The sequence below is a fragment of the Nelumbo nucifera genome, chromosome 1 (genome assembly GCF_055504915.1).
Source record: "Nelumbo nucifera cultivar China Antique chromosome 1, China Antique-T2T, whole genome shotgun sequence".
Classification (NCBI taxonomy): domain Eukaryota; kingdom Viridiplantae; phylum Streptophyta; class Magnoliopsida; order Proteales; family Nelumbonaceae; genus Nelumbo; species Nelumbo nucifera.
The window spans coordinates 56,564,972-56,616,482 of record NC_142649.1 but is presented as its reverse complement, the minus strand read 5'-3'; the positions used below and the strand labels follow the sequence as shown (position 1 = coordinate 56,616,482).

Genomic DNA, 51,511 nt, shown 5'->3' with positions numbered 1-51,511 from the left:
ATGAAAAGCCAAAAATAGGTTTGCATGAGTAAAAAAACGACTTTGTGGTGAAGCAATATTAGGTGGTTTCTTCAAAGTGGTTTAGTTAATTCAGTTTGATCAATGTAGAAACCCTCCCAAATGACAAAAGGAGCCCATTGCGTCTAATATTGTGTGTGTGTGTGTGTGAGAGAGAGAGAGAGAGAGAGAGTGATCCACCTTGCAAATCCATAAATCGTTGCATGAAAAGCCCTCTCAAATGGGCACTAAAGAAACTTCATCAAAAACACCTTTTTTTGTTGCACAACAACTTATTTGACCTTTTTGGATTTTCATATGGGTGCAAGTTGGGCAGTTTAGGTTGGGTTTAAGCTCAACCCAAGCCCAACCCTAAGAGTTGTTCTCAAGGTTTGGGCCTAGATGAGTCCAATATCAATTCCCATCTAATTGACCTAGGCCCTAGGAATGCAAGTCGGGTGTGTTGGGCTACATTTATGCTCAACCTAGGCCCGATCCTAAGAAATGGCCTAAGGCTTGAGTTTGTGTCCAGCCTAAATTGCCCATCTCAGGTCTATCATGCATAGAAATTTGATGTACTTAGGTTGAGCTTTGGCATGGGATGGGCTTGGGTTATTAGTTAGCTCACATTGAACTTTGATATAAATTTAAGTTTTATATGTGTGCATGTATGAATTTACATATGGTTTACAAAAAAAAGCAATGCATGTATGCATGCAAATGTGTTTGTATACATGCCTATATGTATGTATATAGTTGGGTTGGACTTGGGCTACTTGAGGACTAGGTTTGGGCCTAGCCTAAAAAATAAAAAGCCTAAATTTCTAGACTAGATCTAACCTGAGTATAAAAAATCATAGCCTAGTTTGTGTAAAATTATGGATTATGTTGGTATTGGCCTGGGTTGGGCTTGTCCAATTTGCACTCCTACTAGACCATCCCAATTTGGAATTTGATGTACTTAGGTTAGGTTAGGCTTGGCTCAAATTTGGGTAAGGTCAAATTGGGTTTGAGTAGGGTGCAATCAAGCCAAGTTGTGCCTAACTTTGGAATGTCTTGGCTCAACTCCACTAAAATACTACCAAGTTCAACTTTGACCTCAAGCTTGATTCTAGCTATATTTTCTAGTTTGAGCTCAATTCTTAAATATTCGATGAGCTCAAGTTTGGCTTGAAAGCTCAACAATGAATATATATATATATATATAGTTTATAATATAGTATACTCTTATACATGGAATATAAAAATACACTTTACATAAAAAATATATATTTATACTCTATAATGTATACATATGTATGTATGTGTTAATCGAACCAAGCTCGTGAGCTTTTGAGTCGAACTTTTTGTTGGTTGAGCTTAAGCTTCAATGACTAATCAAGCTTACCATCAATTCTATTACAACCTTATGTTTAAGCTAAAAATTAAAAAAGCTCAAACTTTTGGACCTAGGTCTAGCCCAAGGATTGAAAATCCAAGCCCTAACTCATGTAAAATTGCAAGTTGGGACAGTCTTGGATCATGTTGGGCCCGCCCAAGTTGCACCCCTAAATTTTCATTCAACACAACTTGTTGTTTATGTAGGGCCAACTTGTAGAGTCTGGATAAGATCCCAACACAAGGTCCCCAAAACTAGCCTAATCAACATTGTAGCTATACATTGGGAATATCTAGTCTTGAAGGGCATGGGAGATGTCCCCAATACATGGCTGCAATATTTATTGGGACCTTGTGTTAGGGCTAGATCCAAATTCCACTTGCAAAGTAGAAGCCCCTACACGAAAGGAGTCCAAATCTCCTTGCAATAAAATATGTCTAACATCGTAGTCTCAACAATGAGATGTGCGGTGTTAGATCATATTGGAAGGATATTCAAGTTCATTTGTTGGTAGATGATCCCTATTCACTTGAAAGCAAGGTTTTTAAAACTGATATGGAGAATGAATTGGTCAGGGGCTCGATTCCTGGGTTGAATGGTCTGACCATTTGAACCAAACGGTCGGCCCGTTTTGACAAAAAATATAAAAAGATGGTCAAAATTGTTCGAACGGTTAACCGCCCGGGTCAGTAATTTGCTGACCAAAATCAACAATTTTTGGGAAAAATGGAACCGGTCATTTTTCCAATCCAATCCAATTTTGAAAACCATACATGAAAGTCCTCCCAGATATAACTTACATGTTTCATTTGCATCTCGATAAGTCATATACCTGGGTAAATGCATTTATCTATGCACGTGTTTAATGCAAAACACTTACTGGGATAACTGCACTTACCTATGTTCTTCCACTTATATAAAATTGTACAATGATTGTTTTATAAAAAAAGTAAACATTATTGAAGGGATAATATTGTCTTATTATGAATTAAGAATGTTAAATGTGGATGGATATACGATTTGCCCAAGTCTCAAGAAGGCATTACTTGCCAAGGTAAATGAATCATTGGAATTCATTATTTTATATGGGACCCACCACTAATACCGAAACACGAATACATGCTTATTTGTTTTCCATAGGACCCATCAACTTCCTTGTCTCCATAAGCTATCTCTTGATGCACTAGCCTGAATTCATTTTAGATTATGCTTTTGAGTTTTGACAAATCTCATCCATGCATTCTTATATACTTCAATTACATTTACATATTTAGAAGGTTAACTACACCTGATTTCAATTTTAAAATCCGACCCGATTAAAACAAGTTTTAAGATTCTAATTTGATAGTGCATATATAAAATACACATTGTATCAATAAAACTGATGAAAGTTTCATAAAGCTTATTTTCTCTATTTATCATTTTTAATTCATGGTTTTTGAATTATTATTGACCGGACGGTCGGATCGTTCAGCTCCAAAACTGTCAAGGCAATTGTTGGCATAAAGACCATTAACTTGGTTTGTGACCGATTGGCCTGGGTGGTTGAGCCATCGGCCTATTTGACCCAAACAACATTTTTTTGTTATATTTTTTAATTTTTTTTTCAAATTGTAACAGGCCGACCCCGCTGATTGGGAAATTGACGGCCAAAGCGGTTCCGATTCCGAGTAAAAAACATTGTCCGAAATCCAATCGATTTACAATCAATTAGAAATTAAATTATTAATAGATCAATTTAAATATGGGTGGACCGGTCCAAACCAGAAAGGTTCACAGCCGGGTTGCTAATCCCTGATACTTTCCCGTAGGTTGCTGAATCCCCAAGAAAACCCAAGATAGAAAAAAAGCTTACTACTTTCTTCCTTCCATTTCCTCTTCTCCCAAAGGCTCTCACCATCCAACCCTAGACAGGGAAGAAGGAGAAAGAACCTCGAAGTTGTGCTGCCATGCCGACGATGGTAAGCTCTGCGAGTGGCCTTCTGGCGATGCTGAACGAGCAGCACCCGTTGTTGAAGCTCCACGCCCTCTCCAATCTCAACGCCTTTGTTGACTACTTCTGGCCCGAGATTTCCACTAGCGTTCCCATCATGTATGCTCTAATTTCCCATTCCCGATTAAATGATTCAGATTCTTGCAAACTTGCAATTGCTCCACCGAGATTGCAGATTTCGTAGCTTGGGTGTCTAGGATTTTGAACACGGGAATGGAGCTGTGTTGCTGCCTAGCCCAAAATATAGTCATTCTTCGTGGAAAACTCAAATGGGGGTAGGATTCTGGTTTCGATTACTCCCGGATCACAGCTTGGTGGTTTGGGTGAAGTTAGCTCCAAAATGTTTCCAGAAATCCTCCTCATTTGATTTTTTTAATACATATCTGTCCTGTACGATGCACACCGTCTGAATCATTTAAAGTTTTCAGCTTTAGTTACTTTTAGTGGATGGTGTTACAAGAATTCTATATGGTTAATTGCTAGCATCTTCATGCTCATTAAGAAATTGAGTTGATTTGCGTTATATTTTGCTCTATGATGCGTATGCTTTGGGTTTTGTACACTTCTTTAGGCTGATTTTCTCATCGAACTACGCCTGATACGGGTAAATATTTGTCATGATTATTTGTGTTCCATCAAAGCTACTAATAAGAAAAATCGAGCAAGTGAAGCATCTATTTGTCTGCCTAGGGAACTTTGCTACACACGAATAAGTATACTTATAATATGCTGTGTTGTTCGTACTGTTCGCATTTGTATGATGCATATGCAAGATGTTATTTTGTTTGGATATAATCAAATCATGAATAATTCTATATGCATTTGTATGATGCATATGCAACTTGGTGTTGTTCTACACTCATGTTTATAATACATTTGATGTCATTGTTAACGATACATCATGAATTGACTCAACAATGAGAAACGATATGATAAAAGCAAACAAAAAGGAGATTTAGACCAATTTATATTGCCAACCTGGTCATTTAGTGAGCTTCCCTAAATGACTAAGGAGTCTTCCATATGTGTCAACATTGTTTTTTTTTTTTTTTTGATAATTGATACGTGTCAACATTTTTTGCTCCCAATGGACCTCTGGGTACCCAATTTTCTCGGTCTTGTAAGATGTTAATAATTGTTAGCTAGCAGTAATGCTACTCATGTGCAACAGCTTTCACACAAATCATTTCCTTATTAGCTGGGTTTTCTCCTTCTGATCATATTAATCATCATCCAAGTCTCAACCCAATTCCTTGGCTTCAGCTACATGAGTCCTCCTCTGTCCACTCTGTATATACAAGGTTTTTTTTTTTGATAAGTAACAAGTAAAATTCATTTATTAAGAAGCTTGAAAAACACAAAATACATCAGACCAGCCCCAAAGGAACAAGAGGTCAAGTACAATGCTGAAGCTAAACAAAAAGAAAAAAGAAAAAGAGAGACTAGGAGTAACAAGTTACAAATTACAACCCGGCCTTGGGAAACCCCACTCTAGATGATCCTTTGACACTTCCACTCTAGTCAATGTGTCAGCCACAAAGAATTGGCACTTCTGGGAATCCAGTTGATTAGTTGAATGAGGTCTTCAAGTTATCCCCTTGGGATAGAGCCTGTCTTACCAATGGCCTCATCCTCCAAGGATTTCCTTCTCTGTTCTTCAGCCAAGAAATAACTGTTTGGCAATTTCCCATATAAAGTGGGGTTCTCTTGCACTCTGATGCATTTGCATCTAAAACAAAAGAAGCAAAGTAAAACCTGAAGCAAAAAGGAACGAGAATTTGCACTCTCATGCATTTGCATCCATGCAAATGAAATTTGCACTGCAAATAAACATAGTTGAAGAGATTTATGAGTTGGTTGGTAATGTTAATGGTTTAGCTGCAGTCTGGCTGGATTTATTTATTTATTTTTGTAGATATTGTGACTTCATTAAGCACAACAGACGGAAAAGAAACAAAATACATCACAAACTATACAAAATTATAAGTGTGTAGATTTATGAGTTGTTTTTTCCTGTCTGATTATAAGTGTGTATCGTATATGTATTTTTGTAGATTTATGAGTTGGTTTTTCCTGTCTGATTATAAGTGTGTATCGTATATGTATCATTTTTTTTGGAATATATGTATCATGCACAGCCAGAAACTATACAAAAATCCGAAAAGGCAACAAATGCCCAACCACAGTACAAAGCTAGAGATTCCAGCAACTTTCAGTCAAACAGCAAGCCTAACAAAACAGAGTATTGAATTCAAAATACTGATGGTGTGGAATTTTGCTAAATAGGTCCTTGGCTGACAGCCAAGAATGGAGAGAAGTCAATGCCAGCCACAGCACTGAAGCCACATCACAACTCTTCCCTTCAAAAATTATTCTGTTCCTCTCTTTCCACAACACCCAGTTGAAAGCATGAGGGGTTGTGCTCCACAGTAGCTTCCCTTTCTTGTTTAGTCCCAGCACCTTCCAAGACTTCACAGCAGCTCATGCAAGCACCTAGACTGGTACCAGCACACATTCAACAAGCCACTGGAATGATTATGTAAGATAGTTGCAGCCTTACAATGCACAAATAGGTGATCTGTTGACTCAGCCCCCTGGCCACGCAATACACAGTCTAAAGAGGCCAGGGACAGGGGGGCACCTTGTCGCCTAGTTGCCTAGGTGATGGATTTTTTTTTTTTAAGTAAAAACATGTATCCTAGGATAGTTCCCTAGGTTCCATAATCACATTTCCTTAATAAATATCCATAATTTTCATAAATATAAACTTCATGTTAAAGTATAGAAAATCAACATATTCCAACCAGTGTTTTAAAACGTGGAGGCGTGACGTGAGGTGTTCCACTACCTAGAGGTGTGAGGCGTAATTCAGAACGCAAGAGGTGTAAGCTTCCTTAAGAGGAGGGGGGTTATGAGGAGGATGAAAAGGAAGGGGGGTCTCATTTTTTCTTTATTTTTAATAAAAATCTTTTATATTAAGAAGAATAAAGATGCATAACAGTAGTTCAAAGGGGGGGTCTTGTCGAAGCGAACCGTTTTCTTTTCAAAGGGGGGGTCTTGTCAAAGGGGGCAAACCATTTTCTTTCCCCTTATCTTTTCTTCCCTTCCCTTCCCTTACTTTTCTTTTCTTTCCTTTTCTCTTTTTTTCTTCTCTTTTCTTTCCTTTCCTTTCCCTTTCTTTTCTTTTCCTTTCCTTTCCTTTCCTTTCCTTTCCTTTTTTTTTCTGTATTTTCATATCAGATGTGCATGAGGTGCAAGAGGCGTACGCTTCTAGCACGCCTCATGAGAAAAGCGCAAGAGGCGTACGCCTCTTGCACCTGAGGCGTACGCCTCAGAGGTGTCAGCACCTCTGGCATACGCCTCAGAGGTGTCAGCACCTCTGGCATACGCCTCAGGGCGTTTTGGGAGTGCCTCGCCTGGAGGTGCGCCTCCAGGCGTACGCCTCCCACGCCTTTTAAAACACTGATTCCAAAATATTCATGAGAAGAAAAAAAAAAGAAAAGAAAATTAAAAAAATATAGGGGCTGAACCCCTATTTCTATTATAGGAAAAGAAGAAAAGAAGGTGGGCTCATCAAAAAGAAGAAATTAGTATATAAACACACAAAATTAGTAAAGAAAAAGAAGAAAATGTGTTGATTGGACAACATTTTAAATTCTTCCTTATTGGTTCAGGTTTTGAAGTCTTTGAGGATTCAATATGGCATTTAACAATGTTTGTGTTGATTAAACCCTAACAAATAAGAAAATAATAAAAGGAAATTAGTATATAAACACACAAAATGAATATTTTTGTTTAAAATGTCTGTTTTGTAATTAAATCCTCAAACAATTAAGAATTTAAAAGTTTTTTAATAACACGCTATAGAAAACAGCTTGGTAATTAGGCAAGGCGAGCCTCCAAGGGTGCCTTGTCGCCTAGGTGTTGCCTTGACAACGATGATCATTCCCCTTTTGGCTAGCTGATCCTTCATTAAGCATTTGCCATTCACAGCTGACCACATCAGAAAACTGAGCCTGGTAGGGACCTGTGCAAGCCAAATTTCTTTCCATGTTCCATGGGAAATCCTGAGAGGCAGGGGCACCAGAGTTCACAACAAACTAGTTGACCAAAACTTGCCATCCCTAGACCATTTCCACACTCTTTCATCCTGCTGGTCCTGGTGCAACTTGTGGCTTTGGAGCAGTTGAAGCAACCTTGCAAAGTCTGAAATCTCCCAGTCATTAAGCTGTCTTCTAAAAGTTGGACACAAGTACCTTCCCTTCCAACCCACTCAGACTGGTCAGCAACTAGAGCATGTCTATCCTCTGCTACCAGGAACAGGGAGAGAAATAAATCCATCAGAGCACTGTTACAGCACCAAGGGTCTTGCCAGACCTCACCCTCCTTCCATCTCTGGCCTTTAGTTTCACACCTCAGATAAAACTGGAGCAAGATTTCTCAATTCCCTTCCAAACTGAGCAACCAAAGGAGGAAGCACTTCTGCCTGGATCCCAAACACTGCTGTTCAGGCCAAATTTCTTAGCAATTAGAATTGTCCAAAAACCTCCCCAGCAGAGCTAAATTCAGCTTCCTCAAACTCCTAACACCTAGCCCTCCTGCTACTGTAGGACACATATTCCCAATTTACTTGGTGAATCTTCTGCTCACCCTCCTTGCCACACCACAGAATATCCCTTTCCAACTTTGGTTATGATGCTACTTGGTGCTTTGGCTTGATCCATGGTAGGGAAGCAATTAATTTGAAACTTCTAGGGCTAAGGGGGTATATGGTCACAGATTTTTAGATGGATAAGATGATTCTGTTGAAGTTCTATGGCCTTATATGTTCTTTCAGATAACTATGCACTTTTTGTTCTCTTCTTGCTTCTGGTATTCTCTCATTTTTGCTAATTTCGCAAAGAACAACTTCTGAAGCATATTAAGCATCTATTTCTAAGACACTTGTAACCTCTTATGCTTCACAGGAGAAGCATAAGATGCCATTTTAAATTCTATTAAATTTCTGTTTTTAAGGGTAAAAGTTGAATGATAATAAATATTTTCTGCATTTACCAATCAAAAGAAAGAGGATAGCTGCTGCATTTGTGCGAGTTTTTTTTTTTTTTTTTCTGGATTTATGTCTCTCAGTTTGACTATGCAAGTTCTTGCCAACTCCATATCAAATAATGAAAGCTTATTGATAGCATGTTACTTTTGCTTTTATGGCCTTTTAACCCATAATGTTTTTAAGTATTGTTTTTAAAGTCATGGGAGTATTAGTATGTAATGGAATTTCGATGTTTAACATCAATGTGTTGTTTTATTATCTAGTAAATGGAAGTTCTAATTATTAATATATTTTCCTGTGCAGTGAAAGTTTGTATGAAGATGAAGAATTTGATCAGAGGCAACTTGCTGCGTTACTTGTGTCAAAGGTTGTAATTCCATTTTAATCCCTTTGTCCTAACTGGTTTGTTGCTTTGTCTTAACTCTTGAAAATTAAGTTTTGCATGTATGGACAAGCTATATATTTATTTTTTAATAATTAACAAGAGTCTTCTTTAATAAAGGAGGAGAAGGGGAAGGGGAAGTGGGATGGCAGATACTTTGGCTAAATAAGGGACTGTTAGACGACAAATATTTTGGGCAATACTTTAAATTTGTTTCTTGGTGGAGATTTTTCCACGTTGCTGTAATTAATAAAATTTCTCTTTATTGATAAAAAAAGAGGAAGGGGAAGTGGGGAAAACAAGAAAGGGGAGGGAGTGTGCAACATATTTGTCCACATCCTTACGGGAGATTGTTATCTATTTATCTATTTTATCAGATTAAGATCTCCACAAAGCAATCCCTCTTTACTCCATTTCTAGCTTTGATACTATGTAATAAAGTTGGCTGAAATTTGCATTGTGAACCATTAATTTCTTTCCTTTCTTGATCCATAGGACAACCTCCCTTTTATCATCCTCCGTAATCCACATCCATCCAATGATAGTGTTGGTGGCATCTCCTCTTTTTGCATGAATGGAATTATTATTTTTTTGATCAATAACACTTTCATTAATTCATCAGTAGAAAATTTACAAGTGGAAGACAAACACACTTATCTTCCAAGAGTCACAAAGAACTTCAAGAAAGGAAAAAAAAATACAAAGATACAAGGACACTAACATTACAACTTAGCCCAAAACAAGGAATCCCTTTCTGCCCCTTGTTTTGCTAAACCGTCAGCTAGGGAATTAGCTGATCTCTTAATCCAACATGTCTTAACTTCCATCTCCCGCACCAGCCATTTGAATTTCCTCTTCTCATTGTTATACTTCTAAAGATCATTTTGTTCTTTGGTCAGCCACCCTATCACCACCTCTGAATCCCCTTCAAATATAAGTTTCTTGATGTTCAATTCCTTAGCTTTCCGGGCTCCTTCCATAACTGCACACATCTCAGCTCTAAGGGAGTCACCCACTCCAATTGGGCCTGAGAACATAGCAGAGATGACCCCATTTTCATCTCTAAAAACACCCCCGATCCCCGATCCCTGAATGGAATTATGGATGTGAGAACATAAGAGATGCTTCAATCCTGTCATAAAGTTTGGACTTCAATTTGTTTGATTCCCCCTCAAACTTGACTAACAGAAACTTGAATGGTTACACCGCCAGGGTTCTGTGTCACTGTATCTTTTGGAGGCAGTTATCAACTTATCATCTCTTATTACTTGAACCAATCTCTCATTAATTGGCAACCATCTGAATAACTCACATTAACATCTTTTGTTGCACTTGGGCCTTGATTAGTAACATTGTAGATATGTGGCAAGGTGGTTCCTGTTTGTCTTGTCCTCAAGTGATCATCAACTTGATGATTTTCCACATGAAGTTGGGAAAAGTTGTGAGTTGACGATTCTCCACATGAAGATGGGAAAGATTTATAATACTAGTGGTAAGAAAGATAGTGAAGTGTCGGAGATTCAAGAAGTGGATGGCGACTCTACAAGGGTGTAGGGGGAATTTTGAGAGAAGGATTGTAACATCTTATCCCTGTTTTCTGGATCAGTGGGAGTTGGTGACTCTACAAGGGCTGAGATACTGGCTGCGGTACAAGGAATACAGGCTGCAAACCAACTTGGCATGGAGCACTTGATAGTTGAGGGGGGACTCCAAGGTGGTAGTGGGTTGGCTGTCGGATCCAGAACCAGTTTTTTGGGGCTACAGGGATCTTCTCAAGAAAGTTAATTGGCTTACAAGAAACATATTAGTAAGATTCCAGTGGGTTAGCAGATAGGCAAATTCTATGGCTGATTCTTTGGCTAAACAAGGGGTATCAGGGTATCAAGGGGTGAATTGTTCTGGGCTACCTTATAACTGTATTTCTGTTAAGCTATCAGCATCGAGGGAGACTCAAAAACTGTGATAAAATGGTTGCAAAAAGGGGAAGGAGTGACCTGGCAGCTGAAGAATGATTTCAGAAAGTTCAAATGGATGTCAAGAAATATGTCTATTCAGGTGGGTCAGGTTAGGAGATCGGCCAACAGCTTGGCTGATAGCCTAGCAAAGCAAGGGGTTCAAAGAACGATATGTTTTGGGCACATTTGTAATTCTGTCTTGGGTCAGCTTCTATGCTGATTTCTTTGTAACTTCTTGTTGTATATTAAAGCATCTTAATTAATGAAAATTTTCAGATTTATTGATCCAAAAAAAACTGTATTTCTGTTAAGAATGTGATCATATTCTCAATCCTGAGGGGAGGTAACATCTCGTGCCTCCTCTTAAGGTGATTGTACACTTTCTTATCTTCTTAATAAAATTACCACTCATTTAGAAAAAAATGGGATGTAGATGTGGGACATTGGACAGTAGGGAAGGAAAATTGGAACGGGAGGCTAGAGGTAAAACTCTAAAAGATGATACAGCAGATGAGAATGGAGGTCAAGAGGTGCACATTAGATGAGATCAAGTGTCAAAATTTTGATATGATACACCTCGTATTGGATGTATCTTATCACATCTGTCATGTGCCTCACTTCAACCAAGGTGCAGCCCCTTTCAAAAGGGGCTGACTCCTAGAGAAAGCCTAGGTGCAGACTTCTAAGGGATTCTGTCCTGTTTTGTTTTCTTATTCTACAGTTTTGTTTCAGATCTGATTTGACATTGTCTGTACACATCAGATCTGCATGTTTTTTTGATCAATATCAGATCTGCATTTCAGTATTGTGAATTGTTTTCTACATGAATAATACAATGCATTTTGGTTGTCTTTGCACTCACAAATTACCAATATAGTATTCCTGCTAGAACTGGTATCTTTTACTTCTGGGAATTTTGAAATGAAAAGAAAAAAGTGAAATTATGGACCTTGGAGACCATTTTTGTCTTGATTGTCATTGCCTGAAATTCCTTAAATCTTCTGATAATCTCAGATTTGTTTCTTAAATCAATTGTACTGGTTTTTGCCCCAGGTTTTCTACTATCTGGGTGAACTTAATGACTCTTTATCGTACGCCCTAGGGGCTGGACCTCTATTTGATGTTTCAGAGGATTCTGATTATGTTCACACTCTTCTTGGTAAGCAATTTATTATATTTAATATGTAGGCTATTTTTTAAGCTGTTGGCTTTAGTTATACATTTTTTTTGATAAATAACTGAACTTCTATTAAAAAAGCAGATACAAAGGAGCAAGGGGAGGGTAAAATCTCTTAACCCTCCCCAAGAACAACACAGATTACAAAATTGCCCAAAAAAGACTGGCTCTTCCACCCCTTTGTTTAGCAAGTGCATCTGCATAGGATTTTGTACTCCCCTTAATCCACTGTAGCTTTATCTCTATGTCTTGGGTCAGCCATTTAAACTTTTTTTTCTCATTTGCCAAATTCCAAATCCCAATCTCTTCTTTTTGAAGCCAGCCTATAACCAGCATCGAGTCACCTTCCACAACCAATTTTCTGATACTTAACTCCTTTGCTCTCTGTATCCCTTCCAAAACCGCCATAACCTTGACTCTTAGGGAATCATCTACTCCAATAGGGCCTAAATATGGAGCAATAATTTTCCCTTCCTCACCCCTAAATACTCCTATACCTGAAGGGCCTGCATTACCTCCACTTTTTCCATAAAAAATCAATTTAGTGAAACCAACAGCTGGAGGGGACCAAAGCAGACTAGTTACAATTTTGAAAGGAGCTAAAAAAGTCACTTCCTTCGAATTTTTAAATAAACCACCTGCTGAAATACCTTCATAGAGCTTCATAGGCTTGACCCAATGAACCACCCTAACAGTTAGTTATAAGCAGACTAGTTACAATTTTGAAAGAAGCTAAAAAAGTCACTTCCTTTGAATTTTTAAATAAACCACCTGCTGAAATACCTTCAAAAAGAGCTTCATAGACTTGACTCAATGAACCGCCCTAACAGTTATGGTTTCAATGATGACATCCCTACTTCTTTCGTTTTCAAAGAAAATTCTTTGATTTCTTTCTTCCAAAACTGTTCAACAAACATTTGCTCTTGCACATCTCCAAGTGTTCTACTCCTCTTCTTTGACCCTTTAACAAAAAAAGGGAACAAGCAAGCTCTGTACATTGGGGGGGGGGGTTCCACCTGCAACTAAATAGAGAGAGAAACCAATTCCAAATCACTGAGACAAAAGGGCAGGAGATTAATAAGTGATAGCAGCTCTCACCATTAGCTTTACAAAGGATGCACCAGTTCGGGGATAAACACCAATCAGATCTTTTTCTTTGGAGCAAATCACATGTGTTACACTTTTCTAGGAAAACTTCTCAACAAAAAGCTCCTATTACTAGTAGGGATTGGTTTTAGTTATACATTCATTGAACTGGGCTTTCATTTTCTCTTTACAGCTAAAGCTATAGATGAATATGCCAGTCTGAAGTCTAAAGCAGCAGAATCAAATGAAGAAGCAGCAAAGGTGGATCCCAGACTGGAGGCTATTGTGGAGAGGATGCTTGATAAGTATGTTGGATGCCTTATATACTCTTTTATTTACTAGTACTAGTATAGTTGCTTGATCAATGCTAATGTGATACTATGGCACCTTGAAATCACTTAATGATGTAATATACCCTCTAATTTTTGTGTATTTGAAGAAATGCCCCTGTTTAAGATTTGTCCTTTTGTGTTGAGGGACCATGGCACCAGCATTGTTCTAATTGTCTGGCTGTTTATCTTATGTTTATTTCATGTAGGTGCATCCTGGATGGAAAGTATCAGCAAGCTATGGGCATAGCGGTTGAGTGCCGAAGATTGGATAAACTTGAGGAAGCAATCACTAAGAGTGATAGTGTGCAGGGAACTCTTTCCTACTGTATCAATATATCCCATTCCTTCATTAACCGCAGAGAATATCGCCATGAGGTCAGGAAATTTTTTGTCCTTGAGTTTGAAAGGCCTTTGATTAAGTTTTAGTTTCATATATAGATAGATAGAAATGTAATTCTTTTCATTTTTGTATTTGATTTGATCTGTACTACATTTATAGTCTCAATTTAATTATTTATCAAAAAAATATAGTCTCAATTTAATTATGATTTTCTATTACTTAAATGTTGTTTTTGAATCCCGATAAGTGGAAGTCCCATTTATATATGGCATAATAAATATGAAATGCAAGAAAGCAATCATGTATACTGCAAATGCTTATAAAGAGATGTAAAAAAGTTACTCATAGAGGTGAAGGATACATGAGAAAGTGACACAATTGGTGGTGAAGTATTTGCCTGACAAATTCAGGATTGACCTTTTCCTGTTGTGCACGGGGGGGTGGGGGGGGGGGTGGGCTTTCCAGTTAAACTACTAGGTCAAATCTAGTTTATTCAATTCTATTAAAATAAGCTTTAAAATCTAAGTGCTGGTTATTTTCTACGGCACTATCTCTTTTTATTATGTGAAACTTCTGATTGTCAGTTTTCCTTTCTACTATCTAGTAGTGGTTCACACTTCACAATAAATGAAAAGCTTTTGAGAAAGTTTATTGTCTGCTCCCTCAACTTTTGTCGGTCTTTTAACACCATGCTTTCAAAAATCAAACATAATTTTTTTTCTGAAGTTTCTTTATGACGAGTCGTGTTGTTAATAGCTATCACACACACACACAACATGTAGGGGTGAGCAATTGGCTTAAAATTGAACTGAATAAACCAAATTTTTTAAAACCGAAATTTGAAGTGTAAAATCGAGCTGAAATTGAAATAATGAAAAATCAAAATTTTTGGTTCGGTTTTCGGTTATTTTGGTTAAAACCGAATTTATTTAATATATTAATGTACATAATATATTATTATAAATATATATATAATATTATAAATATTAGTATATATAATATAATATATTATAGATATTCTATATGATATGTAACATATTTATTAGTATATAATATAAATGTATATATTATAAATAACATAGTTTGGTTAATTTAGTTAACCGAATTTCCTAATCCAAAAACCAAAGTTTTATAAAACCAAATTAACCAAACCAAATTAACTGAAAACCGAACTAACTGAACAGAAAAAACTGAAACCGGAATTCATGCTCACCCCTACACACACAAAAGCACTAAAATACAAGAAACATGCATCTGTTCATTATCCTTAAGGCTGTGTTTGGTTTGATGGAAAAAGTAGGGAAAGGAAGGGAAATGTAGGGAAACCTTTACAAACATTATATAGATTTCCCTATGTTTTCCTTCCTTTCCTTACCTTTTCCTTCAAACCAAACATAGCCTAATAGAATCAATGGTAGACCATAATCTTGATCTGAATGATGATTTAATAGTCTTCAAAATCTAGGTAAATTATCGGCCAGAAGAATAATTGGACCGATTCCGTAGCAGTGTCTTTCTTCTTGTCTTAAACAACTCTTTTATCTTTATCTAATTTTTCAGATTTCCAAACAAATCACCAATGGGATTACACTGCAGTGGCAATATGTAACAGAATGCCTTTTTTGTCCTTTTTTAAAAGAAAATTACAAGATACTACCATATAAAAGGCCGCTATCCAATGTTGGTCCCACCTATCTAGGGTCTTGGGAGGGGTAGGCTGGATACAGACCTAACCTTTTTTTTTTGGCCCAAAGTGGCTTCTCTATACTCTCAGACTCAATCTGTGTTCTCTTGCTTGTTAACCTGATATTTTATCATCAAACCAAGCAATGGCCCTTGGATTCTATACCATAGAAATGCAATAGCTGATAATTACGATAATCTATAAGGCCACCATCATCTTGTAGGTTTACATTCTTCCAAGTGAAAAAGATGGTTTTCTTAAACTTGATATTAATGATCTACATCCATAGATTAGTTTTTTTCCAGATTTCTAGGACAAAATTTCTAATAATGATATCCATCTACACAGTTGGTATTTGTTTCTTAAACTTGATATTAATGATCTACATCCATAGATTATTTTTTTTTCCAGATTTCTATGACAAAATTTCTAATAATGATATCCATCTACACAGTTGGTATTTGTATTTAACATTACAGCCTTGCGTTTCTGTCAAGGTCTTACAATCAGTTAACTATATGATGTATTCCATGAGGAGTTCATTGAATGGGCTCATGTAACCTACCAATATTTGTCATGTAGTGTCGGGTTGTAATATGGTGCCTAGAACTTGATGTCCTATAGGTAAGGGTGTCAATGGACCGGTTTTGGGCTGGACCCTGTCCAGTCCAAAATCAATTTGGATGGATTGGATGGACCAGCAAGACATATTGGATTGGTTGGACCAATCTGGTCCAAAATATCCATCCGTAATAAATTTATATTGGATTCGGTTGGATTAAGCCAATATCCAGTCCATTGATATAAGATAAGAACATAAGTATCAATGGACTGGGTTTGGGTTGAAACCAATCTAAATTAAAATGAATTTGAACAGATTGGACGGTCTGGACATTGAATTGGACCGGTCCAAAATGGTCCAATTGACACCCCTACCTATAGGTTCCCCCCTCTTTGTGAGAAAGGTGGAGGATTTTTCCCACCTTGTAGTCTTGTACTCACTGGTAGTTCAAATTTTGCATCCTAAAAACTGATGCAAAATTTGCACCGCCTTCGTCCTACCTTAATTCTTTCTCATATAAAGTGGGGACCACGTCATCTTTCATCCTACCTTACTCCTAGGCAGATAACCCTCCTCCTCCCTCCATTCTCTTCCATTTAAAGTGATGGTCACAGGACACTTCATATTTACTTCTCACAGACAAATTAGATGAAGTCAAATGTGAAGGAAAAGTAAACCAGAATTTACACTCGGCCCCTTTGCACTCCCATATATTTACACCAGTGCAAATGATATTCATATTGTAACAAAACACATAATAAAAAAGTGCAAATAACATCATTTCTGCCTTACTACTAGGATCATCCAGCCATGTTGTTGCTCTCAGTCTAGAACATTTCTCCTCTTCATTTGCTCGGGTATTTGCTAATTTATTTGTCTGTTTGTTCAACATTTGCCTACACTGGAAATGAGATTTTATAAAGACACAAATCGTTTCCATATTAACCAACTTTTCCTGTGTTAAGAGCTCTGATAGTCACCTCCATTCCTCTGCTACATATCCATTTCTCCCTGCATGCAAAATCTCCTCTTCAGTAGCAATTAGATATTAATTTCTTCATAATTGTGACTCAACTCAGGGTCTCAGCTTTAATCTCAATTGGGTCAGCTAGATGAATCCTATTCTGTCATTTTGCTCTATTGAAAGCCATCATTCTTCATAATTGAGATCAATTCATGATATCTAGTGCATCCATTGTCTCATGGCAATATTTTTTTTCTCTCTATTTCATGGGAACTAGTGCTATGTTTGGTTTGAAGGAAAAAGTAGGGAAAGGAAGGGAAACACAGGAAAACTATACAAGGTTTGTAAAGGTTTTCCCTACATTTCCATTCCTTTCCCTACTTTTTCTTTCAAACCAAACACAGCCTAGTTGTCTAATAGTTCAAGTATGAATACTGTTTAAGCTTTTACTTTTGTCTCCAAATTGCATTTAAAGAAGGATGTGATTACCTGAAGTTTATTCACAGGCATTGTAGTATATATGCAAATTGATTAGAAAAAAAAAATCTGTGAGGGTATGGGTTATACTCTTTACGTACTGAAGATTATTGAAAAAAAAATATGGAATGCTTGGGGCATTCAAGTGCTTACAAATGAAGCTTGAACTGCATGATTTGTGTACAAGTGCTATGGTCCTGTGGTTCTATTTTCTGTCTGGCTTGCGCAAATTGCAATCCTGAGTGGATTTGTCTTATACAGGTTCTTCGTCTACTTGTTGAGATATATCAAAAGTTGCCTTCTCCCGATTACTTGAGTATTTGCCAGTGCCTCATGTTCTTGGATGAACCTGAAGGTGTAGCAAGCATATTAGAGAAGCTTCTGCGATCTGCAAATAAGGTAATTCAGTTTTTTTTTTCTGGTGTTATTTATTTATTTATTTATTTTTTGTGCTTGGCTATTAAAATATGGCAGCACATCAAATGGTGATTTGCAGGATGAAGCTTTGCTGGCTTTTCAGATTGCATTTGATCTTGTAGAAAATGAACACCAAGCTTTTCTGTTGAATGTGAGAGATCGTCTCTCTCTTCCGAAATCTCAACCTTCAGATGCAGTGCAGCATGGATCTAGTGGAACAGATTCTGCTCAAAATGGAAGTGCTGTTGTTGGCAATGAAAATCTTACTACGGCATCAGAGGATGTTAATATGACAGATGAAACTCATGCCCCTAATGGTAATGCACGTGAAATAGATTCAACTGAAGTGACTTATGCTGAGAGGTTGGCTAAAATTAAGGGTATTTTGTCTGGAGAGACATCGATACAGTTGACATTGCAGTTCTTATACAGCCATAACAAGTGAGGCAAATGATCCCTTTTTCTTCTCATGCAACTTTGATGTCTGAAGAATGTTTTGATAGAATTCATTTGAATGAATAATTACAACATTCCCAATACTTAGATGGTTATGATTTTGAATATAGGTCAGATCTTTTGATTCTGAAGACGATAAAGCAATCAGTTGAGATGAGAAATAGTGTTTGCCACAGTGCAACGATTTATGCCAATGCAATTATGCATGCTGGAACCACTGTAGATACGTTTCTCAGGGAGAATCTGGTAATTTGGGGTTCTTTTCCTTTTCCACTTGATTCATCTTTTGTTTTCTTAAGTTCTCTGTCATAACTCATAACTTATTTGTCTATACTGTCTCAATTTTTGTGGCTTGGCAGGACTGGCTAAGCAGAGCTACGAACTGGGCAAAATTTAGTGCTACTGCTGGGCTTGGCGTCATTCACAGAGGCCACCTGCAGCAAGGGAGATCGCTAATGGCACCTTACTTGCCTCAGGGTGGTGCCGCTGGGGGTGGTAGTCCATACTCTGAAGGTGGTGCACTTTATGCTCTAGGTCTGATCCATGCCAACCATGGTGAGGGTATCAAACAATTCCTTCGTGATAGCCTGCGCAGTACCAATGTTGAGGTGACTGGTTTTGGAGTACATTGCATAATCCTTTCTGAGTTTGATGCTTATAGATCATTATCAGTCTTATGTTGAATGTTCCTTGCTGTGCAGGTCATCCAGCATGGTGCATGCTTAGGTCTTGGTTTGGCAGCTTTAGGAACAGCAGATGAAGAGATCTATGATGATGTCAAGAATTTTCTTTACACTGACAGTGCTGTGGCTGGTGAGGCTGCAGGCATCGGTATGGGTTTACTTATGGTTGGAACTGCAAGCGAGAAAGCAAGTGAGATGCTTACCTATGCACATGAGACACAGCATGAGAAGATTATTAGGTAAGAGGATTGGAACTTTGAGTTGAGACTTGAAATGGTTAATGTCTTTATAGCTAGTTTGTTATGCTATTCAAACGTGTTGCAGGGGGTTAGCACTGGGAATTGCCCTTACAGTATATGGAAGGGAAGAAGAAGCAGACACACTGATTGAGCAAATGACTCGGGATCAAGATCCTATATTGCGTTATGGTGGTATGTATGCTTTGGCACTGGCCTATGGGGGAACAGCAAATAACAAGGCCATTCGCCAGTTGCTGCATTTTGCTGTATCAGATGTTAGTGATGATGTGAGGAGGACTGCTGTTCTAGCTCTTGGGTTTGTTCTGTACTCCGAACCTGAGCAGGTTAGTGTTCCTCATTTCCTTTACATAGGGTACAAGTTGGGTTGGGTTGAGAATTTATTAAATTTTCAATGGGCCTGAACCCTGACTGAAGCCCGATGTAATTGAAGTTCTTCAAGTTGGGTAACCCAACTTGCAGCCCTACCTTTACACCCCAATTGTTTTGGCTCTTAACCGGTGTCCTCTACACTGGATTTGTTTACATGTCATTTTTTGACCTTTTTGGGCATTTATTTATTTGTTTGTATCTTATGCATTTTTTTCTAGGTGGCTATTAACTTTACACTGTATTTGAACATATCGTTTAATGACTGACCTTACTCTTGAATTTCAGACTCCACGAATTGTTTCTCTGCTTTCAGAGTCTTACAATCCACATGTTCGATATGGTGCGGCACTGGCTGTAGGCATTTCTTGTGCCGGTACTGGTCTCAGTGAGGCCATATCCTTACTAGAGCCTCTTACATCAGATGTTGTTGATTTTGTTCGCCAGGGGGCACTCATTGCTATGGCTATGGTTATGGTTCAGTCCAGTGAAGCTAGTGATTCTCGTGTAGGAACATTCAGGTATTGTCTTCAAGTTATTCATATCCGAGCATTGGGTAACTCATTCATTTGTATTTCTGTTTTTCCCTTTCTTATCGGTCAAATTATCTTTAGGCGGCAATTGGAGAAAATAATTCTTGACAAGCATGAGGACACAATGAGCAAGATGGGAGCAATCCTTGCTTCTGGAATTCTTGATGCTGGTGGAAGAAATGTGACCATTAGGCTGCTTTCTAAAACAAAGCATGATAAAGTCACTGCAGTAGTTGGGCTTGCTGTCTTTAGCCAGTTTTGGTATTGGTATCCCCTTATCTATTTCATAAGCTTGTCATTCTCCCCCACAGCATTAATTGGACTTAACTCTGATCTGAAAGTTCCAAGGTTTGAGTTCTTGTCACATGCAAAACCTTCCCTGTTTGAATATCCTCGACCAACTACTGTGCCCACGACAACATCAGCAGTTAAACTCCCGACTGCAGTACTGTCAACATCTGCAAAGGCCAAGGCTAGGGCTAAAAAAGAGGCAGACCAGAAGGCTAATGCTGAAAAGTCATCAGGGGAAGAGTCTTCTTCTAAAGGCAAATCATCCAGTGAGAAGGATGGGGACTCCATGCAGGTAACTACACCACTCATTGTTGCTTGTTTTTCTTCTTCGTTTTTTTGGTAATGTTATTGCTTGTTCTTCGATTATGTAACAACTGATTCTATTAATTAAAATCCTACTATCTAGTGTTTATTGGCAACTTTATATCTGTTATTGGCAAGTAAGAACTATCTATTTTACTTTCTACTGGCAATATACACTATTTCAAATTTTCAATTATCAGTCCTTAAAGTTGTCCTTTTCTGTAGTATAGGAAATACTCTTTTTACTGTTACATCTTGTACAAATATAGGGTTGCAACTTGGGTGGGCTTTGGCTGGGCTTTTGTCAAATTCTGAATGGGTCCGGCCCAAGGACCCGAGCCTGAAGCAGTGTAAAATGCATACTCAGGCTAACCTGAGTTGCACCCCTATAGCAAATATTTAAGAGAAACAGATATTAAATGTCTATAATGGTTATGTTGTTAACTGAAAAAGATTATGTCGGAATTACTTGCTCCCAGCAGGGTCAGCTTGATTTTTGCATTTGTAGTTGCATGCAAGATGAATGGCCACGATTAAATACTTACCCTATTGATAGGCTAACACTATACCATTTTGGTATTTCAGGTTGACAGCACATCAGAAAAGAAAGCAGAGCCGGAACCATCTTTTGAGATTTTGACAAACCCAGCTAGAGTGGTTCCTGCTCAAGAGAAGTTCATCAGGTTCCTGGAAGAAAGCAGATATGTGCCTGTGAAATTGGCCCCTTCAGGATTTGTTCTCTTAAGGGACCTAAGGCCAACTGAACCAGAGATACTTTCTCTCACCGACACACCCTCGTCTATGGCATCACCTGCAGGAGGATCAACTACAGCTCAGCAGGGGTCAGCGTCTGCAATGTCTGTTGACGATGAACCTCAACCGCCTCAGCCCTTTGAGTACACAGCATAATTGTGATCTTGATTCCAAGTATTAAGGGGAGTAAAGATGTTCTCGGTACCTATCTGGCGGTGCTTTTAGTGGAAAAGGGAAATTAACATATGCAAGCAAAGGGCTACTCTTTTCCTTCAATTATGACAAGAGGAGGATGGCCCCTTCTAGCCAGAAGTATCAAAATTCAAAAGCTTCTCATGTGAAGCTTCTGCTGTGTCTTTTCTTTCTTAATCTTATGTGGAAGTGAGAGGTTTGGGGGAGATGGAGGTCAGGAGGTCACTCTACATACTGTTCTACTTAAAGTGAATAGGAATAGCATTTACCATGGACGGCTAGGGAGTATCCATTACTGAAGATTTGCTTGTGTGTAAGATCCAACGTTCACAAGACTATAATCCTCCGAATGGGGTGAGACTGCACCATTTGGACCAAATGAAAGCCATGTGGACTTCAAATTTCTTCATCGAATTTAATACGATATTTGGGCAGTTGAGATTGACCCTTCATCTATTTCACTCACGAGAAAGTAACAATATCTTTATACAGTCTTCTAGAAAGGGGCGGTTAACCCTCCCCTGCATCACATGAACTGATAGCTTCTTTTATCCTTCTGAACTGACCTTCCCCTCTCCCTTGCTTGATCATTTCTAATCCACCTGGCTACTTGATTTCCTTCTCAACTACCAAAAAGTATAAAGTTTGAGGTTTTGGCATGTGGCAAACTTGACCCCAAGAAGCCGCTGATGTAATCCTTACAATTAATAACTATAGGGTGAAATAAATCCACTCTGAAAATGCCCTGCCAGAGCTGGTTAAATTAGGTTGAAGACCGCCCTTATTGGGAAGCTTCATGGTTTTATTTTTTCCAATACTTGCTTAGCAACAAACTAAGGGCTAATGTTAGAGAAGTAGTGAAGCCAAACCAGAGAAGTCCGATTGGTGGTGGCTGTGTCTCGCACGCTTTGGATCCAAGCTTACAAGGCCATGACCTGATAGTCTGATAGCACTTAGCTGGTGGTGCTTCACATATCATAATCATGTTATGAGAGCAGGCAACCAAAGAGGCTTGTTAGGTACTATGTCCACAAAGTGTTGTGCATTCCAGGCTACTGGGTTCCACTTTGGTCAATTTGAAATGGTAGGTTTTTGAATTCACCACATGTTTTCTGAAGTGGTTGCATGATGTCTTTCAAATCATTGGCATGGAGGATTTTGGTGTCACTCAGATGTCAGAGCACATGATATTTTCAGTTCCAGAACTGAATGTGGCCCATCCTAGAACGTGTCCCATGGCTTAAAAGAGCGATCGGGATTTTCTGTCCACAACTCTCTACCCACACTCTACCCGCCATCAATTGTAGTCACACATCACCATCTTGTATTGATTTGTGAGATGTGCAGCTGCAGTGTATACTGTGGGTAGAGAAAGTGAGTTCTTAAAAGAGCACATTTTCTTCCTAGCACATTCTAGAACCAAATGGAATAAATTTTTAGTTTTTTTTTTTTTTTTACCACAGTAACAAGTGTTACTAGACTGGATTTGGTCCACAAAATTGTCCTCGCATTGTCCTCACAGCCTTTTGCAGCCATGCCTCGGGAACATCTTCATATTTGTATATTTTTATTTACGGGGAGATATTCCCAATGCACAGCTGCAAGGGGACTGTAAGGATGGTTTGAGAACCGCCTTGTGAGGACCAAATCTGAATTCATAACAAACACCCCATAAGTCACTGCCTCATTGGCTCATTGGTTTTAACGATTACAGGTAGGACCCATCTCTTCCCATGTTGGATTGGGAGTGGAAACCCTAGATTCCATTTTGTGAAGTTGAAAGCTCTAACAATGTACCATATCTGCCACCTTTGTTGCTCAATGTGGATTCAGGCTTCAGCTGGTATGTCTGGTTCGTAGGAGCGGTAGAATCCGTATTTGACCCAACTGGACTCGGCCTCAAAAATGACACCCAATGTTGCATTATTAGGGGAGAAACAAGCAAAAAGAAAATAAGGAGAAATGTTTCACCCACTAGTTCACTCATCACTTGCAGCCATGGTGAGTTCGTTATTCCATGGTGAGTTCGTTATTCCATGGTGAGTTCGTAATCTGATTGGTGTGGGGCAGGTCCGGTTACCCGATTAAATTATCCAATCGTCAGCTTGCCATTCCTCCTTTCTGCCCTGCTCTGGCTCTTGTTTGAGGGTTGAGTGTCGTGTCCTTCCTTGGACCCAAGTGGGACAAGGGTCCGTACCCGATTAACCTGTTTTTATTGCTATACTGGTTACTGCCCTGCCCGTCGGGTTCTGATGTTGAGGTCACGCCCATGGACCCAATTGGGACATAAGACCAACCTGCTGTTAGGAGGACAGCGGTATGTACCTGAATGCAGCCAAAGGGCCCAAGTTCATTGTTTCCTCTGAACATTGGCTATAGCTAGTAAAAATCCGTACTCAGTACGAGAAAAAACCTGTGGGTGTGTTTTTTCATTTGATTCCTAATAATTGAACAACCTATTTGCTTTCCCAAAAAATTAAAAAAAACCCCCTCTTGAATGGGACCTATATCATTTTGAAAGCCTTTGTTTTTTCTTAGTGAGGAAAATTGGATTTACAGTATGGTACCTAAAAAACTGATAGCCAATCAATCAGTATTCATCTAAATTCATGTGGGTTTCTGATTGGTTAATGTTTTCCTCAGACACCGTATCTTCCTGTACTAGAATTTGCCTTGAAGGATGTGCCCTAACTTTCTAATTTGAACCATTTGAACCGGGAAACAATACGATTTGAGAGCTAGAGTGGGACCCATCCCACTTTATAAATGATTTTATTTTTTGAATTAAAATTTGTTCACCCCTTTTTTTATGAATGAGAGGCTAGCCATGTGATTGAGGGAGATGCCCTCTTCTCTAAGGTTTTGCTTTAGTTTATATATCCAATAATTTTGTTTTCAATATCTCCCTTACAAAAGCCAAACTAATTCCAAATTTATATATATTAATGACAATTTAATCAAGTGCATAATGATGAATGGTAAAATTACCAAACTGTCCACTTTAAATTCCTTTTATGCAGTCTTGATGATGAACTTGTTGAGCTGGTTTGATAGAACGGTCAAATTTTGATGCAAGGTCAATCTAGTAAAACTCGTAAAAGCCTCTTGGGAGCTGTCTTTTAAAATATGCGAAAGGTAGTTTTGGAATTTTGAAATGTTTCAAGTCACACATGATATCATGTGACGTATTATAGATAATTGATAGAATGCTAACAGTTGGACTTGGGTGTTGATTTTTGAAAGTTCAAGATACTTATTTTATTCCCTAAAACTTTCTAAATATGGGAAATACTACCCAATAATATGTGCTCGTTCACATAGGTGCAGAATAAATTGAACTTTAGGCTATATTTATTTGCAGTGCAAATCTGGATAGATATAAATTTTGCACTTGGTTCAGTTTTGCATCTTCTTGTTTGTAACTATGATTTATACTCCTACCTGATACACAATACTTTTTGTTTCATTTGCACTAATTGACAGTGCAAAATTTGCTTCTCAGAAACTGATACAAAATTCGCACCACCTTCCACCTACCCAAATTCTCTCATATAAAATGGGGACTCCATCTACCTTCCTATCTCACTATTGAATAAATTACCCTCCTCGTACCTCCATTATCTTGCATATAAGGTGGGGATAACATCATCTTCCTATTTTTTCTTTACAAACAAATATAACAAAGTCATATCTGAAACAAAAGCAAACTAGAATTTGCACCCTATGCATTATACTAATGCAAATGGAATTTGCACTGCAACCAAACTGAGCCTTATTTTCAAAATCCTCCATATTGACAAAAGCGGATGAACTTATTCAAAACTTATTTTGATAACCCTTTTGCTCTAAAAAGTGAAACAAGTTAACAATTGTTTTATGCAATTCTTCAAAACTTATTTTGATATTCCTTTTGCTCTAAAATCCCGATCAATTGTTTGATGCATTTTTTGTTTATCATATGGACTTAATATTTCACATAATTTTCTACTCATTGAACTTATAACAATATGAAATCCTTGGTTTACATTTTTGATATGTTGACATTTTACGACATATTTACAATTATTTCAGTTAAAATGTTAAAATAAAAATGATCTATTTAATTGTGACAAAGACCCCTAGAACTTTCAGATTCTGACAAAGACCCCTTATCTGTTAAATTGAGTGAGGAAGAAGTAAATGCCAAAATGCCCACTTGAAAAACTTCTATAAAATGAAAATGAAAAAAAAAAATGAAACTTTTATGAAAACCCAGAATTGCAACGTAACAAACACAACATGTAATTATGTAAATAATATCACCTAAACCAGTAACTAATGGAAATTGAAAAAACATTACCCCAACACTTTGTTTTAGAAAATCAGTGGACAAAATGGTAGTCCAGGGATTTAGAAAAGTTAAAACAGTTACATGAGAATCTTCTTCAAATTTAATTGAGGGAATGGTAATAAAGGGAAGCCTTTTTGTTGGAATTTCAAAGTTCAAGGGATCTTTGTCACAAATAAAAGTTCAGGGGTAAAATTGCCACTACCCCAAAGTATAGGATAATAATCTGTAATTTATCCTTATTTTTTTTTTGTTGATGTCACTATTAGAAAAAAAGAGGATTCAACTTGTACCTTTGTGTTTTATTAAATATTTTAAGAAAACATTTTGACAAAAATATTCAGTTTGTAGGTACAAATTTAACTAATTACTTAAGTATATTTAGAGGAGAAAGCGAAACTTGTCTTAAGTACCTTTAGTAGTCTATTTTACCGGATGGTGTTAAGGCCTTAAGGGCAGTAGTGGCCTTAAATTTTATAAGGTAGATTTTAAAAATAAACTTGAATTTCTGGGGTGGATTTGAGCCAAATTGAGCCGAATATTAGACTATTAGAACTTGGCTTGGCCGAAAAACATGAGGGTTGAGCTTGATTGGAGCTAGAAACATGAGCTCGAATTTGTTCAACTCAAAAACTTATATGTTCGAGCTCGATAATGCGGCAAACTTCATATAAAAAATAAAAATTATTTCTTATTGTACATATAAAAATTAAAAATATTATATATAATTTAAGCTCAGTTAAGTTTGTGAGTTTTACGGGCCGAATTTCATTGGACTCAAATTTAAGCTCAGTCAACTCCTACCTCCCTTTATTTTCTTAAACCTTCTCGGACCTTTCTGAAAGGACTCTAACTTCTCTTAGCTTGTTGGATGCATGGCAAAACTAGAACCACCCCCTCTGTTAGCATGCTGTTAGTTCATTAGGATTTTTTTACTCAAGTCTCAGTATTGTGTCAAACTTGGAGGTGGGTTAAGTGTTAATCCCATAAAAAAATAACAATATGACATACAGGGCTGTGTTTGGTTTGATAGAAAATAAGAAAAAAACAGAAAGTTGAGAGATTCCTAACAAATTTAACAAATTCCTTATGATAACTTGTCTCAATTTTCCATTTCTTGCATATCTTCTATCACGCCAAACACAGCTTAAGGAGAATAAATATATAAACATTTGTGTGAAATGGTGATTTTTTTCCTTGTTGGATCATGGAATTGCAGTAAAAAACTCAAAACCTAGTGACTTTGGTGAAAATACTGAACTTTCTTTTTTAATTTTTTAACTTTTTTTTGCTTCAAAGTGAAAAAATGCTAAACTTATTAGTCATTTTTCATTGAATACCATTTGAGAAGTGGAGAGAACTGGAACCCACAACCAGACAATTATATGAACAAAAAGAATATAGATTGGGACAAAGGTTCAGTTTCACTAGGGTCCCGAGTGACAGAATTTGCCTCAATTTATTCCAATTTTGATTGATGGTTCATGGACCCAAATAGGGTGTCCACAGTAACCACTCTAGTGTTTGGTGAAAGAAGTCTAAACGAGAAGGAATCTTCCATGGGGATACATCGTTGGGAGCCCAAAATGGCCCCAACGATGTAAGGTTGTAAAGGTTGTTGGAACAGGCTTTGCCCTCATCGAAGTCGGACTTTACATTCATCTAAGCCTTGTCCCAACTGCCGTGGGCTATACGAAATTTGTTTTTTCATTCTGTTTTGTTCAGTGCTATATCCATTGTTAAATTATGGTATCAATTTAATTAATTTAATTCAGTGTTTTAGCGACTGAATTGGAGATTGAGCTGGTTTTTTGTTGTATTCCGTTTGTAACAAAAAACCGAGTCAACAATGAATTGACTGGTTTTAATTTTGTATAGTGATGGGTTTGGGGTTAAATCGGATGGTTATGGTCGATTGAATGGTTTGGCCATTGAGGTCAATAATAGATTGAAAACAATGGTTTAGTTTATGGAAAGATCTATAATGTCAAAAAGATAATGACACTGAAAAGGCTTTGATCAATTAAAACATTCTTTTGATAAATACCACCTGATTGGTTATCACTTTTATAATATCAATTGATTGATTACATGTTTTTCCAATATCATAATCCAATGTCCACATCCAAAATCAATCAAGTCCAATGGATAAGTTTTGATTTAGATGTAAATATTAGCAAATCAAATTAGGATTTAGGTGGATATCCGATTCTATTTGATCCATTTCTAGCACTATCCAACCCTAGCTTCGACTTAGACCCCATAAGTAATAGACTTAGAGCCAAGTAACTTAACCAATTAACAGTATTTTAGGCTGATAATTTGACAATAAATTTGCTAATTTTCTTGCTTTCTCTCTCTCCCTCTCTCATAAAACAACATATCTTATATATATCTTATAAAACACAATTATATATCCCCTAATGGGGACTCAATGTAGACCTCGAATCAACCCTATTAATAATTAATAATTGGGGACTGAAGTACAGACCCAGACCCTATGCAAATGCAATGGGGTGGACCAGTAAGGGTCTGTCGGGTTGACTTGTACCATTGACAGCCCTAATGCAAACTCCAATACTAAGATGGAATATATGGTTGAAATAGATTGATATAAAATAGGTCCAACCTTTATATGGTGAAATTTGGATGGGTCACATCATGCATCCTCCACACTGTAGAAGTGAGGTTTTCTAGAGAAGAAACATATTTTACCCAATTAGGTACATTTTCTTTGGTAAAAAACCAGTGCATGCAATGTGGTAGCGGATCAGATCTGTCCTACAATGTATTCAAAGTGCCAAGGTTTGGTACTTTTTTACCATCTTATTTTTACAGTAGTTTTCTAGAGTTGAAATAGATTGTTTTCAGCCTCCCAAAATATTATAATATCGGGTGTATCGTATTATGTCTTTGGGTTTTCAAATGTTAAATATATGGAATTTAGACATTTGGTTAATTTTAAAGGTTAGTGCCTCTCTTAGAGATATCCTGACTCAATTATCAAAACCTAATTAATTTTTAATCTGAATATTGTGATAAACTTTGCATTTGATCATCCAATCAGGTTTGGGTGATGCAGCCTGATCCTTTATTACTTTGCAAAAATTTATTCAATTGAGCTTGTGCTACAAAAAAAAAAAAACATGGTTTTTAAAATCGGATCAGATCAGACAGTCGGACTGGAAAAACTGGGAATCGGTTAGGTGATTGGTTTCATTTTTCTCCAAAACCGGAATTTCTCAAAAAACCGTTGATTTTGGTCAGCAAATTGCTGACCCGGGCGGTTAATCGTTCGAATGGTTTTAACCCTTTTTTTATTTTTTTTGTCAGAACAGACTGACTGTTTGGTTCGAACGGTCGGACTGTTTAACCTGGTAACCGGACCCCTGACCGGTTTGATCTCTGGGTCAGTTTTAAAAACCATGACTAAAAGTCTTCCTTTTATCTTAACAAAAAAAGTCTTACTCTTTTGGCTTGAACGTTCTGCAATACTAGACTCTGTTGATGAAACAGGGGCAAACTAAAGCTGTAAAAATTGTGTTCTTCCTCCTAAATTATCTTCCATTCTCAATTCCCTTCTAGATTTCCTGTTTATTAATTATGCAAACAGAAGAGGTTTTACTGTCAAAAATTACCTTGATAGTTGGTTTAATTTTACAAAGATCTCAAACTTGTATGAATGATAGCTTTGCCTTTAGAAACAATTTGTGCAATCATTTAAAAACATTGTATTTAATTAGTCAATACTAAATGAAAAAAATTTACATGCACAATAACATTTCTGTCCCTCATTTTACCATTTCCAATAGTTTTAGATAAAAACTAAGTAAAATATACTAAAAATTTGTTTAAATAAGACTTCTAATATTATTTTCACATATATACCCATGCATTCCTTTAAAAATGTTTGAGAAATTGGTCATATTTATAGACATTGATACTGTAGGAAAAAATACAATTGCAGGTGAACTTCATGGAATCTACCCATATTTTTAATACTTATGAATTCATTGTCTGACCCAATTGGTTAGAAAATGAAATTTAAATTTTTGGGGACTTTTTGACATTAAACTTTAGTTCTTGAATAGAGATGTAAATTTATGTATTGAATAGGAAAACTGTAATTGTTGATACACTATGGAAAAGGGAAAAAATTCTCTTTATGTGCGCTTTCCCCTTTTCCCCCCTTTTTTGTAATAATATTTTTCTCCCTTCTCTTCTAGTGAGACAAGGATTCATTTAATAATGTTCGTTGAGGTGGCCTACATGATTGGGAAAATTCAACCAATGGGTTGGTGTCAAAAGGGACTCATGCCAAATAGCCACCACTTACATTCTAAGTGTCTTCCCATATCAACCATCTTCCATTCAATCCAAAATAATTTCATTTTCTTTTTCTTTTCTTTTATTTTTTTATTTATTTTATACAGAAAGAATCTATTTATTGAGCAAAGAGTACTATAACTTGGTGCAGTCATTAGTCAGAACAGAATTTTCCTACCCTCCATTCAGTAAGAACATGTCATAAACTCGGGTCCTTGTACTAGTCTCATTTAAATTTGTGTCATCTGAGTTCTAGCTAAGCCCTTTGGTTGACAAATGATGAAACTTCTCCATGGAAATCATCAATATAGATGCATCTGTTTGAGCACTCCTTGATATTGATTCAAGGACTTGAATGGTTTCTATCTAGGGTGCTAGTACTGGTTATCTGGAGGGTCTAAAGAGATTCATGGAAGAGAGATGAGTTTCAGATGGAGTTAAAGCCCGTCCAATCTCAGGCATTCATGCTCATCAGAAAGGAAGTTAATATATTGGTGTGTTCTCTTACTGCAACTCTTCCTTTATGTTTAGGTTCTTTTTGGATTAATTGCATTAATAGAAATGGAAATGCAGACTCTACTACTTCTGGATTTTGCAGTTTAGCTTTAAAACAATGCCACACATAGAAGTATTTTTAGGTGTGTTTTGCTTTGTCTTAATTGGTGGTAACTTCTTTTTTTTCTTTTCTTCTTTTGGGGGCTGGGGTTGGGTGGTGAAGGTGGTGGTGTTTTGTGGCTATTTTTCTTGTTTCTGCTGATTTTAGGGGAAGCTAGAAACCTCATTCTCCATCTTCCAATTCAAACACACCTTAGGGTTTCTTCTTAATTAATTAATTTCCTTCTCATTATCGTTTTCTTTTTGCTGCCAGTTTGTACATAGAGGAGATCAAGCTCTGGCACTGTCATTGAGCTCTTTTCTACTAAAAGATTGCCAGTATTTCAAATCTATATGATCAAGAATTCTTAGGTTTGCTCATTGAGTTGTTTTAGCTGAGCTTTCTTAAATAACCTGTGAATCTTCCATGTGTGTAAAATAAACCCTACAAAAATAATTTCTATATATAAAAGAATTTAAAAATTAAATGACCAATGTTGTTTATGAAAACCATTAATACAAATGGGATGTAGAAATGACATGAACTATGGGATTGAACACATAGGAAATCTAGTAGGTCCCCCTATATGTGATGGAGCAGTCACAGATTTGTCACAAAAGCTCACTACTTGACACCATTAAGAACCCTTTTCCTTATATTGTTTTATTTGGATGATAGTTCTTCAATTATATTGAAGTATTTTTCTCTGTGTCTAACTCTGCCAATATGAGATTATCTTACACTGCCGGTTCCAGGCCTAGATAAAGGAAGATTGCTTTAGGTTGGCATTTAACACTAAAATTTTTGCCAAACTCTCATGATCACGAGTTCATCTTTATTCCTTCAATAAAGGTTAAGTGTCCTTCCAAGCATTCCATGAATGGATCGATGCGCAGTCAGCGCAGGTTGAATGTCAGCCTTGAAAAAATAAAAAAAAATCAATTGTTAGTGTCTTGACATATTCCGATCCCAATGCGCGCCAGTAGTGTTATTTGGGTAAGGATGTGGGAAGAGTTTGTGGGTACGTAAGGGATCAAATGATGCAATGATCTCTTATTTCTAGTAGATCCGGACTCATCTCATCTAGACTTACTTTCGCTTCTTCGTCCTTCTTTTGGTTGTCATCAAACCCATCTCTCTCTCTCTCTCCGACATGCCACATGAATAGTACATGCAAAGGACCTGAAGAAAGGATAGTGAGAGCACCACCATTCACTAGTTACAGCCTTGGTTTTTGGCATTTCCTTCGTCACCATTTGTGTGATATGTGGAAGGCAACGACAGCATGGGCAAAGGATTCCCTTGTTTAACTGAATTCTCCGTCCATGTACATCCTTTCTGTAGGGTTCTCTGCATCAGTCCCTCTCCATTTCCATGTGCTCTGACTAATTTGTAGTTTGTACAACATACAAACAAGGATTCCGAGAGCTGCTCCAAACAAATTTGGTGAATCCATCACTGTTGTTGACTCGTATTTTCAAGAGTTGCATAAATTTATTATTTACGAGCAATCTTCATCATCATCATCATCATCATCATCATCTAAGCCTTGTCCCAACTCTATGGAGTCACGAACATTAATCTTATTTTCTCGAATAAACAAATTGGCATTCATGATCATGAGAGTTTGACAAAAATTTTAACGCTGGCTGCAAGCTTCATGCAATCCTTTTCCTTTACATCGGCGAAAATTTGTTATTATCAACATTCTTTCTACCAAATACAGTCTAAAAATTGACAACAAATGAGCCATTCATTTCATTTATTCTTTGCCCTACAGACAAAAATAAAATGGAGAGCGTTGCATGAACTCTTTGTTACTTGCACAATTCAATGCAAAATTTTTGTTATAATTGAACTAACCCTAAGATGGTTTGCAGTAAAATAAGACTTTGCAAGATAAAAACATGGCGTGAGACTAATGGAAAGTAGGTCAGTTTTGTCTTCATGATAAACCTACTACTACAACGCACTAAAAGACATAGTACGAAAGCGCGTAATATTGTTTTGGTGGAAAATGGCAATAAACCAGTATATGCAACATAGGCCCTAGACTATTGCCCTACCATTTTTGTGGGGGAAATTTTCAAGGGTTGCATGAACTCGTTGTTTTCTACCAATCCTCCAATTTTTTCTCTCAACCCGTGTCGCTCACTATCATGGGTCTCCCCTTGTCTGTCATCCATGCATGAATTTAGGTCTGTTCATGAGCTGGGTAGTCCGACGGGTTGGTTGGTTCGTCTGACTTGATCTTTATCGGATTTGGACAAAATTTTAGGTCCATTAGCTAGGACTTGGGTTCTAAGCATCATTCCAACTATGTTTTAGGTTGGGCTCAAGTTTTCTCAAATAAGCTTGGCCCAATAATATATATCTATAGAAATCTAGGAGTAACTCCAATAGAGAGAGAGAGAGAGAAGTGATTTGTTACACACCGAAGGGGTTAGAAGAACTCAGGGTAGACAAAAAAAGGATATGGGTGGAAGTAGTAAGAAATGATTTAAATACTAATAATTTAATAATATATATACCTTTAAGGGGGTGTTCTTTTTTTTGATTTTGAGAGGGGGGAAACCAAGAATCCCATGTTATTTTTTCAGATTTATGTGAGGACTAGGGAAAATTTATTTTCCTGGTACCCATCTCCTAGGTGGGTAATAACTTTCCCACCTTGGAGGAAAGTTGCCAACACTTAAATGGGACAAAAATGCCTCTTGTAATAATGGATTTATATGGCTAAAATGGTCATTATCTTATTTGTAAGAAAAATAAAAGAACATGGATAAATGTACTTATCCGGATAAATCTTTTCTTACCCGGATAAATACATTTACCTAGGTAAGTAACTTACCAAAAAATGAACGAAGCCTAAATATAACAAATCAAAAAAACATGATTCATGTAATCGTCCCTGTATAATTAAGATAAGGCATGGATGATGATGATACTAATTTTTTAAATTTATTATGAATTAATATAATATTAATTTATTAATTTACACCATAGATGGGGCTTTTTATGTTCAGACTATATTTGTGGCTTCATAATAGAAGGGCTGGGCTCGGGCTCAGGCCTGAACATTTTTTTATTTGTTAATAAAGATGCAAAGCCCGGCCCGGCCCGTGAACAGATGTATGCATGATGAAGCCCCATGTCGATCTGATTCTTATAATCTAATGAAAATCTAGCCTATCTAGCTTCGGATAACCCGACCCGGAAAGAAAAACTTTACCGGGTTCTGTAATAAATTCGGATGATCATTACTCTATACCCTTCAAATCACTAACCATCTCTGAGAAGTGAGAAACTGAGAACTTCTGTAATTTGAAAAGCATCGTCGTTTGGTTAAATAGGTGTCATGAGATAAGGGAGGGAAGCCGCGAGAGGTTCAGAGATGAGAAAAAAGTATGAGAAGAGCGTTGTTAGTCTGTGATAAATATAAATAAAAGGAGGTGAAGTGAGGTGGAATTTAATCCCCACTTCAATTAATGCAACAGGCTCCCCTCTCTCTCTCTCTCTCTCTGAGGGAGACTATAAAAGGATAATCTCGCCATCCCCTCTATAGCTTCCAGATCATACCTCAACGTGCATGGTGGTGGCCAGGTCTCTTTGCCATGTATTTCTTCACTGGTTCAAGTACAGAAAACCCATTTGATTTGATCTAGTCTTTTCCTCTCGATTACAGTTCAGAGAAGCCATTTCTGCTCAACCCCAAGTGCTATTCTTGTTTAGTTTTCACCCTCAGATTCAATAGGATTCAGCTGAGAATCTAATCCTCTAAATTGTCTGATTCGGAAGCCATTAATTGATAACTGGCTGTAGATTAATTTGACCATTTGGTGCCATAACTGGTGGGGACCCAAGTTGAGTAATTTCAAGGAGAGTTTCTGTTTTTACATGGGTTGAGATTGACTTCACTGGGTTTCCCCAGTTCCAGTCATTTCAAATCTCCTATATATATATATAACAATGGACAGAGGAGAAAGCTACTCGGTAGGCTTACTCTCTCAGTCACCGATCGTATTCCTTTTCTTTTCTTTCAATTCATGGCCATGTTTTATTTGAAACCTCAATTGTTGCAGGCGGCTCTCCCAACGAGCTTTACAGGCCTAGATTACACTCTAGACCACCACCATCAGCTCATGAAGCCACGACTCGGTGAGAATTCCGGCGACGGCAGTGTGGGGATGGTGGATTACATGCTCAACAATCCTCCTCTACACCAACTGTCATCTGGCTTCTGTAGTGCCACGTCTCTTGACAGACTGAGCTTCGCCGAAGTCATGCAATTCGCTGATTTTGGACCCAAATTGGCCTTAAACCAAGCCAAGATATCGGATGACGAAAATGGGATCGACCCAGGATATTTTCTCAAGTTTCCAGTGTTGAATGACAAGTTACAGGATCAAAGTCTCTTGATTCCTCCACCGACGACGGAGGAAGAGGAAGAGAGATTCAAAATGCCGAATGCAGAAAGCAAAGTGACAGTGGCCGGAGAAGAGGAAGTAGAGGAAGAAGGTCGGGTTGTGTCTGAGAACAACTCGGTGCAGCTCCATACTCCGGGAGGAAATCTTCAGAAAAGCCCAGGAGCTGAGGCAAAGAGCCGGCGTAAGAGGCCCAGGACGGTGAAGACGAGCGAGGAGGTTGAGAGCCAACGTATGACTCACATAGCAGTTGAGCGCAACCGAAGGAAACAAATGAACGAGCATCTACGAGTGCTGAGGTCTCTCATGCCGAGTTCATATGTTCAAAGGGTATGCATATATAATACATGCTTGCATTACATCAAACACTTGTTCTATTTATCTGTTTGTCTTTCTTGCCTTCTAATTTTTTGGTGTTTTTCATATAAATTTGGTTTGATCTGATATCCAACTGACAAAACAAAGAAAAAGCTTTTAAATTTTAAATTTTAGAATTGATCAACTACTTAATGGGTATCGACCAATCGGTGCAAATATATGTTTTCTGAAAGTTAGGATTGAACCCAGGCCAGGAGCTCATGGTGCAAGCATTTGTTCCTGTGAATTTACAGGGAGATCAAGCATCCATTATTGGTGGAGCCATTGAATTTGTAAGAGAACTGGAGCAGCTCCTTCAATGCTTAGAATCTCAGAAGCGGAGAAGACTATATGGGAGCGGTGAGGAACCTCCTAGACCCATAGGCGATTCTCCTCCACTAGCAATTCAGCAGCCTCAGCTACCATTCTTACCTCCTTTGCCTCTGTCAAACGACCAGATGAAGCTTGTTGAACTAGAGACTGGACTCCGAGAAGAAACGGCAGAGAACAAATCCTGCTTGGCCGAAGTCGAAGTGAAGCTCCTGGGCTTTGACGCCATGATCAAGATTCTCTCTCAAAGAAGGCCTGGCCAGCTCCTCAAGACAATTGCTGCTCTTGAAGATTTGCAGCTCAACATCCTCCATACCAACATCACCACCATTGAACAAACTGTTCTCTACTCCTTTAATGTCAAGGTACCATGCATTTCTTTTAATCTACTCATCTAATTCACTCAACATACATCTCCATTGTTTAAATTAAACATTTGGATTCTTAATTAAATCAGCTAACTTCTGTATATGTTTAGGTTGCGAGTGAATCAAGGTTCTCAGCTGAGGAGATAGCGAGTTCAGTTCAACAGATTTTCAATTTCATTCATGCAAATACCACCACCACCACCACCACCCCCACAACCACCATGCAGTCTTGTTAAGAAGATGGGTCTGTGTTTCTTCCATTGAATTGAATTTTCAGTATTTTTCCTTGTATGATCACAGGGGCTAGCTTACTGGGGTTGGATGTGGGGGGCTTGTTTCTCAAAGGAAATTCAATTAATTACTTAGTGAAATATAAACGCAGTTAGTTTACTTACTAAATGGAAATTTGCAAGCAACCCATCTACCAAAACTATGTGGAAGCGATGGGCCATTTTGTTTTTAGTGAGCAGAATGGTGAAGGAGACAGGTTATGTGAATTAAAATCTTGTATGTATGTGAGTTGGAGGTCAACGCGTATGTACTTTGTTGCCGTGGGTTGACTTGTCAGGCAAATCTTTGGTGGTATTAGGCTGCAATGTATTGTACTGCACCAGGATGGGCCCCCACTGCCCTTCAATTTTGGATTTTGTTGGGTTTAATTTGATGCATGTCACGGCCCATTCACCTGTCAATTTGAATGGAACAACCCATCCAAACCACTGGTTAGAGAAAGGAAATCTTGTTGGGAGACAAAGTCGTTTGTCCTAGAACCATACGTAGCTGTTGCTGACTCCGGAAGAAGCCAAGTTATGGTGGGTTACTCCTAATTGAGTCACCACTAACCTTGAAGTCTAGGTGGTGGGGAGTTGACATTCCTCCCAAGAGGCACAATTAAGCAAGTTCTAGGGCTCCTAGTCCTAGTTGGGTTGTCCTGATTAGAAGAATTTCAGTTATATTGTGTTTTGGCCTATTGAAAAATTTAATAAATTCTTAATTCAACCAGACCTAAGTTGCATTCCTATATATCTATCTCTTTTCACTCCTGATCTACTATCCACAAATTGTTCTCACATCCCCACATCCCCACTCACAGAGCATCATCATCGTGTATTAGGAACATCTTCCTATAAATGATAAGAGAGATATTTTCAATGCACAACTGTAATGTCTCATGGGCGAGACATGAAAACAGCTTGTGGGTAGTAGATCTGAGCAAATCTCTTCTACCCTAACTCTATTAACCCGCTAACAACTAAGGGTTAACTTTGGCTGTTGAAACAGTTTATGGGCTGGGCACGTTCTAGACAGTTCACCTATTTACACCATGCTTTGATTCTTAGTAAAAATAAATTAATATATAATTACTAATTTGTCCATTCTCATGTTAACGTGGCATTTTCAGAAATTCTCTCAACAGCATAGGCTGTTGGCCCCCAACAGCCAAAGTTTTTCCAACAACTAAGCTAGGTCTGTTAATCCACTTGCGTCAAGTTAGTTGTAAGGGATCTCCCATCCTTAGACCCTTGTATTGAGAGGGTAGGTTCAAATTGTGAAAATGTAGGCTCTTCGTATGTGCCAAATGGCCTTGTGTGCAATGTTTTAAGAACTATCTGGAACCGAAACCATTCTGGTCACTGGTTTCTGGGTTAATGGTTCGATCGTCTGGTTCAAATGGATGGCCCGTTTTGACAAAAAATTAAAATAAAAAATGACAAAAAACTATTAAACAGGTCGATGGTTTGACTGCCCAGATCAACGGATTATTGACCTATTCAATAGTTTTTAACCAGAGACTAAATTTGAAATAAAACAGAACCAATTACCTAAATGGTTTCCAGGCCAAATAATCCAACCATCTGAATCAACGGCAGTTCAAAAACCATGCTTGTATGCATCGTATCACTGACCCATCGACTAGTTCAAGCGTATAGCACCTGATTTGTATGGAGCATCATCCCATCACCAACAACAACAATCACACCTGTTTGTTTGTACGAGGGCCAAAGCCGCATTCTATAAAAACATACCTCGGTTGGATCAATTTTCGTTATTCCTGCTTGCTCACGATGTATTATTTTAAAATGCAAAGTTGGTATATAAGGATTCCCAATCAGGTTAGTTACAAAAGCTCCCTAAACGATCCATTTGTTCACTGTCATAAGGAGAAATCCTATGATCAACAAAGCCTAAACCAATGATCTGGAATCGGAATTGCTTTTGCCACTGGTTTTTGGGTTGGTGGTTAGAATGGATGGCCCGTTTTGATTTAAAAAATAAAAAATAAAAGCCAAAAATTATTGTTCAGATTGACGATTTGATAGTTCAATCATCCTGATCAATGGATTGCTGATCAAGTCAACAATTTTTGACTCAGATACAGTTTTAGGATGAAATGGAACTGGTTGTTTGGACAGTTCTTACATCAATCGGTTTGACCGTCTGGTCTGTTCTAATTTTCAAAACCATAATCTAAACCATTCATCAAATAGGCAATCTTTTGATTGGAAATTGGAAATTTGTTCACTTCCCTTATTTGGTGATTTACGTTAATAATCCAAACTATATATTCATAGAATTCTAAATGGTAACATGACTCCCTCATTCAACTCAGTCAAAAACAAAAAAAAAAAAGAAAAAGAAAAAGAAAAAAAAAGGCTCCCTCATTCAACTCCATATATTAAGGGTGTCGAGCTTGGGTTGAGATTTTATTAAAATTTGAATGGGCTCAGTCCATAAACGTGAACTTGATGCAATGCATCCAAATCGATGAGCCATGCCTAGACTACTAGTTGAGAAAATTTCAGTTGGAGAATTGAGGCACAAAGTAGGGAATACTATTAAGCTTGAATTCAATTCAAATTCTATTATCTAGTTTTATCTCGACTCAATAAAATATTCAATGAGCTCTAGTTCAGCTCGAAAGCTTGTAAATGAATATATTTTTATATTTTCTAAATATATATGATGTATTTTCTTATAATATATAGGATATTCTTATATTATATATAGAATATAAAAATATGTTTTTATATTCTAAAATGTATGTATGTATGTGCTAATCACATGGTTTTCAAAACCGGATCGGAAAAACTAGGAGCTGGTTCCATTTTTTCCCAAAACTGTTGATTTTGGTCAGCAAACCACTGAACCAGTCGGTTAATCGTTCAAACCGTTTTAACCGTTTTTCAATTTTTTTTATTTTTTTAATTTTTAAATTTTTTTTTGTCAGAATGGGCCGACCATTTGGGTCGAACAATTGGACCGTTCGACTTGATAACCAAACCCCTGACCGGTTCAGTCATCGGGTTGATTTTAGAAACCATGGTTAATCAAGCCAGGCTCATGAACTTTCGAGCAGAACATTTTATTGGCTAAGCTTGAATTCATTCGAATAACTAATCAAACTTACCTTGAAATTCAAACTCGATTAGAATTGAACTCGAATGGAGCCTAATCGAACTGCCCAAACCAATTCAATTAGAGTTTGATTCAATTGCAACCTAGCCCAATGTATAGAACTAAGCTTGTTTTGAAGGATAACTTTAGGAATCCAAAAAAAAGGGCCCAGACGAGAGGATTGACATCAAATAGGGGAACCAAATAAACCATCCGAATTCCTAACTACTTAAAAGGTGGGAGATGGTTGCTAAGAAGATTCCAATCAAAGGGCAAGGGCAGGAGAGTATCCTCTTAAATCAGGGGCTTTGTTAATGAAAGTCCAAGCAGAAGCAACAAACTTCGAGAGCACATCTGCTGTGACCGTGGTCACACCAATTCCCTTGACCCCAGTGAAACATGTACTGCAGGGTTGCAAGGGAGTTCTGTTACACCAAAAGAAAAAAAAAAAAAAAAACGCAGCAAGCATTCACAATAACAAGAAAACTAATCAATACGCAAGACAGGCAGCTTTGTATAATTCTTTCTTAAGAGATTCTTGAGATTACACGGAGATCGTGTAAGAACAAAGGCTCAGAAGACTAGGTTGTAAAGAGCAAGCAAACTTCGCAATGCAATGCGCCACCCTAATAAATTATTTCAATAATATTTTCATCTAAAATTTCTCTTAAACTAAAGAGATCCCCACCTTCTCCTAAATTATCTCTAATTCCTATTTATCCTCTCCCCTACTTTTTATTTATATCTATTTAAAAGTTTCAATTAAAAATAAAAAAACATTTAAATATTGTAACAAAATTATATAATAATTTTAAAACATTATTAACAAACAAAAATAATTATAGTATATTATTAATAATTTTATATTTTTACAAGATTCATCAAGAAATTATGTACTAACTGATGATGCGCGATCCGGTCTATCCTAGCTGTTGGTTACCTCGCTTCTGATGAGATCGGAGGTGCCTGAAACAAGGAAGAAAATGGAGGATTCCAGGGAGGAACCCGGTTGGAACTCTCCGAAGCTCAAGTTAGTGTTCTTCAGAAGGCAAGGGAAATGAGGAATTCTAAGACCAGAAAACGCAAGAATCACATACCCTCTTCTTTGTGAGATGGAGGCCTTTTATAATCACCCTGTGTGCTCACTTCCATGCCTCTGCCAGTTTGGGCATCATTACCTCTACCAGATCGGGTCACTTCCTTCTGTCAACTGCCAGTTCGGGTGTCATAACCTCCACTGCCAATTGCCAGGGCCACCTCTGTCCGTTTGGGATGGCGGTGGCAGGTGGCTGTTGGATGGCGGCTGTCATGTGTCAGTCCTCTGATCGGTCAGGTGCGCCGCCTCCGTGTACGGTCTCCTAGGCGTCAGGTACGGTTGCTCAGTTAGGCGATTTGGAGCCGAAGTGGTCTTTTAATGTGAAGTCTCGAGTTCGGATAGGAGTATGGCCCGAACTGCCCCTAGGTGGGTAGTTCGGGTTTTCTACCTTTGGTGCTCCTTGTAAGCCTCAGGACCTCGAAGGGAGAGCTCGGGACTCTTTAGTTCGGAGCTCGGTTTGTAGGTTCCTTCGAGGGAGCTCGACTCTCTTTAGTTCGGAGCTCGGGTTGTAGGTTCCTTCGAGGGAGCTCGACTCTCTTTAGTTCGGAGCTCGGGTTGCAGGTTCCTTCGAGGGAGCTCGGCTCTTTAGTTCGGAGCTCGGGTTGTGGGCCTACTGCCATGCCAAGCTGGCATTTCTGCCAGGTCACTCTCGGTTGCTTCCACGTGTCGCATGGCCGAGGGGTTGGGTCAAATCTTCCTCCATCAATTGCCCCCCACTCCCCGTGCTTGGGGTCTTGACCCAACGTGGGGAGTTCACGGGATGACAGGTGGATTTGCCTCGGGACACTTTGGCATTGATTAGGAACTTTTCTGGTCTGGTCTGCTTGTGTTCTTGGCTCAACCGGGGTCGGCTTGGCTCGACCAGGGGTCAGTCTCGGGCTGGGTGTGGCTCACGCGCGCCAACGATTTTCAAATTTTTAAAATTTTGAACGTGCGCGCCAAACAATTTCGAATTTTCGAACGTGCGTGCCAAAGTGTCTTTTCGTCGGGGAGTGCGCAACTGACTTTGCGGGGAGCCGTTGGATGGTTTCGATCTTGGCCGTTGATGCGCGGGTACAATGGCTTTAAATAGTGGGGGGACCCCGAGTCACTTTCCTCTGTTATCCTTCAGCGTTTGTTCCTTGAGCTCGCATCCAAGCCGGCCAGCTCGCGTCACTCGTCCGTAGTTCGGTAGCTTTTCCTGGTGAGTCCTCAGCCTTCTTTGTTTTCAATGTCTAGTTTTAGTAGCACGGATAGCCCTCTAGGGGGGTCATACGCTGGTTCTACGAACCGAGCTGCTGCCCCCGACGGCCTTAGTGAGTCCGAGGCGGGGCCCGAGGTAGAGCTCGAGGAAGAGCTCGAGTTTGAGTCCGTAGGCCGAGTCACCTCGGGTAGTTTGGCATCCACCTCTCGTCGAGGTCGGGTGCCAGACAAGTTCGGACCCTCTACTATGACGTCCGAAAGTCTTTGGTCCCTTATCGTCCAGTACAACCTACCTAGGGAGTATACTTACTTTTTACCCTCGGGTGACTTTCCTTGGGAGCACGGTCCAGATGAGATTGTGATATTCCGGGAGCAGCTTGTTTCCGGGCTGCGCCTTCCCTTCCATCCCCTAATCGTCGAGGTTATGAACCACTTTGGTCACTATAGGTCAGCTTCACCCGAACTCTATCCGCAACGTTGTTGGGACCATCTCCCTTTGCTGTGAGCACTGTCTTCCTTTGGACTAAGAATTTTTTTCCGCTATTCTCATGCTTAAGAAACAAGTGGGTCCCTTGCCCGGGCGTAGGAGGGCGTACTACTTGTCACCTCTCCCGAGCTTCAAGCTTTTACACGATCTCCCAAACAAGGTCCCGACGTGGAAGCGGGACTACTTCGTGGTTCAAAGTGCTACGGGGTGGCTGTTTCCTACTGAGTGGGGTTTGGCCGCTCCTGACCCCGATGTTGTTTTAGATGAAGATACAGTGAAGGGCCTCCGGGACTGGGCCCAGGTTGGGCTAAAATGCGAAGCCTATCTGACGGAGGATAAACTCATTCAGGCCGGTTTGAGTTCGAGTAGGTTTCTTGCTAAGATAAAGATACTTTTGTTTCTGCTTTTATTCCCGTCTTCTGACGCCGAGCTTCTTTTTGCAGGTGTTATGGAGGCAGACAAGACTCGAGGTGCGAACTTGTTTGCTGGCATGAAGCGGAAGAAGCGAGCTGCTAAGTGAGTTCGCGCCGATCCTTCCCGGGTGGCGGAGCCCGAGGTATCGAGGACGGAGCCTCCTGGGGAGCCCGAGGTGCCCCCTTCAGTTCAGGAGGCGGCAGGGGCTCCCTATGCCCGGGCTGCGCCTTCGGGCTCGGGGAGCCAAGGTGGGATTGGGAGTGTGATGACGCCGGGCTACGCTCTCCGAAAAAGCAAGGCCGCCACTTGTCCTGAGGAGGTCGCGCAGTGGGCCGATCTCCCTACCAATCTCATAGGTGCTCGGGCTACAACTCACGCAATGGTGGTAAGTCGGAGTGGTTTTTTTTTTTTCGCCGAATGATTTGTCCTCATTCTGGCAGGTGAACTCCTCTATCCACGCCTTGGCGATCCAGGTGGAGAGACGCTTGAGACGGGCAGAAGTTGCTGAGGCTGAGCTATCGAGGTCTCAGAGAGACAAAGAGGCCTTAGGAATGGTGGTGAGGCATATGGCCGATCTGAAGTTGGACCTGGAGCACCAGGTCGAGTACCTTCAGGAAGACATTAGGGAGAAGACGTAGATCTTTTCACAGGCTGTTGAGGAGGTGAAGGCGAAAGCCGTTGAGGATTATATCGCCTCGCCATGCTTTGACGACATGATGGTGGGCTCGTACAGACGGGGTTTCAAGTTGAGCTGATGGATGATAAGGAACACGTACCCCGACCTCGATATCAGTGCCATAACCACCTCGTGCATCACTGAGGAGATGACTGCCGCAGCTGATGATGATGCGGATTCCGAAGACGAAGCGGGTCCTTCGGGTGTTGTCGAAGTCCCTTCTGAAGGCGAGGAAGATTGACCTCTGGGCTTGTGAGCTCGTTTGTGTCTTTTGTTTGTTTTTTTTTTTTTGCTTTTTCCTTTTAAACACTGTAAAGCAAACATTTAGCAATGAAGTACTTTTTCTGTTCAAAAGTTGTGCAAATATCCTCTTCTTGCCGAAGTGAGTATATACCTGAGTTGCTAGACAAGCCCCGAGGCAAGTTAACATAGTAAGGCTATGTGCCCGATCTGTTCTCCGCCCGGGCTATGTACTTCGGGTTCCATACTTGTGCAAGTTGCTTTTGTTGATGAGGTGCCGAGGTCATCTTTAGCTCGGTATTTCGCTCCTTTCGGTGCCGAGGTCCTTGTTAGCTTGGCATTCTGGGCTTTATGCTCTGGTAGTGGCTCAGGGCTTGCTTAGTTTGATGATTTATAGGTAAAATCGTCTTAAGTTGACAATGTTCCATGCCTGGGGTATCTGTTTACCCTCCAGGGTCTCGAACTCGTATGCTCCCCCGAGTACTCTCTTTACTCGGTAGGGTCCTTCCCAGTTCGGCCCGAGTTTGCCAACGCCGGGCTCAGGTACCATGATTTTGCGGAGGACCAGGTCGCCAACGCGAAAGTTTTGTTTCTTAACTCTGGCGTTGTAGTACCGATCTACCCTTTGTTGGTATGCTGCGGTTCTGATGTATGCGAGGTCCCTCACCTCGTCAAGTAGGTCGAGGTTGGTACGTAGCTCGTCGTTATTAGTATTGTCGCTGTATGCTTCCAACCGAAGTGAGGGGATTTCAATTTTGGCTGGGATGACCGCCTCCGTGCCGTAGGTGAGGTTGAAGGGAGTTTCTCCGGTGGCGGTCTTCTCTGTAGTTCGGTATGCCCATAGGACGCTAGGCAGCTCATATGCCTATAACCCTTTAGCTCGGTCTAGCCTGGCTTTTAGTCCGCAGAGGATAGCTCTGTTCGTGACTTCTGCCTGATTGTTTTCTTGTGGGTGCGCAACCGACGTGAAGTTTTGCCGGATCCCCATGCCTTGGCACCACTCTTGGAATTTGATGTCTTCGAACTGCTTTCCGTTATCGGAGATCAGCACCCGAGGTAGCCCGAAGCGGCACACTATGTACTTCTAGAAGAAGCTCTGGACGTTTCGAGCTGTGATGGCTACGAGAGTTTCAGCTTCAATCCACTTGGTGAAGTAGTCTACTGCCACTACTATGAACCTCCTTCTGTTGCTGGCGGGAATGGCCCGAGTAGGTCAATACCCCATTGTGCGAAGGGCCATGGGCTAGTGAGGTACTTGAGGTCGGTGGCGGTGCCTTCTGAGCGTAGTACCCCTGTCGTAGTGCCTTCTGAGCGACGACCCTGTCGTAGTGCCTTCTGAGCGACGACCCTGTCGTAGTGCCTTCTGAGCGACGACCCTGCCTCCCAAGTGTCTGCCACATAGGCCTTCATGAATGTCACGGAGTACGAGCTCGGCTTCGGGAGGTCGCAAGCAGCGCAGGTAGGGGAGCGTGTAGGATCTTCGGTACAACCGTCCGTCTATCATGACGTACTTGGCTGCCTGACGCTCTACCCTCCTGGCGGTGTTGCGTTCCGCAGGGAGGGTTCCATGTAGCTGGAAGCTCACGAGTGGATCAATCTAGCTCAGTTCTGCTTGGGCGATAGGAGCGACCTCCTCTGCCCCCCGGAGAATGCTAGGCCAAGGTAACTCCTCTATGTACACAGTTCTCATGGTGTTGTCACTGGTGCTGGCTAGCCGGGACAGGGCGTCGACCTCAGTGTTCTCTGACCTCAGGATTTGCTTGATGAAGTGTGACTGGAAGCTTAGCAGTGCCTCTCTTACCTTTGCCAAGTAGGCGATCATAGCCGGCTCGCGGGCTTCGTATTCCCCTGTAACTTGGTTGACCACGAGCTGGGAATCGCTACAGATAACTATGTGTTTTGCCTTCACCTCTTGCGCCAGAGCTAGCCCTGCTATCAGCACCTCATATTCCGCCTCATTGTTGGATGCCGCGAACTCAAAGCGTAGTGCGTACTCCAGTTTCATGCCACTCGGATCGTGGAGAACTACACCGGCTCCGCTGCCTTGCTTGTTTGAGGAGCCATCTACGTGAAGGATCCAGGGCTCTTCATCCCAGTTCACGCTTGGCCTAACCAGGAGAGATACCGAACTGGGTGCAACCTCACGGGGCTTGAACTCAGCCATCCTGGGAGCACCGTGTGCACCCGAACTGGGAGCCCTGTGCTTAACCGGGCCAAGGTCCTCGGAGCAGAACGTGCATTCTGCAACGAAATCTGCCAAGGCTTGGGCTTTGATGGCGGTCCGGGGCTTGTACTGGAGGTCGTACTCATTGAGTTCGATGACCCACTTTGTCAATCGTCCAAAGACCTTGGGCCTGAGTAATACTTGCCTCAGGGGTTTGTTGGTGAGGACGGTGATGGTATGAGCTTGGAAATACGGGCGGAGTTTACGGGCCGCAATGACCAACGCATAGGCCAGCTTTTCTATCTCTGGATATCTCGTTTATGCTCCCTGCAATATCTTACTAACATAGTAGATGGGTCGTTGGACTCGATTTGCTTCCTTTATTAGTACCGAACTGACCACTTCGTCATTTGCCGAAAGGTACAGTTCTAAAACATCGCCCTCTTCGGGCCGGGTCAACACCGGGATGCTGGCAAGGTATTTCTTGAGCTCGTCAAATGCGAGCTGGCAGTTCGGGTTCCACTTGAACCCTTTGCCTTTTATTGCCTTGAAGAAGGGCAGGCAACGGTCTGTTGACTTAGACATGAAGCGACTTAGAGCGGCTATCCTACCATTTAGCCTTTGAACCTCTTTTACTTTTCGGGGTGGTCTCATATCTAGGATGGCCTTTATTTTGTCCGAGTTGGCCTCAATACCACGCCGGTTGACGATGTATCCTAGGAACTTACCCGAGGTGACACCGAAGACACACTTGTTTGGGTTTAATTTCATGCTAAATTGACGCAGAATTTGGAAGACAAAGTGCAAGTGTTGTATTAATTCATTCGAAAACTGTGTCTTGACGACCATGTCGTCTACATAACATTCTATTTTCGTGCTAATTAAGGGCTGAAACAGCTTATTCACGAGTCTTTGGAAGGCCGCCCCAGCATTTTTCAGTCCGAAGGGCATGACCTTGTAGCAGTACAGGCCGAACTTGGTTATGAAGGTAGTTTTTTCCTCGTCGGACGGGTTCATCCTGATTTGGTTGTAGCCCGAGTAGGCATCCAGGAAGCTTAGCAACTCATGTCCCGAGGTCGCGTCCACTAGGAGGTCAATCCTGGGGAGGGGGAAGCAATATTTCGGGCAAGCTCGGTTCAGGTCGGTGTAGTCGACGCACATGCGCCACTTGCCGTTTGCCTTTTTTACCAGAACTGGGTTGGCTACCCAGCTCGGGTAATGAACTTCCCTTACGAAGTCTGCTGCGAGGAGCTTCTCGACCTCCTCATCGACTGCCCTCCAGCGTTCTGGGGCTAAGTTGCGTTTCTTTTGTCTAACGGGTCTGACTACAGGGTCAGTACTGAGCTTGTGAGTCTATGCCGGGCATTTCTGTTGCGGACCAAGCGAAAACATCTAAGTTACTGAGTAAGAAGCGTACCAATTCGGATCGCAGAGGTTCTTCAAGGGATGCTCCGATCTGAAGTAGTCTGGCGGGGTCCTCTGCCGAGACAGAAATGGGAACAATTTCCTCTATTGGTGCAGCTCGCTCCTCCTTCTGTTCCGTAGGTCGCTCCAGTTCGAGGTCGCTGGTTATCTTGGCCTTTCCCTTGAGGGCGGCAACGTAGCACTTACGGGACTCGAGATGGTCGCCCCGCACTACCCCGATGCCGAAGTCCGTTGGGAACTTCATGGCCAAATAGTAAGTGGACACCACAACTTTTAAAGCGTGGGTGATCGGCCGACCTACTATGGCATTGTAGGGGGAGGGGGTCGCGACCACCAAGAAATTGTGACTGAGTCTTACCGTGCTAGGCCACGTGCCGACTTCCATAGGTACTGTGACTTTTCCCAGGGGTCTGACCTCTTCTTCGCTGAAGCTGACCAGTGGGGTGTTCGCGGGCTTCAAGTCATTCTCTTGGAACTGGAGCTTGTCGAAGGCCGCTTTAAAGAGGATGTCTGCCGAACTGCCGGAGTCAATGAGTACCCGTCGGACTTTGAAGTCGTTGATCTTCATCTTTATGACAAGTGCATCGTCGTGGGGGTAGTGGACCCCACGCGCATCGTCTTCGGTGGAGAATATAGGGTCTTCCGTCCTAGGCCGCTTCGGGGGATTTCGTTCTTCTCTGGCGGCTTCCCGGGTTAACGCGCGAGCTGCTGCCGAGGTGCACCCTGCCACGATCGATCCTCCAACGATCACGTGGATTGTTCCCCGAATTGGTCTTTGCTCCGGGGGTTGCTTTTGTGGTTCCGCTAGCCGGCTGCTGGACTCGGGAGCGTCTTTGCTGTGCTCTCCCTGCTGACCCGGCTTATTACTATTATTATTATTATTGTGCTGTACAAAATTTCGTAGATATCTGCGACGGATAAGTTCCTCTATCTCGTCGCGGAGATTATTACAATGTTCGGTGCTATGACCGTGATCCCTATGGAAACTACAGTACAAGTTTTTATTCATCTCGTTCGGGTTTCCCTTCAGACAAGGTGGCCACTTCACATATGGGGCGTCTTTGATCGTCATTAAGATTTCGCCCGCTTCGCGTTTAAGGGTGTGTAGTCCGTCCGAGCTGCTAAGGGAGCTCGGAACGACTGGCTTGGCTTCGTCTCCCGAGCTGGGTTTTTCCTTCTTCTGTCATCTGGGTTGGAGGGCTCGCCTTCCCTCTTCCTTTTCTCGATCCCACTTTCGGTCCTTTGGTTGATCTCCTCCTCTGTTCTCATGAATTTGTCCGCGAGCTTGAGGAATTCAGCCATGGTCGCGGGCTGATTAACTACCATTTGCCACTTGAACTCCTTGTGTGTCACTCCTCTCTTGGCTGCCGCGAGCTGAACTGCGGGGTCCAGTCGCAGTATCTGCAAGCATGCGTCATTGAACCGCTTGATGTAGCCCCGGATGGACTCTCCTTCTCTCTGGACTACTCCGAAGATGCTCTCCTCGGTTCTGGGGCACCGTTTGCTGGTAACGAAGTGCGCGGTGAAGACCTGCATGAACTAGGTCCAACTTCTTATTGACCCGGGGGCCACGTTCCTGTACCAGGTGCGGGCCACCCCCCTGAAGGTGGTAGTGAAGGCCACGCACATGCAGGATTCACTGGCCCTTGGCAGGTGCATTTGGGACTGGAAAGCATCGACATGGTCGTTGGCGTCGAAGGACCCATCATACTTGTCTAGAGAGGGGAGTTTGAAATCTCTGGGCATGGGGATTGCAAGGAGTTCTGATGAGAGGGGGGAAGGGACTGAGAGAATAGGGACAGCTTTTACCTCGTCCGAGCTTGTCTCTTCTTTACCTCGGAGCTCGGGCAGGATGCGGGTGGTAGTTCGGCGACTTAGCTGACGTCTTCGTTGCTGCTTAGAGGGCCTGGTATTGGCGCTGCTGGCCTCGGTGTTTCCGAGCTCAATGGGCCCGGACTGTTGGTAGTTTGCCGTTAGGACGCCAAATCGGTTCTCTGTGAGCGGGAGCTCAAACTTGGAGTGCCGAGGTGCTGACTTGACTGGCAAGGAGGTTTCCGATCCGTTGGCGAGCTGCGAGGTGGGGGTGATTAGTCTTTCCCTCCTGCCCGGGGATGAGGCCTGACTCTTGGAGGGGTTCTGAAGTTGGGAGGCTTCTCCTCGGTGAAGGCGTCCGCCCTGAGGGGAGGGCTTAACCGGCTTCGGAGCGGGGTGCCAAGGTGGAAGCTGTGGTTGGTTTAGAGGCAGTTGGGGGAACTGCTGTTGATAGTGATACTGAGAGATGTGGTGCAGTACTTGCTGCTGATGGAGCTGATGTTGCTGGAACTGCTGCATTTGGGCTTGCTTTGCCCGCATGCACTACATCAAGTCATCAAACTGGTTTTGGCTAGTCGCCAGAGGGACAGTAGTTGGTTCGACAAAGGTTGTCTCGACAGGGAGAAGAAGGGGAACATTCACAGGTGCCACCATGTTCGGTGCGTTGAGGCTAGGGATTCCGTCCGTCAATAGGGGGACGGTGAACTGTCCTATGCACAGAGTGGCGGGTTGGGGGTGTTCCCCTATAGCATTCAAGTCGGCGTTGTGCCTGCTATTGTTGGGAGAAGCCATGGAAACTAAGGTCCACAAAGCAGCTTGTTTATTTCATTGTTTCATTTACTTTTTGCTACTATTTACTTCAAGCAATTATTTATGCTTATTATTGTTATCTATTTGTTTAATTACTAATCTCTGGATTTTGAGATGTGATATTCTTTGATTGTCTTGAAGCTTTAAATTTATATTTTGTAGGAATGTTAATCACTAAGAATATATTCTTGATTAGTTGTTGAATCTACTAACTATGCCTTATTTCGTTGAATCGATATTGTTTGAATCTAGCAAGAAGGCTTAGATTTAGTTTTGAGAGAAGGGTTTTTGAGCTTACTATGAGCTTCAGGATGCTCATGGCCGACTTAGAAATGGAGTTGCCACCCATTTTTCAAAGGAAATGGGCCCTTGTTTTCAGCTTTGAAAATCAATTTTAGTATCTTGATAGTGACTCTATTTTTCACGACAAAAAGGTGCACGACCGAAAGATTTTGGATCCCAAGGATTAGGAAAAGGAAGGTGTTAGGCACCCTCTTCCAAGCTGATGTAGTAGTTCATTATGAGAGTTGTTTAGGCTCAATTTACGACAAAGAACCAATGAAAACGATTGATGGGATTTCCAAATTCTGGAGAAAGATGATCCCAACTTCTCTAAAGACTGATTTCAAGGTGATGTTATCGGGCCTTAGGTATTAGTTTCCATAAGACCTTGTCTCTTTGCCTCTTTTCTTAGGTGGCGTTTGATAAATCTGAAAAGTTAAAAAGATATTAAAAGTGTCTGAAATCTGAAAAGAGGCATAAATACTTTTCTACTTTTTAGAGGATCTGAATAGATAATGCTCTTTGTATTGGATCAATTGTGCAACATCTGGAATTGCTTTGTTTTACTATTTTACCCTTGGAATAGGCTATTTTGTAATTTTGAATGTAGTTAGCACTATATCATATAAAATAATTTATCAAATTCAAAATAATATCAAAATTACACAAAAAAATTAATAAAAATAATTAATCATTAATAAAAATATTAAAAGGTAAAGTTTAATAAAAATTAAAATAATCAATAAAAATTAATAAATTAATAAAATTATAAAAATTAATAAAATTAATAAATAATTATTTAATTATTAATAGAATTGAAGTAACACGAATAAAATAATAAAATAAATAATAATTGATAACAATTACTAAAAATAATTAATAATTATAAATAAGACAATAAAAAATAATTAATCGCTAATAAAAATATTAATATGATTAAAATTTAATAAAATTAAAATAATTAATTATTATTAATATTGAACTAACACAAATAAAAATACTAAAATAAATAATAATTAATAAATAAATAATAATTATAAATAACACAATAGAAATAATAACAATAATTAATCACTAATATAAAATATTAATATGATTAAAATTTAATAAATAATAAATAATTAATTATTTAATATTAAAATTTATGTCTCACTTCGTGAAGAAGAATG

General features: G+C 40.0%; 2 protein-coding genes across 3 annotated transcripts; both read left to right on the top strand.

The window, feature by feature from the left end:
- Window positions 1-3,205: 3,205 nt before the first annotated feature.
- Window positions 3,206-22,087, top strand: LOC104589385 (26S proteasome non-ATPase regulatory subunit 1 homolog A-like). Its single transcript, XM_010247692.3, has 14 exons — window positions 3,206-3,467; window positions 8,722-8,785; window positions 11,809-11,914; window positions 13,212-13,323; window positions 13,557-13,725; window positions 17,639-17,776; window positions 17,874-18,235; window positions 18,361-18,496; window positions 18,610-18,858; window positions 18,952-19,172; window positions 19,258-19,516; window positions 19,848-20,080; window positions 20,174-20,675; window positions 21,272-22,087. The coding sequence occupies exons 1-14, from the start codon at window positions 3,325-3,327 to the stop codon at window positions 21,593-21,595; spliced, it is 3,018 nt and encodes a 1,005-aa protein (XP_010245994.1). The 5' UTR covers window positions 3,206-3,324; the 3' UTR covers window positions 21,596-22,087.
- Window positions 22,088-30,463: 8,376 nt separating this feature from the next.
- On the top strand, window positions 30,464-36,820 carry LOC104589386 (transcription factor FAMA-like). 2 transcript variants are annotated; one of them, XM_010247694.3, is made up of 4 exons: window positions 30,464-30,778; window positions 34,962-35,633; window positions 35,915-36,355; window positions 36,469-36,820. In XM_010247694.3, the coding sequence occupies exons 1-4, from the start codon at window positions 30,716-30,718 to the stop codon at window positions 36,592-36,594; spliced, it is 1,302 nt and encodes a 433-aa protein (XP_010245996.1). In that variant the 5' UTR covers window positions 30,464-30,715; the 3' UTR covers window positions 36,595-36,820. The 2 variants fall into 2 exon arrangements, with proteins under 2 accessions (XP_010245996.1, XP_088743199.1); XM_088887073.1 differs by lacking the exon at window positions 30,464-30,778 and adding an exon at window positions 34,397-34,872.
- The last annotated feature ends 14,691 nt before the right edge of the window (window positions 36,821-51,511 follow it).

Excerpts from the sequence above, each read along its gene's own strand:
- LOC104589385 (XM_010247692.3), top strand. The coding sequence starts at position 3,325 with ATGCCGACGATGGTAAGCTCTGCGAGTGGCCTTCTGGCGATGCTGAAC. Across the intron at positions 13,324-13,556 it reads GTGGAGAGGATGCTTGATAA|GTGCATCCTGGATGGAAAGT; the intron begins GTATGTTGGATG and ends TATTTCATGTAG. Across the intron at positions 18,859-18,951 it reads TGCGCAGTACCAATGTTGAG|GTCATCCAGCATGGTGCATG; the intron begins GTGACTGGTTTT and ends CTTGCTGTGCAG.
- LOC104589386 (XM_010247694.3), top strand. The coding sequence starts at position 30,716 with ATGGAGTTAAAGCCCGTCCAATCTCAGGCATTCATGCTCATCAGAAAG. Across the intron at positions 35,634-35,914 it reads CGAGTTCATATGTTCAAAGG|GGAGATCAAGCATCCATTAT; the intron begins GTATGCATATAT and ends GTGAATTTACAG. Across the intron at positions 36,356-36,468 it reads TCTACTCCTTTAATGTCAAG|GTTGCGAGTGAATCAAGGTT; the intron begins GTACCATGCATT and ends GTATATGTTTAG.